The 72,089-nt window shown below is 38.7% G+C and overlaps 2 protein-coding genes, 1 long non-coding RNA gene and 1 pseudogene across 10 annotated transcripts; 1 reads left to right on the forward strand and 3 right to left on the reverse strand.

Annotated features, from left to right (window-relative positions):
- Positions 1 to 9,513: 9,513 nt before the first annotated feature.
- Positions 9,514 to 15,267, reverse strand: LOC114302894 (uncharacterized). Of its 3 annotated transcripts, none has more exons than XR_014362912.1 (4): positions 15,178 to 15,267; positions 10,923 to 10,987; positions 9,757 to 9,831; positions 9,514 to 9,645 (listed from the first exon to the last, which is right to left on the reverse strand). It is a non-coding gene; the product is annotated as an uncharacterized LOC114302894 (long non-coding RNA). The 3 variants fall into 3 exon arrangements; XR_003643547.2 differs by lacking the exon at positions 15,178 to 15,267 and adding an exon at positions 12,407 to 12,463; XR_014362911.1 differs by lacking the exon at positions 15,178 to 15,267 and adding an exon at positions 11,703 to 11,864.
- Positions 15,268 to 26,341: 11,074 nt separating this feature from the next.
- LOC114302893 (serine--tRNA ligase, chloroplastic/mitochondrial-like) lies at positions 26,342 to 33,113 on the forward strand (annotated as a pseudogene). The gene is made up of 9 exons (XR_014362910.1): positions 26,342 to 26,390; positions 26,473 to 26,556; positions 27,175 to 27,248; positions 27,349 to 27,441; positions 28,555 to 28,734; positions 31,495 to 31,652; positions 32,373 to 32,507; positions 32,614 to 32,707; positions 32,785 to 33,113. The product of XR_014362910.1 is annotated as a serine--tRNA ligase, chloroplastic/mitochondrial-like (transcript).
- A 263-nt stretch (positions 33,114 to 33,376) lies between these two features.
- Positions 33,377 to 50,641, reverse strand: LOC114287938 (thylakoid lumenal 29 kDa protein, chloroplastic). Its single transcript, XM_082918689.1, has 10 exons — positions 50,451 to 50,641; positions 38,319 to 38,414; positions 37,303 to 37,387; positions 37,139 to 37,215; positions 36,991 to 37,041; positions 36,734 to 36,866; positions 35,953 to 36,059; positions 34,808 to 34,945; positions 34,344 to 34,478; positions 33,377 to 34,024 (listed from the first exon to the last, which is right to left on the reverse strand). The coding sequence occupies exons 1-10, from the start codon at positions 50,559 to 50,561 to the stop codon at positions 33,914 to 33,916; spliced, it is 1,044 nt and encodes a 347-aa protein (XP_082774815.1). The 5' UTR covers positions 50,562 to 50,641; the 3' UTR covers positions 33,377 to 33,913.
- An 11,212-nt stretch (positions 50,642 to 61,853) lies between these two features.
- LOC114287939 (O-fucosyltransferase 7) lies at positions 61,854 to 70,067 on the reverse strand. 5 transcript variants are annotated; one of them, XR_014362913.1, is made up of 13 exons: positions 69,566 to 70,067; positions 69,081 to 69,173; positions 68,730 to 68,829; positions 68,561 to 68,628; positions 67,158 to 67,246; positions 66,890 to 67,070; positions 66,681 to 66,809; positions 66,459 to 66,592; positions 66,101 to 66,314; positions 63,993 to 64,128; positions 63,246 to 63,430; positions 63,041 to 63,136; positions 61,854 to 62,431 (listed from the first exon to the last, which is right to left on the reverse strand). XR_014362913.1 is itself a non-coding variant. In XM_028231394.2 (12 exons), the coding sequence occupies exons 1-12, from the start codon at positions 69,725 to 69,727 to the stop codon at positions 62,275 to 62,277; spliced, it is 1,608 nt and encodes a 535-aa protein (XP_028087195.2). In that variant the 5' UTR covers positions 69,728 to 70,067; the 3' UTR covers positions 61,854 to 62,274. The 5 variants fall into 5 exon arrangements, 3 of the variants coding, with proteins under 3 accessions (XP_028087195.2, XP_028087196.2, XP_028087198.2); XR_003638076.2 differs by lacking the exon at positions 63,993 to 64,128 and adding an exon at positions 62,548 to 62,637 and having other exon boundaries at positions 62,222 to 62,431; XM_028231394.2 differs by lacking the exon at positions 63,993 to 64,128.
- Between the last annotated feature and the right edge of the window lie 2,022 nt (positions 70,068 to 72,089).

Consider the following 72,089-nt stretch of genomic DNA (forward strand, 5'->3'; position numbering starts at 1 on the left):
TTATGAAATTCTTTTTATTTTTTATTTTTACAGACCAGTAAGTCTTATTGATTTAAAAACATTTTCTATAAAATCCTATTTAATATATTATTGTGTCACGTTAAAATATTTTTGCCCTTATTAATTGTTGGGCTCATTTTTTCACATTTTTTAAATTTTTTATAGAATGTAATTTTTGAAATGTAACATAAAGGTTGATTTCCATAATGAACATGCTACATTTTGAGTGGATTGAACATGAAATGTGGCATAAGGGTTAATGGACATGTTACATTTTGGGTGAATTGAATGTGGAGGAGTGTGGTTTGTCCAAACCAGTAATGTGATAAGAAAAATCTTTTAGTGTATGTTTTTAAAATGTGTTATGTGAAATGTGGTTTGATTTTCAAAATGGGCATGCTACATTTTGGATGAATTAAATGTGAAATATGGCTTGTCCAAATCATCAATATAACTACAAAATCTTCTAGTTTATTTTTTTGAAATGTGACAAACAATTAAAATTAAGGTGGAAGTTTTCAAATTGATCATATCATAAAAATAGTAATAAATATGTCAATTTATATAAATAAGAACTTGTATGTTCATTAAAATAATTGTGGTACTAGTTGACCTATAAGTTCTGATTTTGGAATTTATGAGTTGATGCCAAAAAAATTTAAAATTTTAAAGGTTTAATAAAATTAAGAATAAAATAGAGTAATGATAAGGACACAACCATCAAATACAGAATGTGATATATAACTCTCACTAGGGGTGTGCATAATATCGCCGACACCGCCGAAACCGCCAAAATCGCACCGAGCCGCACCGCCAAGGCAAATTCGTTATTATTTGCCATTCGAACCGCCAGTTTTTTATAAGAAAAATGGCAAATTCTAGTGACACTTTTATCAATCCGCCGGTTTCTATTTTTCTTCCAAACCGCACCAACCCGCACCGCTATTAAATCATGTTTTATAAGATTCTAAAAATTCTTTTTTACTTAAGTTTGCTTGTTGTTCTATACCTTAGAATATAGTATTACATTACTACTCGAGGGGAATTCAAGACGTCAATAATCCAAAATAAAGTTGGATTCCAATTCACTTTTCAATCTTTTTTTTTCTGGCTATGTTGCAAACTTGCATCAGCTCACTTTTCAATCTAAATACTTTTCAACAGTAAACATTTTCAGTATATTGTAAACCCTTAATGATATTAATTTTATATATTGTATTTGATCATTGTAGCTTCCACAAATGCTTGTAATGAATTGATGGCATAGTCGTTGATATTATCATGTTGTTGCTACACTTGCTGCATCAGAAGAAAGCTTCGCAAGATGCTTAACATCACGGTATCGCTCGTCTTTTTTTTACTCATTGATTTAAGATTTGAAATTTGAATTATATTTTTTATAAACCGCCAATCCGCCCGAACCGCCAAGGCAAATCCGTCATTATTTGCCAATCGAACCGCCGATTTTTGATAAGAAAAATGGCAAATTCTAGTGACACTTTTATCAATCCGCCACCCGCCATACGGTTTCTATTTTTCTCTCAAACCGCACCGACCCGCACCGCGCACACCCCTAACTCTCACATAGGCTGGAGTTCACATAGTATAGAGCTTACATGTGGGACTCACCTCATGTAAGAAGCATGTGTCCCATTTTATATTTGATAATTATGTTTCTAAACTTATTGAATAAAATATGTGTAATTTAAAAATGAATGCTAATATTAATGTTTTTAAATAATCTTAATAACAAGTGTCTGTACGAATATGTCTAAATTTTAAAATCTCAATTTTATAATGAAATTGATCCGTTATTATATTCTATAAACTTATTTCAATGATTTAAATCATTTATTTTATATAATTTTTTTTAAAAAATTATTGGGAGAATTACTTAACAGTGAAACAGAGAAAAAAAATTACAAAAATATAGAGGGTGCAAGTGATTTTGTAGTGGGGTGCAAGTGAAAAGCTATAGGGGTGTAAGTCCATATTTGTGTAAATTTTTTATTTATTTTTTATTTTTTTTTCTGCCCAATTGATAAGTAATTCCTCTAAAATTATTTATGCAAAAATTTAAATTGATCAAATATTAATTGTTATACTATCAAATCTTTTTTATCTATTACGACCTATATGTTTTTAAGAATAAATTATCAATTCAATATAATATATTTATATATGATTTGATCATATAATTATATAGGTTTGGCTTACCTCCAGTCCGTGTCGGATTGGAGGGTGCTGTTGGGCACGTGGGGGCTCAGGTCCCGTTTTGATAATCTGAACCATTCAATGTGTAAAACTTGTCGAGTACTATTTGTTTATAAAAATTACGTTGATCGGATATCAATAGTTATGTGATCAAATTAGTTTTGTATAAAAAAATATATGGTAAAAAAATAAACGGTTGATAAAAATCTGATCCGATGAAATATCTATCGATATCTGATCAACATGATTTTTTTTATAGACATACTTGACAAATTTTACATATTGAACAACTCGGATTATCGATACAGGATTCGTGATAGATCTCTACAGACCTAACAATACCTTCCAATTCGATCACAGACTGGAGAAGCCAGCCCCTAATTATTTATGTTTGATCACTCAAATTTTTTTACATACACAATTTTTCTAACTTATCACACGAGATGTACTGCTCATATATATAGACAATAAGCCAACTTCACATGTCAAGTTAAGATGTTCAACATTAGTAAACCCTTATTCAACGGTTGTTTTCTACTATTAAAAAAATTAAAAATTAAAAAATTACGAAAGATTTAGGAATTGTTTGGGGTGTCTTAAATAAATGTACTTTTTAACTTTTTAAACTAAAAAGTTGAAGAAAAAAATATGATTGTTTGGGTTAATTTTTTGACTTTTTATGGAAAAATGTGTATTAAAAAATTGTATAAATTAGCGTATAGAAGAATATTTGTTTTTTGGGTTGTACGATTGCCCTTCATGTGCAGGTTGAATAGATGGTAAGAAATAATTGTCTACTTTTCAGGCATTTCACTGGACGGTGCTTTTCAGCTAGTGGGGGCCATCACGGGTCCCGTTTTTATAATCTAAACCGTTCAATATGTAGCACGCATCGAGTACTATACGTATGTAAAAAATCACGTTGATCGGATATCGATAGCTATCTGATCAGATTTTTTTTTTTCCAACCGTTAACTATAACACCATCTTTTTTTATACAAAACTGATTTGATCATGTAGTTATCAATATCCAATCAACGTGATTTTTTATAGACGTATAGTACTCGACGAGTTCTACACATTAAACGGTTCAGATTATCAAAACGGGACCCGTGATGGGCCCCCACGGGCCGAACAACAGTGTGTTAAAATTACACTATGCAATTTTTCTTTTGAACCGCAGCACAGATCTGACTTATTGTGATTGATGAGTTGTATTTTTGGTATAAAATTAATTTTTTAATATGTTTTTTTGGTGAATAGTGATAATTTTTTAACTTTTTGAGTAACTTTTTGACTTTTTGTCTTTTTTGAGAGATGTCAAACTTGGCCTGTATGATAAAATGAAAAGGTTATCATTATAGAATTAATATAATTTTTTCATAAAAGATGTACATTGAGAATCTTATAAATTGAATGGTTCAGATCATTAATGCAGAACTCCTGGAAGGCTTCACAAGCCACTCAAATTCACTGAAGTTGAAATATAAATATGAGGAAAATCCAATCCTAAAATTTTGGACAGCTCAACATAATTATTCGAAATTATGAAATTTATTATATTTTTTAAAAAAACTTTAAGGTATAGAGTAATTTACAAAAATTAAGGCTGTGTTTGGAAGTGTTTTGAAATTATAGTTCCACCTTTATACTCTAGTATAACGTTTGGTTTGAGTTTTGGAAAGTTAATTCCACCTCTTGTTTTGAAAAACTCATTCCAGGCGGACTTTTAAATTTTGAAATTTGGCTTACCGGATGTCCGGCCAGTTGACCTCTACAATGCCATTTTTTTTTTTTTTTGCACTTGTGTGTTTTTTTTATATTTTTAATAAAACAATATTTTTGGAATTTTTTATGAGGTTTTAATAGATTTTTAAGTTGTAAATTTTTGTATCAGATACCATATCTCACATAAAAAATTTCCTACTCTTTTCAAAACTCTTTTACCAAACAAATTTTCTACACTCAAATAATAATTCCAAAACTCATAAACTCAAAATATAACTCATATTCTCAAATCATATTTAGAAAACTCTACCAAACGTAACCTAAATGATTTATTTTCTGAATTTGGTGTTATTCAAATTGCCTGAGTTTGTCCTAACTAGATTGTACGGGGAGCAAATATTCCGCAGAGCCTGTACTCCTTTCATCCTAGCTCCTTGTCTATCCGATCGACCTGCGAGCACAACGGCGGTGAGCTACTCGGCGATGTGTGACCAGAAAACCCCTCTGACGGTCAAGTTAGCACACACACTCAGGAAGAGAGAGAGAAAGAGAGAGATATATCACAATGAGTGTTTCTCACCAAATGATGTTCCATCCACAGCATGGGGGCCGCAGTCATGCTTGTATACTTTCTGCGTTCACCTCTGCACCTATTCGTCTATTGACACGTGGAGCTGCTCTCTCATCTGTCAGCGCAAATCCAGCTAAACACCACCTAATCAAACCGCCAGACAACATTAGCGGGAACGAACAGCCCGGTAGCACCATCCCGGCCTCCTTCGACCGTGCTGCCTAACGAGCCCAACAATACTCCTCGCCGAGCACCATCACTACCGAGCTCAGCAGCACTCCGGTGCAACTGTGCTCCAGCCAAGTTAGGCCAGTCTACGGCAGATCACGATCACCGAGCTAAAACGAGCAAACAAGAGAAGACAAGCTGGTAGAGGTTCATCTCGACCAACTCTGGTCTGGACTTCGGTCGATCAAGCTTCCTCTCGGCACGACTTAGCCCAGCTCGGTCGAAATACGCTTGGACCACTTTCAGCCCGGCCAGAACCGCGACCCAAGCCGAGATTACAGAAATCTCCCTCTCATAGACGATTGCTTAGATGACCAGCTTCACCATTGTCTATCGCGCTCATCACTCTTGTCTTCTTTGCTCGTTATCGTATCATCCAAATGACCGATATGAACAAATTCAAACAATTCGGGCCACATCAAATTAGGCGGATGTAGCATTCCTTTTTCAAAAAATTTAAAACAAAAACAAAAACATGATAAAATCGGTGGAAGAAGAGCAGTCTCTAAGTACAAAAACAGTGTCACAGGCTGAAGCGATGGGATTGCACTTGCAATGCTGCTTGGGCTTGGGCGGGAAGACGACCATCCAAACCAATCCCTCTTTAATCCCCAATGAAAAAGGTAGTGGCATTGAAGAATTTTTTGCTTCTATTAGCATCTAACCAAGCAGAGTGTTTCTTCTTTGTTTGGTGTTTAACTTTGTTTTTGTTATTTTGGGTTCAGTTGTGAAACCTCAATGGAAAGCAGCCGTAGATTTCAAGTGGATTTGGGACAATAGAGCTGCTGTTGTGGTTAACATTAAGAAACGGAATTCCAATGGTAACTTGGAACTGGTTCTTCTATGTCTGCAATTGTTTTAAATATACCTTACTTGTTCATTTATTATTCTTAATAAATTGCTAATTGGGAATTTGGAATGGTTTGATTGGAATAATAGGAAAAAAAAATTGGAGAAGAAGCTACTACATGTGTCACGATCCGAACCCGCCCCTATGGGTTAAGGCCATAACCGGCCAATAATCACGAGATTACCTACGGCCTCAAACCAAATAAACAAAACTCATCAGAGTAAAGGGGCCAAACGGAAGCAAATTTAAAACTTTATCCATAGAGCTGTGCTTATATGCACACCATAACATTCCAAACATTCATATGTTAATAACTCACATCGAAATGTGTACTAACACAGAACACTGTACATACAGGATCATACAAGTTTAAGTTAGTCAAACCCAAGACTTATATACAAAAGTAGTCCATTGCTTTCGCCAACATAACAAAACTATGAACAAAGGACAAATGCGAAGACAGTCTCGTGTGTGAGACGTTTGGGCTGACTCCTCAAAAATGCGAAGACAGTCTCGTGTGTGAGACGTTTGGGCTGACTCCTCAAAACTCTGACTGTTTCTCACAATTTCACCGAGACTAGTTCTGGACGTCCCTTGGCTCACCTACATGTACATGAATGAGCGTGAGCGAAAGCCCAGTGAATAATATCAATAAGGAAGATACATAAGTAATCTTTGAAACAGTTACAACAGACAGCCTTTGGCCCAATCACTTGTATCAATTAGCCTTCGGCCCAATCATTTATTTCAATCGGCCTTCGGCCCAATCGTTTATATCAATCGGCCTTCGGCCCAATCGTTTATGTCAATCGGCCTTCGGCCTAATCGTTTATGTCAATCAGCCTTCGGCCCAATCATTCATGTCAATCGGCCTTTGGCCCAATCATTCATGTCAATTGGCCTTTGGCCCAATCATTTATGTGAATCGGCCTTTGGCCCAATCATTCATGTCAATCGGCCTTTAGCCCAATCATTTATGTCAATCGTTATCCACCATTCAAATTAATGAACTTACAAAACTTACATAGAAGTAAACAATTGGACAATAACATATCTCATATATCTTGTTAAGACATTACTCACAGTGATCGGCTTGTGGATTTGCCCTGGAGCTTGACCCTACACATCATATAGCACATATGAGTCACAAACGATTCAATCCATTCTTTAATTCACATATTCCTCATTAGGCTTCATTCTTATCTCTTTAACTCAATTACAATGCTCAATGTATGCCTAAGAGTACTTAGGAGTGAAAGAGAACAGAAAACGAAACACAGAAGCCCTTTTCAAAATTTTAGAAAACAGGGTCCCCGCTCGAGCGGACCCATAAGGTCTACAAAAGTACTAGTTACATCCATTTCACGCTCAAGTGCCAACCCAGCCGCTCGAGCTAAAGATCTATCTACATAGCTCCCCACTCGAGCGTGAACTTCCTCACTCGAGCGGACACTATGTCTGCAAAATATGCTGGGAGCTCGTAATTCACGCTCGAGCGGCGGTTTCCCCGCTCGAGTGGACATCAAGAATTCTGGGTTTTCCAGAATTTGTTCTTGAGCTTAATTCGACCTCCAAAGGTTCCAAACTCATAATTTTGGCTCAAACTTCATATATATATGTACTAACATGGTACAAACACTAAATTACAACACAATGGAGCTTAATTTCACAAATTAATCACATGCATGTCCCAATCTATACCAAATTCACTTTCAACATAACAATTTCATGCATTCAAGCTCATACCTCTTATGAATGGTACATGCATGTGAGATATAACTTCCATTTCAACTCAAATTGTACAAATGATGGTCACAAGCATGGATTCTAGCCACAATTTTACATGGATCATATTTTTCATGCTCAATCACTACAACAAAAAACACATTTGGCGACCCAAAAATTGGTCGCCAAAGGCCTGTCACTAAAAGTATTGGCGACGAAATCAGAAATTGTCACCGTATGTAGACAGTTAGCGACAAGCAAAATTGGTCGCCAAAAATCATATATTTTGTTGCTATAAAATTACAGTTTGTCGCTAAAAGGTTAAAATTTGGATAGGCTATATAGTTTTAGCGACAAATAAATGCGTCGCCAAAAGTACTATTTAACGACGAAATTAATTTGGTCGCTAAAAATCACGTTTTTAGCGACGAGTAAGTTTTGGTTGCTAAAAGTTCTTGGAATAACCACTAACTTTTAGCGACAAAAACAATATGTTGTCGCCAAATATATTAACAGCGACCAAAATACCACTTATCACTAAAAATTCACTACACAAATTTTGATTTCAATAATTTTCATGTTCAAAATAATCCAAAATACCTGTTTTCCTGTGCACAATATATACATAAATGTAATGTAAATAATAATACACCTGTTCAAGACATTCATAATAATTCAAAATTAATAGCTATAAAAAATCTCAATAAACATAATTACAATTCTCTGGCAATCTAAAACATGCATACCAAAGTACTTACAAACTATTAACATCAAACCTATAAATACATTACCAAATCCTATGTCAAAATATTTTCAAAAACACAACCAAATGTTTTGATGCTAAACATCTAACCAACAAGTCATTTACTAAAATCTTATGTCAAAATATTTGCAAAAATACAACACCAAATATTTTGATGCTAAACATTTAATCCATAAATCATTTACCAAAATCCTATGTCAAAATATTTCTAAAAACACAAAATCAAATCTTTTGATGTAGCCCAAACTATTTTCCACCATTGCCAATCTGTCACATGAAAAAAGAAAAAATAATATTAGATTGACAAAAAAAAAAAAAATTCTCAATATGAACTTCATAATTTTGATTTTAATTTTTTAACGGGAAGTCCAATCGAATGCTGTTTGCTCATACAAGTCTATTTAGGCTTGAACAAGTTGCCCGTGCCAAGTTTCGGTGGTTTCAGTGGCCATTTTACAATTTCGGCCCCCGAACGGGCCTTTTAAGTCTTGTGTTTTACAATTTTTCTTGTAATTTTCTAACCGGAAATCTAATTGAAGTCCCGTTTGTTCCTACAAGTCTATTTAGGTTTGAACAAGCTGTCCGTGCCAAGTTTTGGTGGTTTCGGTTGTCATTTCGCAATTTCGGCTCTTGAACGAGCTTTTTAAGTCTTGTGTATTATAATTTTCCTTCTAATTTTCTAACCGGAGATCCAATAGAGGTCCCATTTATTCTTACAAGTCTATTTAGGCTTGAAAAGGCTATCCGTGCCAAGTTTCGGTTGTTTCGGTGGTCATTTTGAAATTTCAGCCCCCGAACGGGATTTTTAAGTCTTGTGTTTTATATTTTTCCTTCTAATTTTTTAACCAGTAATCCAATCGAGGTCCCGTTTGTTCCTACAAGTCTATTTAGGCTTGAACAAGCTGTCCATGCCAAGTTTCGGTGGTTTCGGTGGTCATTTCGCAATTTCAGCCCCCGAATGAGCCTTTTAAGTCTTATGTTTTACAATTTTCCTTATAATTTTCTAACCGGAGATCCAATTGAGGTCCCGTTTGTTCCTATAAGTCTATTTAGGCTTGAACAAGCTGTCAGTGCCAAGTTTCGATGGTCATTTCGAAATTTCAGCCCCCGAACGGGCCTTTTAAGTCTTATATTTTACAATTTTCCTTTTAATTTTCTAACCGAAGATCCAATTGAGGTCCCGTTTGTTCCTACAAGTCTATTTAGGCTTGAACAAGCTGTCCGTGCCAAGTTTCGGTGGTTTCGATGGTCATTTCGAAATTTCGACCCCCGAACGGGCCATTTAAGTCTTGTGTTTTATATTTTTCCTTCTAATTTTTTAACTGGAAATCCAATCGAGGTCCCGTTTGTTCCTACAAGTCTGTTTAGGCATGAACAAGCTGTCCATGCCAAGTTTCGGTGATTCTGGTGGTCATTTCGCAATTTCGACCCCCGAACGGGCCGAAATGCTTAGTAATGTGAAACACGAAGAGAGAAGTTAAAACAAATACCTATGAAGTAATACAAAATCAGCAGAAGAGAGGTATAGACACCGTCAACATGCTCATGATTCCAGTCATAAAGCATCTGCATGATTAAGCGTGTAAGTTTTTAAAGGGGGGAAAAATGTAATAAGCAACGCAACGAGAGTTGGAGAATTGAAAATGATAATTAAAGGACCAGCAGACAAGTACATACGGGTATATCAGTAAAAAGAGCAACCAAAGCACTTGAAGTAAAACATAGAACAGACACAATTGCCAAGCCTGCAACCTGCACAGAAAACAATACTTCACTAAAGGTTAAGGATTCTGGAGTTTAGGGACTAAAAAAGAATCATTGAAAAATACCAATACAACAAAAGAAATATCCCCAAACCCAATATAAATCAAGACCCCACATATTTAGGAAACATAACACATAACCTGTTAATAATTAGTGTTTGTAATTCTATTATTTGCAAATTCTTTAACTAACCAACTTCGTTTGATAGTGGAACATCAAAAATTCCATTACTTGACAGACAAAAAAAATTGAGAGAAAAAAAATCCTTGAATGGTAGCAGTAGGAGATGAAATTTTAAGCACCAGACACGTGTATGCCGGGGACAAGCCCCACAAACTCTGAGGCTACTTGATGAGATTGCATGTGGTTGGCATTAACAGATATCTGACAGATGTGGCTTATAGTGAGTAAAGGTACTCATAATGGTTGTTGGAAGATCATGCCTACAGTTAGGGGATCACCCCCTAATAACTAAGAAAGTGGGCAGCTTGTAGAAAGATGTTGGAAGTTGGAACATGAGTTGACTATGCTTTAGGAGTGGTGCCACCATGTTCTCTTGAGGTAGTTATAGAGCTTAGAGGATAAGTCACACAATGTATAAGTATTACCCGACTTTAACGGGGAGAGATATGAGAAATCTATTAGTAAGGCACTCTGAGCTCTCTACTGTGAATTCTTTCCCAAGAAATCTATCGGACCGACTGCTGCTGGCTATGCCACAACCGACCCAAGGTGTTTTCCGCTTATTTGTTTTGCAGGATCACTGCTGCACAGAACCTCAAACATTCATCTTGTTCATATTCTTAGAATGGATTTTTGCCCTCTACAGTAGCAATTATAGCAATATATATTTATACATGTATATATGCATAATATATAAAGTTTTTGTAAACATTAATGCATTAGTAACCAAGGAGCTTCAGTATAACTTAAATTTATATAATATATTTTTGAGGGATGACTGTAATAGACTACACAGCACAGTTACAAAAAGGTAAAGTTATGTCATTAGTACAAACAACTACATAATTAAAAATCATTAGCAAAGAAAACTTATAGAAAAACAATAAACTCAATACCTTCCGCATTTCAGAAGAAGCTCTTTCAGATCTTACTTTCCTCATTTTCAAGAATAATACGAGTCCTGAATATAAAAATCATTGAATAAGAACTAATAGAAAACATGCAATTCAAAGAGATAAGGAGAACAGTAACTCAAGAAACCTTCATACATAGTATACAGGTTTTTTAACAATTGAAAGGGTACAAAATATGAGCAAAAGTTCTATTCCACAGCCCTACCATTTAAACCATGATTCACTGAATTTAGGGCTCTAACTTTAGCAGTAAAATGGGAGAAATCTTAGTCATCAGGTGAAGAATCTAAGTCCAGGATTAAAGAGGGGGAAGGTCTGTTCATTTTTCTCATGAGAAAAACAAATAGAGAGAATATAACTTTCATCTTCTGCTGAGTCAAGAGAATTTTAAGCCTCCATTACCAATTATCTCCATGCTACAAATGATGTATTTTTCAAGTTTAAAACTAGGAAAAAGATAGTTCTTCCACATCCTTCCCCAATTGAACTTTCAAAAATAGTTAAAGAGTTCGCAAGTCATCTTAAACAACATAGCTCCCCCGTGAGAATCTGATGTGGTCAAAGTGTAAAATTTTGTTGGGAGGTGACATTGTCAAGAATGATGGATATGATGTCATCTAATCAAGGAAAACAATCTCTATGTGGCTTATTAAAAAGGAAAATGCTAGAAGGCCGCACTAGGAATCAATTGCAAGCATTGTCAAAGAGTATTGCACAAAGTAATATAGGGATTTAGCCCCTTGATTGTCCCAAAAGCCATACCCCATTGATTGTTTAGGACAACCAGCCTTATTGAGTAAAAGCCTTTTCATCCTTGATGATTTCCTATCCCCGTAATCCACTATGAGACACCAGCTATAGATTAAACATAATTGACTATAGAATCAAATAAATGAATAGGAACATAATTAAAAAGAACTGAGTCGTTGCTCTCCATTTTCGAGAGTCGAATAATAAAAGCCGTAGAACTGCACAAAAGCAACAGCAACAACAAAGAAAAAGGTGGTTTTAGAATGCATAGAGAGCCTCACAGAGCCAGACCAGAGAGGGAGAGGGGGGATATTTGGAAGGCTGAAAAAGTACCTAGATAATGAACTAAAAACTTAATATAACAGGGGAAAAGGGACTTACGGATTGGTTTGAATTTACCCCTAAAACAATTTCTATAGGACTTGATCATCCAACGATGAAATTATTTTCATCACAGAAAAAATAGGTATTGAGTCAATCTCAATGGGAGCACATCTAATCAAAAAGCAGGAAAACACCAAATATCAAAGAAAAAATTCCATTCAACCAACCATAGTACCTTAGAAAACAATCAATAATTAAACACAATTCTAGTTCATTGAAGCTACTATCATGCTCTTTCTTTTATGTGAACAAGGTTCGTACTACTTTTGCATTAGATGATAAATGCAATAGACAAGACACCTAAAAATTATGATACAATAATAAATGCTCACCATAACATGCTAATGCTCCTCCTAATAAAAGGGTCACTTGTCACGACCCAAACCTGTCCCTATGGGTTTAGCACCGTAACCGGAGAGTAATCCGAGATTACCGAAGGTCTACTTAACAGTAATACAGTAATACAGAGTACAGGGGCTAGAGGAAGCCAAAACAGTAATTAAAAGATGTCCAATAAGCTGTGACAGTCTGTATGCAAAAAGACTTTTCATATGTATACACATTCAGAACAAAAGAGTACACACATACATCATATACAGATATTCAGGTTAGGGACCGGATCCCTACCATAACAGTACAGTACGGTATCATTCAGTCTATACAGTAAGTACAAAGCAGATACAAAAAAAAAGAGAAACTAAAACACCCCAAAAACCCTAGCTTGAAGGACTTAGAACCTCGCATGAGGCACAGTGGTTGGCTTGACAAAACTGGAGTTTACTCTGACGCTTCTAGCAACGGTCCGGTGCCTGTACACCTACATATATATATGAGCAGTGAGCTAAAGCCCAATGAATAACATAATGTATAAAGAGGTTAAGAATTAATGTCCTTACAGTAACGAAAACAGTTTATTGAATCAATATATCAGTCATTCAGTCATAACAGTCATATGTGGTACATCCATTAGCAGAACAGTACAGTAAACAGTAGGTCTTAAACGACCGAAAAGTCAATAATGGCCATCGTAACAGTAAACAGAAGTTCCAATATAGGAACTGACAGAAATCTCTGCAACAGTAACAGTAGTTGCTAAGGATGCCACAATACAATTCAAAATAGAGGACAAACATTCATTTAATTAACAGTAAACAGTTCAGAAAACAGTTCAGTTGATCATTCAAAAAATATTCATTTTCGAACATATCTTTACAACATTATTACTCACAGAGTTCTGGGCTACAGATAAGCTAGTACGCGTCCTCGGATGCCAACCCTACACAGTTACAGAGTGAACACACACTAAGCTACACAGTTGGGAAAATAATAACTTAATCCCTATCTTGACTCGGTGTGGTTCTACATCAATATCCTCATTAAGATGCCTTAAACTAGGCCTAGGAATGCCTAGGATGGAATGAGGATGCAAAGATGTACTTTAAAAACATTTTCAAAATTTTCAGAAAAACAGAGGTCCCGCTCGAGCGTGGGTTTACCCGCTCGAGTGTAAAGGCAAACAAAATACTCCGCTCGAGTGCGAGTTACACCGCTCGAGCGAACTGTAAAACATGCCAAAAGTATTGGATATGTGAAAATCATGCTCGATTGGGCGCTCGATACCCGCTCGAGCGTGTGACACAAGTCCTCGCTCGAGTGTCCAATACCCCACTCGAGCGGGCTGTAAAACATCGTAAAGTGCTGGATTCACAAATTTCATGCTCGAGCGCCAGTCACTCCGCTCGAGCGTGAGTCCAAAATCTGGAATTTCCATATTTGAACTTCAAGCTCAAAAACAAGTTTCAATATACCAAATTCGATCCTTTTGGGCTAATTTTCTGAAAAATACTTCAAAACTCATAATATAACATGTTTCAAAGATCAATTTGAGAAATCAAAACCCAAAGGTAGTTCAATTAAACTCAGTTTCAAACCAATTTCCAAGAACATAACTTAAACATGACATGCATGAGTTTAAACCAATTCAAAGCTTCAATTACATGCTCTAATGAGCTAATTCTTCCAAAAACATGGTAAAATCATGAACTATACTCAAAATATGAACATGCATGTGGCAAATTTGTGAAGAACAACTTCAAAATGTAAGAATATACCCATGCATGCAAAGATTAAGCTTTGATTCAACAAATTAAGCTAATTCATGACCTTAATCTCTAGACTTCCATAAACCATGCAACATATAACTTGAATACATGAACAAGAAGGTATAATCTCTACCTTAAGTCTCCAATTCTAGGTGTAGGAGTCCAAACATGCAATCAACCCTCAATTTCCTCAAATCACCAAGCTAGAATTGTTGAACTCAAGTTTCCTCACTCTCTCTATCTCTAGTCGGCTAAAGACTCAAGGAATGGCTGAGAAAATGATGCTAAACAATGTATAATTCAAGTCTCAACATATGGCATGAAGTGGGCCACTAAGTGGCAAAGTTGTAAATAATGCAACTTGTGTAATTTAACTTATTTTAATCTATTTAATCATACCAAATTACATTTCAAATAAATATGCCATAAAATCACATAAATTATGATTAACACATATCACTAATCAATTTCAGATTCGGCTGCCGATAAGGCCTTCAATTTGCAGTTTAAACATAAAACGTGAACAGATAGAAATGCACTTAAACAGATACAGACAATTAATCAGTTCAGAATTTCAGTCAATTCAGTCAATTATCATAATCAGTCTCAGTTTAACAGTAATCAGTGGTTTATCAGTAAACAGTGGTGAGGGTTGTCACATCACTATGGCAGAAAAATCTACATATACCTACATGATTACAACCATTGTACCATTGTGTAACTAATTATTAAATTAAAATTTACAAAAGAAATTAAAATTAAAATAAAAAAAACCTTGGAAAGTGCATTTCTTGCAAGGTGAAAACTTGAAAATCATTTTGAAACCATTCAAAACCCACTTCTTACCATTGGAATCATTTTTTACCAATCTAACATTTAATAGCTGTGTGCAATCAGATTGTAACAATATTGGCTAACTAGTGCATGAAAACAAAGTCAGTATGAACTCCTTGAGAATATTAATGCGTCAACAATAAAACTAATCAGAAGTAAGTCCATACCCGGGCCACCACTTCTGAGTCAATAGGATTCCTTCCCATCCCAATCCAAATAAGGATAGTGGATGCGATCATTAAAACAAAAATTAATGCAGTAACCTGTTCAAAAGCAATGAGTTAATAGAATAAAGAGCATTGATTTGTTTGACATTGCACATTATGATCACTAACAAAAAAAGAGATTATACATAAACAAGCTGAGGTTAAAGTCTGAGAAATTCAAATTCAACTCAATTACCTAAAGGTGTTGAGGTCAAGGACAAACTAGAGCTTTGAAAAACAATTAAACTTGAATTAATATGCACTTTCACAGAGAGAGAGAGAGAGAGAAGATTACAAGCATAATATTAAAAAATGTTGATATTATTAACAATTTTCATATATCAAGTAGAGAGAGATAGAGAGAGTTGTTACCAATTGCTACAGTGACAAAATAAGTTAATTCGGCTTAATACATGGATCCTAATATATCCTAGCTCACAAATTTATCAGCAAGTAAATAAATGACATTAGACCAAACTCCAAGAAAGAAGAGGAAAAGCCAGTGTATGTTCAATAGATCTCTAAAATTCAGATTGAAACATGGACGTGCCATGTATGGAATTAGTACAATAAATGAAGAAAGTGTTATTATTAATAATAATATTTTTACTTACATTTCTATTTTATTTTGTAAAAAATGTGTATTAAATTTACTATGGATCCAATTCCACTCCCAAAACCAACAATCACATAGCCTTATTGCCCCAATTCAAAAAAAAAAAAAAAAAAAAACACGCAGCCTTATTGCCAATAGTAGTTTTGTGAATTTAGTAGTTTGGTTAGGTAATGTGTCATGATGATGTAGCAATTTTGTGAATTTAGCATCAAACGGCCTGTTTTCAGTCTTCAACTCAATATAAATTTCATAGCCTTACAAAATAATGATGCAATAAACAAATCATATTTCAAAGAATTCACGAACCAAAAAACACTTTTCAATAGTGAATCATTCTGTCATGTTGTGTTTATAGTCAAATAACTTCAATTTTTTTAAGCTGTACAAAATTCAAAAAAGTAAATAAATAACCAAAAGTGCCATGAAGACCCTACATGGACATTATGCATCAATCACTACAATGAATTAAACATTGTTGTCCAGATTCCACATGTATTATATTTTGAACTAAAGAAATTAGCTTCTTCATAAAAGTGCCAAAACCACAGCATCAATAAAGCACGTTGAACACTTAATCCAAGTTTACTATGAAAAGCAAATATAGCATGTCTGATGAGAGAAAGAAAATACTCAAATACCACATTCATAACAAATTTTTGATTAGTGAATATTATTTTAGGACAATAAATCTATAAAGAAAAAAACATAATTTTGAACCCAAATCAGTCCCAAAATCAAAATGAACAACGAAGTGTTGTCTATGAGCCTTTGATAATGAACAACAACAACAAACAAACAACGAAGTGTTGTCCTGTGTTCCAAAATCAGTCCCAAAATCAAAATATCAGCCCCAAAATGAGTCCCAAAATTATAATATCAGTCCCCAAAAAATACAAAATCAGAATATCAGTCCCAAAATCCAAAAAATCAGTTCCAAAATCAGTCAGAAATTCAAAATATACCAGTCCCAAAAATCAGTTCCAAAATCAAAATATATCAGTCCCGAAAATCACAATATTAGTCCGAAAAATCAGAATATCAGTCCGAAAAATTAGATTGATGACAAAGAAGAAAAACAGGAAAATGAGAGAGTGTGAGAGAGTGAGGGAAAAATCAGTCCCAATATCAATGTTGTGTTGTGTTCTGTCATACCGAACAAGAGAATGAAATTGATGATAAAGAAGAAAGAGAGGAAGATGAGACACTGTGAGAGAGTGAGAGGGAGAAGGAGAAGGAGAAGGAGAAGGAGAGGGAGAGAGAGAGGGAAAGAGAGACGAAGAAGAGAGAGAAAAGACATACCTCTTTGTCTTCTGTTGTGCCGCTTCAGGTTATGGAATGAGATGAATATTATTAGGTCAATCTTGTTTATTCACCTAAAGGTTATTTAAAAAAAAAAAAAAAAAGACAGATTCAAAACGACGTCGTTTTGACAAGATATTTATTGGCGACGAAAATCATTATGTTGCCATAAATATCATTCATCTTTCAGCGACTATTTTAATTCCGTCGCCAAAAAGTCACAATTAGCGACAAATAGTTTCGTCGCCATATATTAATTTGGTCGCCAAAACTTTTGTAGCACTCCCGCGCAAAAAATTAAATTGGCGCCAACCATTTGGCGACCAATTAAGATATTTGTTGCTAATAGTGTATTTTTTGGCGACCAACACATATATTGTCACCAAAAACATACAATTGGCAACTAAATTCAATTTGGTTGCTAAAAAACGTCGCCAAAAATGCTTTTTGTTGTAGTGAATTATGCAAATTCATGGTTATTATGTACATGCATGCATTCCATGACTTCAAATACAACAAAATCAACCCAATTTCCTTATGATCAAGCTAACTCATGTTCTTGACCATTAATCAAACTTGAATTCACAATTTACAAACAAAAATCCATGAGTCAATGGTTGGTTACTCACCTAGGAGCCTTGATTCTCACAATTGTGGCCAAGTCTTGCACCTAGCTTTCCCAATTCACAAATTATAAGCCAAAATACACCAATATGCCTCATTTCCCTCTCAAGGTCGGCTCTCTCTCGCTTTCTAAGACACAAATTCTGATTTTTGAGCTCAAGTAAGTGAATTGGGTGTAGTGTCTTTCCTTACATAAGTCCCACTAATTCCAATTTATTAATATAAAATAATTGGGCACTTAATTCGTTAATTTAATCTAATTAATTTGATCCGAATCAATTTCCAATTAAATTTCACCGTAGGCTCTAAAAATTACGCTAATCATAAAGGCGCAATTGATTTCAGTTTCTGTGACCGATAGGGCCTTCAATTTAATTTCCAAAGCAGATAATCAAACAGATATTCCTACGGTGAACAGATAGAAATTCAAAGTCACATATTTTCACATAATGGCACACAACTTACATTAAACACATAATCATATTCATATTAAGGACCAATTAGCACAAGACGGAACAGGGTTATCACAGTCTTCCCCCCTTTAGGAAGTTTGGTCCCTCAAACTTATTTTACCTTCGTCGGCAAACAAATGTGGATAGTGTAGTCGCATTTCCTCCTCTTTTTCCCATGTAGCATCCGTTCCATAGTGTTCTTTCCATTCCACTTTCACCATTGGAATGGAGTTGCTTCTCAACTGTTTCACTTGCCGGTCGACGATTCGCTCCGGCTATTCGGCGTACTCCATATTTTCATCAATAGCTACCTGGTGATAATCAATCACATGAAACGGGTCTCGAAGGTAGCCCCTCAACATCGACACATGAAACACATTATGAATTTGTTCAAATCCTGGTGGCAAAGCAACTTTATAAGCAACTGGACTAAGCCTTTATAGAATCTGAAACGACCCAATGTAACGAGATGACAACTTGCCCTTCTTTCCAAACCTGACTTGGCCTTTCATTGGGGACACACGGATAAACACGTGGTCACTGACCTCGTACTCAAGAGGTCTTCTTCGAACGTCTGCATAGTTCTTTTGTCGGTCCTGAGCTGTTTTGAGCCTTTGCCGAATAGTTCTGATTTTCTCAGAAGTATCTTGCACAATTTCAGTCCCAAGTAAAGCTCTATCCCCGACCTCTGTCCAACAAATTAGTGATCTACACCTTCTATCATACAAAGCCTCGTATGGTGCCATACCGACGCTGGAGTGGAAGCTGTTATTGTATGCAAACTCTACGAGTGGCAAATAATCTTCCCAACTCCCCTGAAAATCCAAAGCACACATCCGAAGCATATCTTCCAAAGTCTGTATTGTTCGTTCTGATTGCCCATCGGTCTGTGGGTGGAATGTAGTACTGAATCTTAGTTCTGTCCCCATAGCTTCCTGCAAACTCTTCCACAATCTAGATACGAATTTCGGATCTCTATCCAACACAATAGATACCGGAACTCCGTGTAAACAGACAATCTCATCAACATAAATGGCAGCCAGTCTATAAGCATTAAACGCGGTTCTAACTGGTAGAAAATGTGTAGATTTAGTCAGTCTATCAACTACAACCCAAATAGAATCTATACCTCGAGAAGTCCGAGGTAGGCCAACAACAAAATCCATAGTCACATGCTCCCACTTCCATTCAGGAATGAGGAGAGGTTGAAGTAGACCGCCTGGTTTCTGATGTTCAGCTTTGACTTGCTGACATTAAAGACATTTGGACACATATTCTGCAATCTCTTTCTTCATTTTAGGCCACCAATAAGTTTGTTTCAAATCCCGATACATTTTATTATTACCCAGATGCATAGCAAATATGGATCTGTGGGCTTCATCCAAAACCTTCTTCTTTAGTTCCGAAATATCTGGGACACACATTTTGTTTCGAAATTTCAACACTTCATTTTCAATACTGAACTCTACCTTCGGACTTGTCTCAAATTCATCAATCACTTTCTTGAGAAATTCATCCTCTTTCTATTTCTGCTTGATTTCATCAATGATTGCCGGCTCAGCTGTAATAACGGCTATCAATCTGCCCTGTTCACATATTACCACTTCAATTTCAGACTTCTCAAAATCTTGCAAGATCTCCTTCTGTTCAGTAAGCAAACAAGCCATACTCCTTGTTGATTTTCTGCTCAAGGCATTAGCCACTGTGTTAGCTTTCCCGGGGTGATACTGAATCTCTAAATCATAATCCTTTATCAATTCCAGCCATCTTCTCTGCCGCATATTCAACTCTTTCTGTGTGAAAAAGTATTTCAAACTTTTGTGATCCGTGTAGACTTCACACTTTTCCCCATACAAATAATGTCGCCAGATTTTCAAAGCAAAAACAAATGCGGCCAATTCTAAGTCATGTGTTGGGTAGTTTTTCTTGTGCAATCTCAACTATCGGGAGGCATAAGCAATAACCTTTCCGTTCTGCATTAGCACACAACCCAAACCTTTATAAGACGCATCACTAAAAATTACAAAATTCTCCGTACCTGATGGTAGTGTCAAAATCGGTGCAGTGGTCAATCTTGTTTTCAATTCATGAAAGGCTGATTCTCTTTCATCGTTCCACTCAAAAGGTTGCCCCTTGCGTTTCAGTTGGGTAAGAGGCACAGCTATTTTCGAAAAATCTTTCACAAACCTCCTGTAGTACCCAGCTAAACCCATAAAACTGCGGACTTCTGTTACATTGGTCGGTGTAGGCCAATTCACGATTGCCTCTATTTTCTGTGGGTCCACTGAAATCCCTTCCTTGTTGATCACATGCCCTAAGAAAACAACTCCATCCAACCAAAACTCACATTTCTTTAGTTTAGCAAACAATTTCCTTTCCATAAGTATTTGCAAGACAGTTCTCAAATGTTGTTCATGTTCAAGTCTATCTTTAGAGTATATCAAAATGTCATCAATAAAAATCACAACAAATTCGTCAAGGTAGGTTTTAAAATTTCGGTTCATTAGGTCCATAAATACTGCCGGAGCATTAGTCACTCCAAACGGCATAACAAGAAACTCAAAATGTCCACACCTCGTTTTGAATGCGATTTTCTCAACATCTTCCGCCTTTACCTTAAACTGATGATACCCGAATCTCAAATCAATCTTGGAAAACAGTTGTGATCCCTGCAACTGGTCAAACAGGTCATCAATACGGAGTAAGGGATATTTATTTTTTATTGTTACCTTGTTCAATTCCCGATAGTTGATACACAAGCATAGGGTTCCATCTTTCTTTTTCACAAATAACACCGGTGCACCCCATGGTAAAGTGTTAGGTCTAATAAATCCTTTGTCAAGCAGGTCTTGTAACTGTTCTTTCAATTCTTTCATTTCAGCTGTAGCCATTCTGTAGGGAGTTTTAGAAATAGACTGGGTGCCTGATACAGTTTCAATAGTGAATTCTATCTCCCTGTCCACCAATTCCCCTGGTAGTTCATTTGGAAACACATCTGGAAATTCTCTAACAATAAGGATATTATTCAATTCAGCATTTATAGATTGTTCAGACAACACATAGCACAAATAATCCTAACACCCTTTCCTGATCAATTTACATGCTTTCATTGCAGATATCAAATAAGGTGGAGGCACTACCCCGTTACCCACAAACACAATTTCTTCTTGTTCTGGTGGTCTAAACAAACTCGTTTTGTCACACAGTCAATGGTGGCACAATATTTAGTTAACCAGTCCATGCCTAGAATTATGTCAAAGTGCCTAAAGTTCAAAGATAACAAGTCCACATATAGAATGGCATTTCCAATTCGCATGTCACAAAAACGATAGACAGATTCACACAATACCGATTCCCCAAATAGAGTAGACACACATAGTAGATATGGCAATAATTCTAAAGGTCTACTCAGTCTAGATGCAAACGCACATGTTACAAATGAGTGTGTTGATCCAGAGTCAATTAACACAAAAGCATCCTGATTACATATAGAAATGGTACCTGAGACAACTACGTTGGCATTCCGAATATCGCCCGGAATAAGCGCAAAAAATCTCCCTTGTCTCACGGCATCTCCGGTGGGGATAGATCTCGTAGCATTTCCTGGTTTTGGGACTGATGCTGTTGAACTAGCAGCAAATTTTCTACTATTCTATTTGCAATCTCTGGCCATGTCCCTGTTTACCACAATTAAAACAAGCTCCTGACACACGGTAACAAACCCCACGATGCCTGTTACCACAAGTAGTACACAACGGGGTTATATCTCGGGAAGAATTAGAAGTATTTGAGGAGCCCGTATTTTGCTTCTTTGAAAACTTCTTCTTTGAAAATAAACCCTACCTTTTACTACCCTTCCAGTCAGTTGTCGGTTTAGTTTGTCTAGCTATATTAGCTTCTGATATTATGGCCCTGTCTGGTACCCCAATGTAGGTTTCCAGCTTCAAGACATTCACCCTCTCTAGAATGTCGCTTTGAAGCCCGCCTTCAAAATGTCTCGCCTTCTTATAGTTTGTATCAATCACATGTGGCGCAAACCTGGCCAATTCAGTGAATTTGGCCTCATACTCAGCTACAGTCATACAGACTTGCCTCAGTTCCATGAATTCTGCCACCTTCCTATCCCGGACACACTGCGGGAAGTACTTGTCATAGAAAATTTCCAGAAATTTTGCCCAATCAGCATCTTTGTAATTCTCACGCATTAACATCCACGATCTTCTTGCTTCATCTTCTAGCATAAAGGTGGCTAGAACATTTTCTGTGTCTCCGAACACGGGAACACTTCAAACAGTTTTTCAATGCCGAGGACCCAAGCTTCAGCTTTCAAAGGATCTAATCCACCATCGAACTATGGTGGTTTCATTTTCTTGAACTCTTTGGTGAGAGCTATGATTCGGTCATCATTCTGATTATCTAGCACAGGAGGTGCCGGAGGCGGAGGTGAGGGATGTGGCTGCTGCCACTATTGTTGCCATTCCTGTTGTTGCCTCAATGTCTCTGCCATTTCCTGAATCAGTCTTTTCATTCTATCCAGTCTGGCAGTAGAAGATTCCTCTATCTCATCACCTCTTGTTCTCACCATCTAATTAAACTTGCATTATACTTTATACAAAAGATACACAGGTATGCATGTACGAAAGAGCATACATAATCAAATAATTTGAAATGCAAGTAGTTCACAAACTTATAGCACATAGTTGTTCACATTTAACAGTTAAGCATATTCTTGATGCTTTCAAATTCATACTTACCATATGAATGCATCCTAGATCTTTTCTAGACGCTTATTGCTCTTTTGAATAAGTGTGTGAGTTATTAACTCGTGCTCTGATACCACTCTGTCACGACCTGAACCCGCCCCTATGGGTTAAGGCCATAACCGGCCAGTAATCACGAGATTACCTACGGCCTCAAACCAAATAAACAAAACTCATCAGAGTAAAGGGGCCAAACGGAAGCAAATTTAAAACTTTGTCCATAGAGCTGTATTTATATGCACACCATAACATTCCAAACATTCATATATTAATAACTCACATCGAAATGTGTACTAACACGGAACACTGTACATACAGGATCATACAAGTTTAAGTTAGTCGAACCCAAGACTTATATACAAAAGTAGTCCAATGCTTTTGCCAACATAACAAAACTACGAACAAAGGACAAAGGCGAAGACAGTCTCGTGCATGAGACGTTTGGGCTGACTCCTCAAAACTCTGACTGTTTCTCACAATTTCACCGAGGCTGGTTCTGGACGTCCCTTGGCTCACCTACATGTACATGAATAAGCGTAAGGAAAACCTAGTGAATAATATCAATAAGGAAGATACATAAGTAATCTTTGAAACAGTTACAGCAGACGGCCTTTGGCCCAATCACTTGTATCAATCGACCTTCGGCCCAATCGTTTATGTCAATCGGCCTTCGGCCCAATCGTTTATGTCAATCGGCCTTCGGCCCAATCATTCATGTCAATCGGCCTTTGGCCCAATCATTCATGTCAATCGGCCTTTGGCCCAATCATTTATGTCAATCGGCCTTTGGCCCAATCATTCATGTCAATCGGCCTTTAGCCCAATCATTTATGTCAATCATTGTCCACCATTCAAATTAATGAACTTACAAAACTTACATAGAAGTAAACAATGGGACAATAACATATCTCAAATATCTTGTTAAGACATTACTCACAGTGATCGGCTTGTGGATTTGCCCTGGAACTTGACCCTACACATCATATAGCACATATGAGTCACAAACGATTCAATCCATTCTTTAATTCACATATTCCTCATTAGGCTTCATTCTTATCTCTTTAACTCAATTACAAGGCTCAATGTATGCCTAAGAGCACTTAGGAGTGAAAGAGAACAGAAAACGAAACACAGAAGCCCTTTTCAAAATTTCAGAAAACAGGGTCCCCGCTCGAGCGGACCCATGAGGTCTGCAAAAGTACTAGTTACATCCATTTCACGCTCGAACGCCAACTCGGCCGCTCCAGCTGAAGATCTATCTACATAACTCCCCGCTCAAGCGTGAACTTTCCCACTAGAGCGGACGCCATGTCTGCAAAATATGTTGGGAGCTCGTATTTCACGCTCGAGCGGCGATTTCCCCGCTCGAGCGGACATCAAGAATTCTGGGTTTTCCAGAATTTGTTCTTGAGCTCAATTCGACCTCCAAAGGTTCCAAACTCATAATTTTGGCTCAAACTTCATATATATATGTACTAACATGGTACAAACACTAAATTACAACACAATGGAGCTCAATTTCACAAATTAATCACATGCATGTCCCAATCTACACCAAATTCACTTTCAACATAACAATTTCATGCATTCAAGCTCATACCTCTTATGAATGGTACATGCATGTGAGATATAACTTCCATTTCAACTCAAATTGTACAAATGGTGGTCACAAGCATGGATTCTAGCCACAATATTACATGGATCATATTTTTCATGCTCAATTATGCAAATTCATGGTTATTATGCACATGCATGCATTCCATGACTTCAAATACAACAAAATCAACCCAATTTCCTTATGATCAAGCTAACTCATGTTCTTGACCATTAATCAAACTTGAATTCACAATTTACAAACAAAAATCCATGAGTCAATGGTTGGTTACTCACCTAGGAGCCTTGATTCTCACAATTGTGGCCAAGTCTTGCACCTAGCTTTCCCAATTTACAAATTACAAGCCAAAATACACCAAGATGCCTCCTTTCCCTCTCAAGGTCGGCTCTCTCTCTCTTTCTAAGACACAAATTTTGATTTTTGAGCTCAAGTAAGTGAATTGGGTGTAGTGCCTTTCCTTACATAAGTCCCACTAATTCCAATTTATTAATATAAAATAATTGGGCACTTAATTCGTTAATTTAATCTAATTAATTTGATCCGAATCAATTTCCAATTAAATTTCACCGTAGGCTCTAAAAATTACACTAATCACAAAGGCGCAATCGATTTCAGTTTCTGTGGCGATAGGGCCTTCAATTTAATTTCCAAAGCAGATAATCAAACAGATATTCCTACGGTGAACAGATAGAAATTCAAAGTCACATATTTTCACATAATGGCATACAAACTCACATTAAACACATTATCATATTCATATTACGGACCAATTAGCACAAGACGGAACAGGGTTATCACAACATGTCAATTCCTTTTACCATCAAGGACATTTGTAACAAGAAGAAAAATATTGAAATTAGGTAGAATCAACAAAAACCTTCCAAGAAAATTATTGTCTTACCAACAAATGAAGAATTTGGTGGAAACAAGAAAAAAATAAAAAATAAAGTAAGACTTAATTTTTACTCTGTAAACTTAAGAAAAAGCCCCAATTCTCTGCATGAGTTGATATCAGATAGGCACTGAATTAACCAGAAGACTCATCGCTATTAAGTTTATTTATATATAAAAATGTACAACTTTCACGGGAGTTGTTGAAAGTGCTAATTAATCTACTTACATGATGCATTATTTGTGTCTTGTGGCCAATCTTTGTTATCACATGATAAGAAAGTGCATCATATGGAATTATATACCAATTGTATGCTAACATGTGCAAGTTCCAAATTTGTTCTATTGATGGGTCATCATTGCTTTAATCATGTTGAGACTTGTTCACATTTGTGCGTGATGTATAACTGACAGATTTCGGAGCCTCTGTAAGCCTTACACCTTGGGTGAATCTACCTTTCTTAACCCTGCAATTGGTTGATACATTTTAAGAAGATTCAGCCTAAGTTGAGCCACGGGTCTTAAAGTTGTGTTACAGGCACTCAACAGTGGACACACATGACTAATTTTGATCAATGAAAAAACCAGTTTGTTCTGTCTCTCTGTAGGAGAAAAAAAACATGCTACAGACTTGTTTACTGAACTAGAATGGAACTGAGCCTTACAAATGTTTGTGGCATTTCCCATTATAAAATAGGAAACATCTAAATGAAGTTTTATGCTTAGACAAATCATGTTGGTTTAAAGCACACTTCTCTTTTGCTGGTCTAAAATGCTGCATATTTATTCTCAACTTTAGCTAATTGTCATTCACAGATAGCAGGAAGTTGAAAGGCTTCGTGCTGAAAGGAATGTGGTTGCAAACAAGATGAAAGGAAAACTGTAACCCTCTGAGCGTCAAAAGCTAATAGAAGAAGGTATAGAATTTGGAGTTGACATCACTCTTTCAATCTTTTGCTTTAGGTCATCTTATTCTGCCCTTTTATAATCTTTCTTTAGGAAAGAATCTAAAGGAAGGACTTATTACTTTGGAAGAAGACTTGCTTATACTTGCAGATGAGCTTCAGCACGAAGCACTGTTGGGTATACCTCTGGGACCCAATTAGTTTTGGAAAAAGAGTTTAATTTGGTTTAGTATTAATTATAATATATTTTTATATATTATATTTAATTTGTGGAGACCCAATTCAATTTGGAAACAATTAAGAGTTTGATCAATTAATTCGGTGAGATAGCACTTGGTGCATCATATTTGGTGGAATTAAATTGGGTGAGTTAGTGCTGTTGTTCGGCTGATCTTCAGAAGTTCCCTTTGCTTCGGTTTGTTGGTTCTTTGAAGCATTATCAGTGTACTTATTCGGTTGTTTGGTCGACTTGCTTTGGGTTAATTATTTTGGGTTTTCTTCAACTCTGATTTTGAAAATTTTTATTCATCTATTTGGTGAGGTCTTTCCTTTTTGTTTATTTGTGATTATTTAGAATTTACCTAAGGGTGGTTTGTAAGACTATTCATGTCTCGTTTGTAATCGTTTAGAAACTTATTTGGTTGATAATGGAATCGGATTTCAATTCCGTGGACGTACCTCACATTAAGGGAACCACGTAAAAATTCTTGTATTATCTTTGATTTAATTTTTTTGTATTAATTTTTATTCCCATTGATTAGTTTACTTATGGCAATCACATATTTTCCCTAATAAGCACAACGTATAACAAATATGACCCATCCGGATGTTCCAGTAGGAGGGGAAGATTGCTCTGTTTCAACAAAAATGGTATTTTGTTTCACATGATCCTTCTCCCTATCACTCTTTCCCTTGCAATTATTAGTTTCTTCTTGCTGATTTCTTTTTCATTTTACTTGCATTTTGATAGGTTGGTAGCCCTAGGGAGTTTGGCTTCCCTATTAAAGATCATTTTCAACTTGGGAGAGATCTAGATCTCATTGATTTTGATGCTGCTTCAGAGGTATTTCTGCTGTTCAACTAAGGTATTAGCATATCTAGCTCATTTATATGGAGGATTTAGAGTTGTTATGCAGTGTTTTTTAATATGAATTATTTATGGGGTAAATACTTCCGAGATTAAGGCCTTGTTTGGTTTGGTTTTGGAAGATAAATTTTTTAAAAAAATTTTGGAGAAAGAGTTTAGAAATTTTTTTAGTTTGTTTGGTTGTATATTTTTTGGAGTATGGGATGATTTGAGATTTTGTTGTAGTTGAGTAGATATGTGTGAGAGAAAAAGTGATTGAGAAGGAGAGAAGAGAGAGAAAAAGTAGTTGATTGATGTGTAGGAGATACAAAGTGATTTTGGAATTTTTTTTCCAAAATCACTAAACCAAACAAAATTTTAGAAAATTTTCTTCAAAATTTGTTTCTCAAAACCAAACCAAACAAGGCCTAAGTGTTTTTTAGAAGTCAAACAGAGAGGAAAGTATATCAACTCGAATTTGAACACATTGAGCTTTCTATTTTATTTGTTCAATCTGATAGTTTTTAAAACTTGTATGTCCAATTTATATTCTGTAAAAATCTCAAAAGCTCGCCAAAATTTCCCATCATCTATTTACATCCCTAGATGAATTGTTGGTAGTATTCTCTTGCAACTTATAATGCTGACTGGAAGCTGCAGGCTATTGAACAAGTCAATGACAAGCTCAAATTGATTAGTAATGTTGGTGTATATTCCTTGAGTGTTCGCTTTCATTTCCCTGAAATAGAACTTTGAATGCACTGCAAAAGAATTTACTTATCTGCTTTTCATTAGCTTCACGCTGAATTCCATTACACGTTGTGTTGGCCCAAACATTTTTATCTACTGAATTATTGACTCTCATATGTCTCTGAACACTTTTCACTTGTCAAAAGAAGGGAAAAAAAAGGATGTTGGACCACTTTTTGTATAGCTGTTGAAATCTAATGATTCTAGTTCACAACCTTGGCTATGTTTGACTCAGTGCAGAGCTTGATTTTCTACTATGTCAGTGTGGAATATTTGGCTTCCATGCAACAAGAAGGAAATGAGAAGTAAAAGAATTTGGCTTTAATAAATAGTTTATCTTACTTGTTCATGGTTGTGTAGGTCAGTGGATCAAAATTCTACTACCTGAAGACTGAAGCAGTTTTACTAGAGACGGCTTTTATAAATTGGACAATCTCGCAAGTCATGAGAAGGGGCTTTACACCTCTTGCAACCTCGGAAATCATGAGATCTTCTGTTGTTGAAAAATGTGCCTTCCAACCTCGTGTAGAAAATATGCAGGTTTGTAGGTATATTGTTATGAATACTAACTGTCTCTTATGAATATACTTCATCTAGCATGGGTCATCAAATATTAAATTGTTGCTAATTTTCCATTTGGACCATAGTAACCATGAATTCGGTGTGTCACTGAGTCAAAATAGAAGGGAAAAGGGCTGATGGAACTCCCCTTCTTGACTGAGAGTTCGATCCGCAAGCATTTTTAGTTGAAACCTTCACCAGAGATGTCGATCCTAAATGCGACCTCACATTTACTATCCAAGGTGATTTGGATTACTATATGGTTGTCAAGCCTACACTAGAAGACAACCTTGTGCTATTGGGGCTCGGTCGTATGTTAACCCATCAATTTAACTGTGTCTACTTCTACTTTCTCATAGAGAAATCCTTTGGCTTGTGCTTAAACATTAATGAGTATTCTTGTTCAATATGCAAGAGGGGTGATGTTTAAAAGCTTTATAAATTCGGGAAATCAGCTACATTAAAATTACCTTCAGGGGAGATCCGTTTGATATCCAAAAACTGCTCCGCAACAAGTGGGGAATGTTGGGGTGAATCAGAAAAGTTTGGGTAGAGCCGGATCTAAGTGTTGGCTAGGTAAGCGTTCTGTAGTAAGAGTAGTTATGAACCCTGTAGACCATCTCCATGGGGTGGTGAAGGGAGGGCTCCAATTGCTAGGAAAAAAAACCCACAACTCCATTCTTCACACCAGTGATATCATTGACAACTCCATTCTTCTAGATTCACACCCTCTAGTTTTCGACTCATAAGAAGACCCGCTTCTTCTAAGTAACCCTGATTTCATATAATAAACCATAAGAATTTTTCATTTATCTCAAATGCTAGTGACTGAAGTATATTCAATATATTGCTTCCTATGAAGCACGGATACTTCAAAAAGGGTGACGTATCCGTATCGGATACTTATCGGATACCGATACTCCTCGGATACTCGCGGATACGTATCAGATACTACTTAGTATCGGATACTTCTTAATTAATTTTTTATTAATTTTGAAGTATCGGATACTTAATTTTGAAGTATCGGATACTCGAAGTTACATATTACTTATAATATTTTGTTTAGTTCTTTCATAAGAGGAATATAGTGAGAGCTTAAGTAATAGAATTTGTCAAATTGATGTATCCTTGTTGTCTCTCTCACTTCTCTCTCGCTTTCTCACTCTCTCACGTTTCTTCTCTCTGCTCTCATTCTTTTTTTGGTGTTGGCATGTAAGGATGATGTTTAATTTGTATTTGCTTTTGCTTTTATTTTTGAATGTTTTATGAATGTTTAAGCAATTTTAGGTTAATAGGAATCCCTCTCTTTATTTATTAATTTACTTTAAGTTTTATTTTCATGCATATTACATTATTAAAATCACAAAAAAAAAAAAAAAAAATTATGAATGTATCCCCGCTGTACTCGTATCATACTTTTTCAAATTTTGACATATCGCCATATCCACATCCCCATATCACCATATTCGTATCCGTGCTTCCTAGGCTATCATTGATGACTTAAAAAAGTATATTTGCTGAAATTTTTATTTAAGAATGGTTTTTTGGCTTTGGCTTTAGCTAAGGTCTTGTGATATTCACTGATGAAGGGGAACAAGTTGAAACTATTGACCTTGAAGACTCTTAGTTTTGTAGGAATCTTTCTTCTTTATCAAGTTGTCTTTTGCTTTAAGTTTTATTTTTATGCATACTGCATTACTAAAAATTGTTAAAATAATATTTTTTACGAACGTATCCCCGCCGTACCCGTATCCTAGTTTTTCAAATTTTGTCATATCGCCGTATCGTGTCGTATCGCCGTAACGTATCGTATCCGTATCCGTATCCATATCTGTATCCCGTATCCGTATCCGTGCTTCCTAGATTGCTTCATATCCAGTGTCAAGGTGTCGAGCTGGGCAAAAGGGAGCCTCATATTATAGGGTTTTAAGAAAGTTTCAAAAGGAACGGTTTCACCTCTCCTACTGTTACTAGAAGTCTAGTCTCTCTCAGGTTCAGTTTCGATCTCGAACTAACTTACTTAATAGGATAGGCCGGAAGGGATATACTTAGAAAACCCGATTTCCTATTCTGTCTTAAGAACCTGACTCAAAAGAGAAAAGAAGACTAGACTAAACGAGAGGTCACTTTCGACGATTGAACTTCACTTTTATATCCAGATCGAACGTCTTTGGATCCTGCTAAGGGCTGGCTTTCACTCCACTTTCACTTTCATATTTATCCTGGGTTGGAATATATAACTATTAAGAACTGGTTAGATCCTTCATTGAATTGAACTGGTGTGACCAGTAGTTTAACCAACTGTTTTAAAAATTTATTTTGGATTTTCATCCGTTGCACATCCTTCTGTTCCCCTCATTAGTCTAGCCTTCACTCTGGTTGTTAACATGGACATGAACCCAAAAAAATGCTCTTAATTTTTTTTTTGTGTAGATTTTCATATATTGTTTATGCTTTTAACAAATCATAGACGTTTGATTTTTGTGAGTGGCTGTTATGAGGGTAGATAATGCCTTCTATCCTTTCGTTTTCAAGTTTTTGTTTTGCAGAATTAGAGTTCCAACATGTTGAACCAGGACATGAGAATTTTTTTTAAAGCTTGTGTTGTTTGGGCCTTTTCTTTTGGGTGGGGGGTGGGAGGTGGGGGTTGGGCTTTGTGACTAATACTTAAGGGAAGATATTTGATCTTTCAAAAGCCGTAGACAAATATTTTGCTCATATATTTGCCAACTGCTGCAGGTTTATTCTATAGAGGGTAGTGATCAATGCCTTATTGGCACTGCAGAGATTCCAGTTGGGGGAATTCATATGGATTCTATTCTTGCTGAATCATCATTACCTTTGAAGTATGTAGCTTTCTCCCATTGTTTTCGTACTGATGCTGGTGCTGCAACAAGGTAAATCACCTGCAAGTAACTCTGTCAAGGGAATATACTTGTAACTCATCAATTCAATTTATGTGGGTGTCTCTGTATTCTGTGCACTTAAACTAATATTAATTTATCATCAATGTTCATTTTTTCATGGATGGATAGAAATTAGCATTAAACTTTTTTTTGTTTTTGTTTTTGTTGGAGCCCTTCCTCTTTCTTTTCTTGCTTGTATATATAAATTTCCCCCATTTCTGGGGATTGATGTGATAGCCCCATTGCAATGACTGCATGTGTTTTGTGCTCCTGTATTGATCAGGAATTCATCATGGAGGATATGTCTAACAGGTGCTATTATGCACATTTCCAATACAGCATCCTGGAAGAATTTTAGATGTTTTAAATGATGAATATTTTTTGCCTTAATCTTAGGATATCAAATTCTGCTTTATTTTAGCTAGATCTGAATAACTATGCTTGACGAGGACTTCTTTCCATAATATGTAAATATAACTTGGTCAACCATGATTTGGGCATTAATCATCTACTTTATAGGACCTTTCACACATTGCTGAGCAGATGCCACTCGTGGTGGTTAAGTATCCTTGCTTTGTTTTCTTTTGCTTCACTTGACCAAAAAGGGGAAGAACATAAAGGGAGCTCATAATCCTACTATTACATATATCAGATTTTGTTGATACTTAGTTCTGTATCATATTTGATGTATTGGTGAGTATTCTGGAGCAGAGACCTTTATCGAGTCCACCAGTTCAGCAAGTTGGAGATGTTCATCCTTTGCCGACCAGAGGAAAGTGACTCTTACCATGCGGAATTGATTGGAATTGAAGAGGGCCTCTTCTCGTCTCTAGGCTTTCATTTTAAGTAAGTATTGACATACATTTGTGTACATATATAAATACATGTATATTCACTTGTGTGGTTTTGTTTTTGTATCAATGTGTGCTTCAAACGTTGAGCTTCTTTGCAGAACCCTAGATATGGCTTCAGAGGATTTAGGTGCACCTGCCTATCGTAAATTTGATGTGGAGGCATGGATGCCAGGCTTAGGTCGATTTGGTGAGGTATGTTAGTAATGTGTTGTGTAAACGTGTATATACATGTGCGTGTGTGTATCGTTCACTGATTATTTTTTGAACAGATATCAAGTGCATCAAATTGTACTGACTATCAAAGTCATCGGCTGGGAATTCGGTACCATCCTGAAGCATCATCAATAAATCCCAGAAAGGGTAAAAGGCAATGTTGCTGCAGCACAGTTTGTGCACACATTAAATGCCACTGCCTGTGCTGTTCCACGGATGATCATATGTTTACTTGAGAATTACCAACAAGAAGATGGTTCTATTGTTATCCCTGAGCCATTAAGACCCTTTACGGGTGGCCTTTAGGTGATTACTTCAAAATCCAGATAGGAAAACTAAATATTACATTAATTTTTCAAAATCCAGGTGATTAATTAATTATTTATTTATTTCAATTACACTCATTTTTATGAACATGTTTTCTCAATCAACCAACATTCCCACATATCGTCATAGGTCTTGTAGCTATAAAACTATGAAAAAAATAATAATAAAATATTTAAGTTAAAGGGAATCCGAGGTCTTATAATAATCCTATAAAATTATTAAAAAATTAGTAAAAAAAATTCAAATTATTGGAATCCTATGAACACGCAACAATCATAATGCACTTCGCCATTTCATTCATTCCTAATTTTATGGGTCGTATCCTCGTCAATCTCTCAATGTTTATGCATAATTGATCCAATATATCAATAACAGGTAAATTTTAGGTTTTTGTGGACTTTCAATTTTTTAGTTTATCATCTCTGCCATACTAAAGTGGTTACATTTACCCTTGCCTGGAATGATAGAAACACGATTCAAATGAGACTATATTTCTCAATATATGAAAGCTAATAATTACTTGAGTTTTGGCAGAACCTTTAATTGGAGGGTAGAGATTCTCCAAAATGATGTGCTCCACAGGTACACTAAATGGGTATGGTAGTTTTTTTTTTTAAACCCCCTTTCAATTCAATACATCTCAAACTGTCCTGATTACAAAATAAAACAATTATTTCACTCAGGCAACGTTAACCACCTATGCCATGAAAAAATTTAAATAAATAGTCTGCTACTGATTCTTGGATTTGACCCCAGCTCAACCTTGAAATCTCCAAGAGTGATCTTTTTGTTGTGAAAACTGATGATATGCTGGTTGGAGTTGGCATCTTACCAGACAAAACCATGTGCTTTTCCATCCTATAGTTTCAGCTTGCTCAAATCAACTTTTTGAACAGGATATGTATATGCCTCATAATTGATTTGTTGGCCCAAGGAACTTAATTTTGTAAAGGTAGTTATTAGGTCAACCTGAAACGAAAAGAATCAAATCACACAGCAAAGTTATAAAGATGAAATGTCAATAAAGCAGTTTCAAAGAACACACAAATCATGAACTCAACGTCATATTACGGATCAAAATGATCAATTTTTCCTAGTAGATTAGTTTTTTGCTGTAAGACGGTTGATTTCAAAACATATTGGATTGAAATATCATCACAAACCAAAAAAAATACTTCATAATTTTCTTCCTTGAGCAAAAAAGTTGATATCTTTTACTTCCCTAACCATTTTGTTTCCATACCTTCTGTAATTCATGAAATAAGAAAAAAGAAATAATGGTGTTAACCTCATAGTCAGTTTGGGAGATTGTTTCTCGGCTTCGTTGGTATTTCTCAACCCATGGTGCAACATCTCGATCTGTGGCCAATAAGGTCTCAGTGGCCATTTGATCAGGACCCAAGAATGCAGACATAACAGCTAACTGGCCAGCCAAAAAAAAAAAAAAAAGAGGAAGAAGAATTGGGTTAGTGAACATTTTTAATGAATTAATCAGAAGAAGTTCCAAGTAACATGGATTTGGCATAAATGAATATGATAACAAAGACAAGCTGAGCCAGTTGAAGTTGCAACAACTTGTTGAGGAAAGCTTACTGATATACAAATAGGAAAAAACATAATGTTGTGGTTTTACTTAGGCCTATTATTTTAAAATAAAAACCCCATCAAGATGATATTTAATTACAAAACTATCACTGCCACATAACATTATCATTTTAATTGCAAAAATAACATTTTCCTAGAAGGAATTACCTGGCGGGGACCCAATCCGATAGCTGAGAACTTATCTTTCATTTCCTGAACACTTGCTTTCTCCCACTGGGGAACCCTCCCCTCTGGATCTGGCTCTTGGGCATCGAACCTCCCAAATTGCCTATCAAACAAGCCCCACTGCAAGCATGAAGACAATCGTATGCATTACATCCACAGCTCCCTTCATAATATTGCATGAGAGGTAAAGCATTACGGAAAACAGATACAAAGTGTGTATAAACAGAGGCATATAGACTAAATGCTACTTTGCACAGATTCAACTCTGAAAACTGTCTTGGGAAGCTAATTTGATGTAAAGGACCAGCTAAACAGCTAGGTCAACATTATTTATGAAACATGAGTTTCTTCACCAAAAATGAAACGGAATTACAAAACAAGTTAACTTGTATACAAACTGATGATATACGACACTGCACATTACTGTGAAGTAATGCACTCAAGAAAACACATCCTTTTAATGTCTGACAGAGACATCTGTATTATCAAAGGCTACACAAAGCAATTGGAGCAGCACAGGCTTGCAACTTAAAAGATGATATACTTTGTGTTGATGCAGTCTTGTGAAATAAATGATTGACCTACGCATGACTTCCTTGTTCTCATTTTGCCATATTGGCTGTTTGCATCACTGTTTGCAACATAGGAACATGATCATGTAAAATCCTTTGCATCCCAAGTAAAAAGATGTATTCATCAGTTCTCTATGCAACTGACATACAATACAATAGTTTGACAGTTATCCAATCCCTTGGCTTGACTCTCATAAGCATTCAAAGCTGAGTTGAACCATAAACATCCTATTCTCTAGTCTTTTCATGGTGTCTAACTGTCTGTAGCACTTTATACATCCCAAAAATTATTAGCATATAGAAAACAGCCACATAATTTGAGAATTTGTACTCGTCTATAACTTAAAGGCATAACCTGATAGAATTGCATGCGGAAATTGGATCAATTGATAACATAAAGCTGATGGTGGGGGAAGGGGGAGCTTATGTATATCTATATCTGGTGAGCTTATATGACAAAAAAAAAAAAAAAACTGCCACTTGAACGTACTAGTCTATAAAACAAGACTAAAGTTGTGAGCGAGCATATAACATAACACAATACAAGAAACTAACCTGTCCATTGGAACCATAAGCAGTGTATAATAAGCTTCCTTTCTCTTCATTCCCACCACATTTACGGATGGCAGAAGCCAGAAAGGTAGACTTTATGGCACTTTGTCCTGCATTGAATAAAAAAAAAATTTGGGTCAGGAGCTTTCAATCACCAAATTCAAACAAATGAATTCATTGTCTTTGATAGATTCTCAGATGAATTTATTTTTCCTCATGGCAATTGAAATGAGTTTACCATAGTATTTTAATACGATACCTTGTGCGCAGTTTTATTTTGTGTTCAATTTTTTTGAGAAATTACGTGGAGAACATATGTATTAAAAATTCTACACATGACCAAGTCTGCATTACCCATCAGCATTTGGTAAGTCCTTTGAAATAGTTGACTACAGTAAAGCCAAGTAAAATAGAAAAGGGATGTGAATAATATTGAAACAAATTGTTTCAGAATATTGTTTCACTAAGTGGTGACAGAAGTTTGCTTATAGTTTGGCCTTGATATTATGTGTTGACTTGAAAATAAAATAAAATCATCAGTAATGAGATAATGATGAACCACCTCTTTGATAAGCTATTATTGTATATTCCATATACAGTCACTTATTTCCTTCTAATACACTCCCCAACCTTACATTGTTAATTTTATGAGCACACACCCATGTGCAATTGCGCGCATGCTATGGTCTATTCATCTGCCACAGATTTGCTCTCACTAAATTACCATAATGAATATATTGGTAAAAGAATTATTGGGAAAACGTGATAAATTTGATATGCTAACCTGCGTACTGGATGAGATCTGCAAATGAAATAGGACCGCACTTGGAATATAAATCTATCTCCTTCTTTGCTTCCTCTAGTAAATTCAAAGCAGCAGAGAGCCCCTTATTCTCTGGTCTTCTAATCTCTAAGCTTCAAACAAGAAAAGATCACGGACAAGAAGAAAATCGAGGTAACATTTCAGCAAGGAGTTGAATCAGTTAAGCCAAAGATGCACCCAAAAAAAACAAAAAAGGGTGGAAATTTTGAATCCTAAACCAACTTGATCCATGATCCAAGATCTCCATATGGAATGAGATCTGGGTTTCCCTGAAACAGACACAGGAATAACAATTAACGGCATTGCAGGTTAAAAGTCTAGTAAACTTAATGTAAATCTGTAAAAATGGGTCTAAATATGCAATACATAAAGATCAGTACTATCATTAAGAATCATGGTAGGATTTACCTTTATAGCTGCAGAAAGGGTCACCTTGACATTTGCTGTCAAAGAAAACATGTTAATTCAATTCAGTAGACATCGGCAATGTTTCATGTATATGAAGGAAATTAAATGGTTGGAAAGTTTACACTGAAACTCAGAACGCTGCCTACGTTGTATCAGATCAGCAGCATAAGCCTCTTCAACAAATGAGCCAGAGCTTGCTATTATTTCCTATGGAGAGACAACTGACAAAAAATCATTATCACATCACTCCAACTCATGGAATTGTATATTTATTTAGATAGATGAATCAAGAAATATCTTTACTACATGGTTTGAATGAGTGAAAAGTGCATATTATTGTTAGATTGTTAAAAAAGCTAATCAAAATAATTACTTTCTTCCCATGAATCTTTTTGCCAACACATACTTGGAATCTCAATAACGAAGTAAATGTTGTGATTTTAGGCCCTTATCCTGGGTATGCATTTGGTAACCATCAAAGAAAATAGATTGGCACATAAAATGGGAACTAAGCCCAAAAGCTACAACAATTAGCAAAGTAAATCCAACGTACTTGCGGAAAACCACAAATTATTTTCATGGCACGGCATGTAACTCTTACACTGAAATTGGATTTAAAATCTGTACAGATATTCCAAGATTGCAATTTAGTTAAACTTAGTGGGATGTAATTCACCTGTTCATTTGGGCCACACATGCATTTAATGCCATCTAGGACTATTAGTAAATTTGGTGTTGTTTCAGAGAAATTGCACTGTTTGTTAAGATTATTGTTGCATTTACCTCAGCTATTTATTTCTCCTCCCCTCCTATGCATTTAGCTATTCATCATCTGTGCTCAATTAAATTCACATAACTTCTCTCTCATTGCAAGTGGCAACATTTGGAAAATGTATCTATTCAAAAACAAGTTTATGAATTTTATTGGACCCTAGCAACTCAATTAATGTTTGAGTTTTTTCATTACCCATTTCGCCGATTCATAATTACTCAAACATAACCATCCTTCTCTCAAACTTAAACAAACAAACAAACAAACAAGTCTCAAGCTAACAAAAGGTAACAGCTATTTTTGTAGGCATTATATATCAAACAGGGAGGTTGCAAAACACAAAAGAACATAATGGATTAGTCATACCATGCCAATGGTAGCCCCAAAACATTTAAGAACATCTCTTCGACCAAATTGAGTCTCACTAGCATTATCAGCTTCAATCTTACAGCTAATTGTACTCTGGTCACACATACAAACACACAGGAAATGTTCAAAACCCAACAAAATTGGTTGCACACAGGGACGGAACAAAGATTTCAATCACTAGAGGGCCAGAAAACGAATAATATTTTTTCACCATATGTACAAACACATATGTATATGTATGTACAATACAATATATAAATTATATATACACCTAAAAAAAATTCAAATACCATAGAAACAATCTCTGATGAATAAATTTATTTGGTAGAAAATAAAAAGAGAATGGAAGATCAGAGACTAATGAGATATATGTCTTATCCATTTTATTTATTGATGATGCAGTTCGTCCTGGGTGGATGGGTCGGGCTGGTCCAAGCTCTTCAAGTTCCGATCCAGGCGGATGATTCCACCAGATGACCTGCAAGCAAGTCCAAAGGGGAACAGGGTAGTCCCCCAGTGAACCATCCGGCGAGCAAATCAGTAAAGGAAGAAGGAAATATATATAGAGAGAGAGAGATAGAAAAGCTTTACCTTCCTCTTGTCTTCGATTCTTGCTTATATCCTTTGGTAATCATTTCACTGTCCCTTACGACGTGCCCCCTTCCACCGAAAGCCTGTGCCGTAGCTTACCTTGTTCAGGGTGAGGGGGCTCTGTTCCGATGGGGAGGTGTTGTCGTAATAAATGATGTGATGGGCCGCATTAATGGTGATGTGTTGTGGCAATAACTCTGCAGATCTTTGTCTGCTAATGTGGCCTGTGTTTCACCTGCCATGTGCCCGAATGTCATTGGCCCTCCATGCCCAGATGGCCTCCAGCTGTCCTGGGCTTTGCCAGCCGGGTTATGCTATGGGTCCCAAGCGATGGGTTTGGGGTTGTTTGCTGTGGACTGTAAGCCTTATGGGCCTATCCATGTCAGTAGTCCCCCATTTCCGAGTGCAGCTTTAGTCCAATGAAGGGAATAGTAATAAGGAAGAGAAGTGCGAACCGAGCAGAGAGGTCGACCGTTAGGCGTGCCGACCGCGAGGCGTGCCGACCGCGAGGCGTGCCGACCGCAAGGGTGGCCGAGCGGGGGGAGCTGACCGTGAGGGTGGCCGAGCGAGAGGGGTCGACCGTGAGGCGTGCCGACCGCAAGGGTGGCCGAGCGGGGGGGGCCCGAGCGTGGGGCCTGCCGACTAGGACGGCGCGGGGCTCAAAAAAAAGAGGGGCGTGCCATGTGATGATGTGAAATGGAAAGGACAGGGTAATGGGAGGGGACAGTGCATCGTGGCCATACACGTGGCAATATCATGGGGGAAGTGAAGCGTTGGAGCATAAATGAAACGATAGGTCACGAGGGGGGGTTTTGAAAAGGCGGTTTTGGCGGTTGATTTGAAAGGTTTTTAAACGAGCGAAAATTAATTTGGATCCATGGAATACGGGTAAACCGTGGGTTTTTGGTATAATTCGTTTCACCTACCTTTTTACAAAAACTCAAAATACCCAAGTGTTAATTCCTTCATTGCGCACGACACACCTTTGCAACATTTTCTCAACTTCCTTGCTCCTGCGTCAGAAGTGATTCGTAAGCAAACCCTAGAAAATGGCACAAGAAGAAGTGGGGAATGTGAGGGTGGACCCCCTGGGAGACGATGATGCAGAGGAGCTAGCAGCGCGATATAGGACGGAGACACGAATGGTGGGGGTGGGGGAACCGGTGAGACAATCGCAGGCGTCGGCCCTGATAGTGGCTCCAAGGCCAATAAGCCAGGTAGAGCCGGATCAGTGGCACACTAAGGCTGACAAATCCACAATTACTGCGGCGGATTTGGAGGCTATCAGGGAAAAATACCAGATTCCGGCTGAGGTGGAGTTATTGCTGCCAACATCAAGGGAAAGGCTGTCTGGTGCCAGGCCAGGGGAGTTTTCCCTTTACGAGGAGGAGCTAAAAGGTGGGCTGAGGTTGCCACTGCCCCAAGTGGTGGTTGACGTACTGAACCGTCTGGAGGTAGCACCGGGGCAATTGATGCCCAATGCATGGAAGATTCTGCTGGCCTGCGCTAGCGCGTGGCCCAAGGCGAATGGAGGGGAAGCCATGGCGGTAGACGAGTTCTTTTCCTGTTATAAGGCTTCGGGGCAGCAAGAGACGTGGGTCACCCTACAGGCAGTGATGGGGAAGGGGTTAGTGGCGGGGCTGCCGACATCGATCAAGGGATGGCGGCCACGGTGGTTCTACGTATCTGCCAATGGGGGACTGGGAGTGCGCACCATCTGGAAGGTGCCCATTAGGTCGATGGAGCCAAGACCGGGGGCAGCGGCGGAAGAGAGGGTAAAGAGGGTGAAGGAGTGGAGGGGGAGAGAGAAGGCCAAATGGGACGAGCTTGTTCAGCCGTCCACATTGTTTGAGGCAGGATTGGGACCGCAGCCGAGGGGTGGGGACCTCGACCGAGCAGAATTGGAGGCGAGAAGAGAAGTTCAGGAAGTAGAGGATCAGGCCATACTTGCCAAAGCCACGAAGTTGAAGGAAACGCGAGGAGACCGACCGCTTCAACCGATCGCGCGGGAGAGGATCCGACCGCGCCCAAGGCCGCTAGGGGGGAAGGACTTAAGCAGTTTTGAGCCAAGACCGCCCCCAGTAGATCCTGTAAAAGAACAGGCCAGAAAGGAGGGGGAGGCTCTGAAGAAAAATAAGAAAAAGAAGAGGAGTGCCCCAGAGGGAGCTACAGATGAGTTTGGGGCCAAGAGGGCTAAGGTGGCCCTAGCTGAGGTGAAGGCCCCTGTGGCCAAGGATACCCCAGAGGTGGTGGGGGTCACCCCAACACTGAAGGTTGTGGAGACTGCCCCAACAATGCAAGTAGGAGTTGGGTTGACTGAGGCTGAGCCGAGCGGGAGGGAGCAGACCCAAAGGGGCCCTGCACCCCAAGAAGGAGGGGTCCGTCTGGCCACGGCAATCTATCACGCTCGCGCAGTAACTGGAAGGTTGGAGGGAGAAGAAGGCCCAGCCAGGGCGGGGGCAGACCGCTTGGTGAAGATTGTGGAGGAGACAACCCTGCACTCGGCATCCGAATTCAATGAGGCTGACCTGCTGAGGGGGTTATGCTCCGCCCAAATGGAGGTAACCACCTTGGCAGGGGCCCTTCTAAGGAAAGCAGGGGCTGCCAAGCTAAAAGCTGAAGAGGCCAAGGCCCAGTTGGCCAAGTTGAAGAAGGAGCGTGCCGACTGGAAGGCTGCCCATGCTGAGCTGCAAGCAGTCAAGTTAGAGCTGGAGGACACACGCCGTAAGGTCGTGTCGCTCGAGTTCCAACTGGCTGGCGAACAGAAAAAGTTGGAGGAGTCTGAAAGAGCCTGCGCCGTTGCGGTCGAGCAGCATGAAGAGGCCATGAGCAGCAATGAAGAGCTGGTCAGGCAAAAAGATGAGGCAGATGCCAGAATTGGAGATCTGTTGAAGGAGTTGGAGGATGAGCGCGCTAAAGCAAAGGAGGAGAATGGGAGGCTTGTGAGGGAGTTGGAAGCAGAGAAGGCGAAGGCGATGGCGGAGATGGAGAGTCTGAAGAAGGGAATGGAAGAGGAGAGGGCAACGGCGACTGCTAAAAGGGGGCCCTACAGAGAGAGCTGGACGAAGAGAGGGCGAAGGCAGCTTCTGAGAGGGCGGCCTACCCCGATCTGTGCGTCGCAGCAGTGGAGCAATACAAAGGGTCTCCCGAATTTCAGATGGCAGTAGATGCCGCAGTCGCCAGGAACCTGGCTGGGCAAGAATCTGGGGGGGTGGGCCCATCAAGGACGACTGCTGGAGGTAGGACGGAGGCAGAAGTTATTGAGAGCTTCCAGCAGTCAGACTTCTACAAGCACGAAATGGCTGAGTTCTGGGACAGCGGTTGGAAGATGTTCAAACGCAGAGCTGAAGAGCTCTTCCCAGACTGGGACCTGAGTAGTGTAACGATTGGTGAAGATGATGTGGCCCAAACCCCCCTGGACAAGGGCATTGAAGAAGAAGAACTTGTATCCAGTAAGGAGGAATAACCAAGGGAGATGAAGAGCCCCCTCTCTGTGTTTGTTTTTTTTTTTTTTTTTTGTTTCATTGTAATGAACTTGTGTACACATTATAAATGAATAAAATTTCATTTATGTTGTCAGTTGACTGTGTTGGCCTGTATTGTCTAAAATGAATGAAGTCTTGTCATAAAAACTGGTCATAAAAATTGTGCAATAAAAATTTCGTGCAAAGTTAAGTTAAAAGTTCCTCCCTGCAGAGTGAGATTGGATTTGTATGAAAATTGAAAGGATGATAGTGGTTTATTGAAAAATTGGATTATGAAATTATAGAACATAATATTCGAATGGGGTTAGTACTTCCAGTTTAATAAGTACGGATGAAGAATCCATGGATGAGGACAGAAAAGTAGGTTGCAAATCGTAACTAAACGGTTAATTGTAAACTTGTAGAGAAGAGATTGGAGAAACAAGCTGGGTGGGGTGGGAGATAATCTGAGTAGTAAATGAAATACGTGAGAACACCTTTGGAATCTAACTAAGTAAAAACGTGGTCCTGGAATTGTGAATAAGTTTCAAAATGTGACTGAGTGTTAAAAACGTGGTCCTGCTTTACGAAATTTCGTGGATAGGATGATCTCAGCATAGAGTGCTCAGTTCTGGCTAAGGCTTTGAAGTGCTCAGTCTGGTTGAGGCTTTGAAGTGCTCAGTCTGGCCGAGGCCTTGAGTGCTCGGTCTGGCTGAGGCTTTGGGTGCTCAGTCTGGCTAAGGCTTTGAAGTGCTCAGTCTGGTTGAGGCTTTCAAGTGCTCAGTCTGGCCGAGGCCTTGAGTGCTCGGTCTGGATGAGACTTTGGGTGCTTAGTCTGGCTGAGGCTTTGAGTGCTCGGTCTGGCCGAGGCTTTGAGTGCTCAGTCTGGCTGAGGCTTTCAATGCTCAGTCTGGCCGAGGCTTTGAGTGCTCGGTCTGGCCGAGGCTTTGAGTGCGCGGTCTGGCCGAGGCTATGAGTGCTCGGTCTGGCCGAGGCTTTGAGTGCTCGGTCTAGCCGAGGCTTTGAGTGCTCGGTCTGGCTGAGGCTTTGAGTACTTAGTCTGGCTGAGGCTTTGAGTGCTCAGTCTGGCTGAGGCTTTGAGTGCTCGGTCTGGCTGAGGCTTTGAGTGCTCGGTCTGGCTGAGGCTTTGAGTGCTCGGTCTGACCGAGGCTTTGAGTGCTCAATCTGGATGAGGCTTTGAGTGCTCGGTCTGGCTGAGGCTTTGGGTGCTTAGTCTGGCTGAGGCTTTGAGTGCTCGGTCTGGCTGAGGCTTTGAGTGCTCGGTCTGGCTGAGGCTTTGGGTGCTCCGTCTGGCTGAGGCTTTGAGTGCTCCGTCTGGCTGAGGCTTTGGGTGCTCAGTCTGGCTGAGGCTTTGAGTGCTCAATCTGGCTGAGGCTTTGAGTGCTTAGTCTGGCTGAGGCTTTGAGTGCTCGGTCTGGTTGAGGCTTTGGGTGCTCAGTCTGGCTGAGGCTTTGAGTGCTCGGTCTGGCCGAGGCTTTGAGTGCTCGGTCTGGCCGAGGCTTTGAGTGCTGCAAGTGAAAGTGTCATGGGAGCGACATACAGACAGTTGAATTATAAAAGCTGAGAACTTCGGTCGGAATTTGCATTATGTATTAAAGAGGAAAATACAACAATGTTGACAATACAAAAGTATGAACTCATTGATAGTAACGCTTCAAATATTCGGCATTCCAGGGATGGGGGAGGTCTCGGCCTTCCATGTCTCGAAGTCGGTAAGTGCCTAGTCGTGGTCGGGCTTTCACAAAGTAGGGACCCTTCCATTTGGCTGCCAGTTTGCCCTTGGTTAGATTCTTTGTGGCAAGAGTCGCTTCTCTCAAGACAAGGTCCCCCACAGAGAACTCTCGTGGTCGAACTCTGCGGTTGTAGTGTGTTCTCATTTTCTGCTGGTACGAAGCCAATCTGACAGCAGCAGTCTCTCTGAGCTCTTCGATGAGGTCCAGGTCTGTTCGATGGAGCTCTTCGGTTGAGGCGAGATCCGGATGTAAAACCCTGGGGGTGGACAGACCGACTTCTACCGGAATAACCGCCTCAGCGCCATATGTTAAGCGAAAAGGGGTTTCCCCAGTAGGAGTGCGAGCAGTGGTTCGGTAAGCCCACAGTACATTTGGTAGTTCCTCAGCCCAAAGGCCTTTAGCAGCTTCGAGCTTAGTTTTGATGATTTTCAGAAGAGAACGGTTGGTGACCTCGACTTGGCCATTTGCTTGGGGATGACCGGGGGAAGAGAAGCATGGTTGAATCTGGAGATTTGCACAAAATTTTCTGTACTTCGCGTTATCGAATTGTTTGCCGTTGTCGGAGATGATGGCTTGAGGGATGCCAAATTGGCAAACGATCGATTGCCAGATAAACCTGGTGGTGTTCCGCTCGATGATTGTGGCAAGGGGTTCGGCCTCGACCCACTTGGTGAAGTAATCAATGGCGACAATTGCGAACTTGGTCTGGCCTCGACCGGTGGGAAGTGAACCAACCAAGTCGATCCCCCATTTGGCAAACGGATAAGGGCTGCAGAGTGTGATTAACTCTGTAGGAGGAGCATGGGGGATGTTGGCGAAACGTTGACATTTATCGCATTTGAGCACGAAATCGGTTGCATCCTGATTAAGAGTTGGCCAAAAATACCCAGTACGGAGTATCTTGTGGGTAAGGGACCTGCCGCCTGAATGATTACCACAAATTCCCTCATAGATCTCCTGCATTACATAAGTTGCTTGAGCTGGATTGAGGCACCGTAGATATAGTCGGGAAAAACCGCGCTTGTACAATATACCATCGACAATGATGTAATTGGATGCTCGGGATGGGACTTTGGCTGCCTGCTGTTGGTCATCTGGGAGTGCCCCTGTGGTCAAGAATAGGAGAATGTCGGATGCCCAAGGGATGGGTTCGTTTTGGATGAACTGTATAGCTTGTAGGTCAAGTGAAATGGCCGGGTGGTGTAGGTATTCGAGACAGACATCATGGCTGAGATTAGGATGGTCAGCAGAGGCCAGCTGAGCTATCTCATCTGCTTTGGAGTTTTCCGCCCGAGGTATATGCCTGATGTGGAAGGTATTGAAGAGGCGAACAAGGGGGAGTGTCATATCCCTGTAAGCTCGCATTGTGTCTTCCTTGGCATCAAAGTCCCCCGTCATCTGACCGACGACGAGCTGGGAGTCGCTGAATACTCGGAGGTGGCTGACACCAATGTCCTTGGCAAGGCGGAGTCCTGCTATCAATGCCTCATACTCGGCCTCATTGTTGCTTGCTTCAAACAAGAAACGGAGGGCACATTTGAAATAGCCGCCCTCGGGGGAGGTGAGGATGAGGCCGGCCCCACTTCCTTCTCTGTGAGACGAACCGTTGACATTGAGAGTCCAAGAATGAGGATCTTCTAGCTCTGTTGGAGTTGGTGGGAGTGGAGGGGTAGTGGTCGGGGCCGGATTGGTGAACTCCAGGATGAAGTCTGCTACAACTTGCCCCTTAATTGCTGTCCGAGGGCGGTAGGAGATGTCGAACTGGCTGAGTTCTACTGACCACTGCATTAGTCTGCCTGAGAGTTCTGGTTGCTGCATGACCTTTTTCAGGGGCAGGTTGGTCAGGACCACTATGGAGTGGGCTTGGAAGTATGGGCGAAGTCGTCTGGAGGCAATGACCAAGGCCAGGGACAGTTTTTCTAATAAGGGGTAGTTCTGCTCCGCTCTCCTGAGAGCCCGACTGATGTAATAGACCGGCCATTGGATTGAGCCATCTTCTCTGAGGAGAGCTGCACTGACTGCGGTGCTCGACACTGCTAAGTAGAGAAAGAGGGGCTCGCCTGTGATTGCCTGTGAAAGAAGGGGAGGATTGGCCATGCATTGCTTTAACTGTTGGAAGGCCTCTTCGGATTCAGCTGTCCATTCAAAAGTCTGCCGAAGAATTTTGAAGAATGGTAGGCACTTATCTGTTGCACGGGAAATGAAGCGGTTGAGAGCCGCCACTCAGCCGATGAGTCTTTGAACTTCTTTGACCGTCCTAGGTGACTGCATCTCAACTAAGGCCTTGATCTTCTCAGGGTTAGCTTCAATGCCGCGCTGACTGACCATAAAACCCAAAAACTTTCCAAATCCTACGCCGAAGGCGCACTTCTCTAGATTGAGCTTCATCTGGTACTTGCGCAAGGTGGCGAAGGTCTCTCGTAAGTCAGTGACATGATCGGAGGAAAATTTGCTTTTGACTAGCATGTCGTTGACGTAGACTTCCATATTCCGGCCTATTTGGTGATGGAAAACGGTATTAACCAGCTATTGATAGGTGGCCCCAGCATTCTTCAACCCGAATGGCATTACACAATAGTGGTAGGTACCTCGGTCGGTAATGAATGATGTGTGTTCCCGATCAGATGTGTGCATCAGGATTTGGTTGTACCCAAAGAAGGCATCCATGAAGCTGAACATTTGATGACCGGCCGTGGCGTCGACCAGCAGATCTATGCGGGGAAGGGGGTAGCTGTCTTTGGGGCAAGCTCGGTTCAAGTCAGAGTAATCGACACAGAGTCGCCATTTGCCATTGTGTTTGCGGACGAGGACCACATTGGACAACCATCTAGGGTAGTCCACATTTTTGATGAATTGGGCCTCGAGGAGCTTGTCAACTTCTGCGGCTATAAGAGTGTTGCGCTCCGGATGGAAAATGCGTTGTTTCTAGCGGTGGGGTCGAAAGTGGGGTTTGATGCTGAGGCGATGGGTTATGAAGAAGGGGTCAATGCCTGCCATGTCTAAATGGGTCCAGGCGAATACATCTCTGTGCTCGGTCAGGAGAGCGGTAAGGTCGGCCTTGGCTTGGGAAGGTAGTTGGCTGCCGATTTTGGCAGTTTTTATTGGGTTGGTGGGATCAATGTTAACTTCAACAAGTTCCTCCACAGGTTCTCCTCTGACCAGCTCGTCCTCGTCTCGGACGTCAAGCCCTTCGATGATCATGGCCTCTTTCAGCTTGACTTCTTTGAGTGAGGCGACGTAACACTCCCTGGCCACGGTCTGTTCTCCTTTGACAGTTCCGACGCCGAGATCGGTAGGAAACTTAATGGCAAGGCGATAGGTGGATGTGATGGCTTGGAAGGCGTTTAGGGCTGTGCAGCCAAGGATGATGTTGTAAGCAGAGGGGCAGTCGACCACAAGGAAGGTGAGCAACTTAGTGGTCTGCCTCGGGTGTTCGCCAATGGTTATAGGTAGATCGATGGAGCCAATGGAGGTCATACGGTCGCCGGTGAAACCGACCAGAGGGGTTTGGAAAGGAGACAAGCTTTCTTCTCCAATCTTGAGCTGGCAGAAGCAATTGAGGAAGATGATGTCTGAAGAGCTGTCGTTGTCTATGAGGACTCGTCTGACTTTGTAGTTGGAGAAGATGGCGGAAATGACAAGGGGGTCATCATGTGGGTAACGGACTCCTGCACAGTCGATGTCTGTGAAGGTGATGCCCATTGTTTTGACTGTTTGGAAGGTCGGTCCACCGTCGCCACTGCTTTGTCTGAGCCCAGCCTTATTTTTCTGAGCTCTGCCTTCTGAGCCGAGTGGGATGGTCCCCCGCAAGCAAGGCCACCTGAAATGACTCTGATTTCTCCGACTGGTAGAGGGGGATTGCCTGGAGGTCGAGGCTGTGGCGGTGGGCGATCATGGCCTTGGTTAGGTGCGGCTTGGTTTCGGGGTGGTGTATGCCGGCGATTGTTCCTGGGAAGGTCGATTCTTTACCTCTGCTGAGGGCGGGTGTCTGTGAATCGGCTGAGGCGGCCCTGACGTATGAAGGTCTCGATCTGATCTTTGAGGTTAATACACTTGTCGGTGGTATGGCCATGGTCTTGGTGGAAACGGCAGTATTTGGACTGATCTTTCCGATTGGAAGGGTTTCGTGAAGGCAGGGGCCACTTGAGGGGGTAGTCCCGCTGGATCTGATTGAGGACGTGTTCCATGGGAGAGTTGAGTGGTGTGTACCGCTCGAACCGACTAGGCGGTGGGGTCGGAGCCGACCGGTCGGCTCGGTGGGGTCGGTCATTATAGTGGGGTGTTTGGCTATTATACTGGGCGGTCCTGGGTTCTGAGTCTTTCCTCTTGTCTCTGGGGGTCGGATTTTTAGTGATTGGCTCCTGCCGAGCGGCCAGGGAATCTTCAGCATTCATGTACTTCTGGGCTTTGGATAGTAGGGCTGCCATGGTGGTTGGAGGGTTTTTGGAGAGGGAGAAAAGAAAATCGGACGACCGTAGGCCGGCCATGAAAGCCGTGAGGATGACCTTGTCGTCGTTCTCCGCTACTTGAAGGGCTTCGGTGTTGAAGCGGGTGACGAAACTGTGGAGCGACTCCCCCTCGGTCTGACGAATGTTAAGGAGTTGGGGTGGCTGGGCGTCTCTGACGCTGGGCTCCGATAAAATGGCTCAAGAAAGAGTCACTGAGGTGTTGAAAGGTGGAGACGGAGTCCGCCGGTAACTGGCTAAACCACAACCGAGCTGATCCCTTCAGTGTCACGGGGAAAGCTCGGCACATGATCTCATCAGGAAAAGCATGGAGGATCATGAGGGTGCGGTAGGTTTCCAGATGGTCGACTGGGTCCGTCGTGCCATCGAAAGAGTCAATGGTGGGCATTTTGAACTTGACGGGCAATGGTTTGTCCCTGATGAAGGCAACAAAAGGCAAGTTGGCGGTGACTGAGGGCTTGTGCTGAATGTTCTGCATGACCCCTTGTAGTTGGAGCTTCATAACTCGGAGTTCAGCGTCCCAGAGGGGAATGTTGTCGCCATGGTCGGTCAATGGAGGATGGACGCTGCTGGCTTCCCCCTCAGGGGCTAGTGCCACGACTGACGGGCATGGGGGTGGAGGTAGTAGGCTCATATGTGGAGGAGGAGGAGGTTGTAAACCTTCTGGGTTGAGCGGAGGGGGTTGTGGAGCAGTGTGGACTGGGGTTCTTTCTTGGTTAGGTGGAATATCTGGAGGTGGAGCGGGGAGGTTTCTTTGGAGTAAAGCACTGATCAGGGCCTGGTTTTGCTCGGCCATGTGGTTAATGCTGTTGGTAAGTTCGATGATGTACTGTGGTGGGTTGTTTGGATGGGGAGGGTCTGTTTGATGATCGGCGGTATTATGGTGAGAAGCCATGGATCTAGTCGTGACCATACACCTGGACGGGTGAGAGGAAAAGATAACGGGGAGAAAGGGGGGCTCCGGCGATAGTGAACACAACTAGCGCACGAATAAACCACAAGTTCCCACAGACGGCGCCAACTGATGATGCAGTTCGTCCTGGGTGGATGGGTCGGGCTGGTCCAAGCTCTTCAAGTTCTGATCCAGGTGGATGATTCCACCAGATGACCTGCAAACAAGTCCAAAAGGGAACGGGGTAGTCCCCCAGTGAACCCTCCGGCGAGCAAATCAGTAGAGGAAGAAGGAAATATAGAGAGAGAGAGAGAGATAGAAAAGCTTTACCTTCCTCTTGTCTTCGATTCTTGCTTATATCCTTTGGTAATCATTTCACTGTCCCTTGCGATGTGCCCCCTTCCGCCGAAAGCCTGTACCGTAGCTTACCTTGTTCAGGGTGAGGGGGCTCTGTTCCGATGGAGAGGTGTTGTCGTATTAAATGCTGTGATGGGCCGCATTAATGGTGATGTGTTGTGGCAATAACTCTGCAGATCTTTGTCTGCTGATGTGGCCAGTGTTTCACCTGCCATGTGCCCGAATGTCATTGGCCCTCCATGCCCAGATGGCCTCCAGCTGTCCTGGGCTTTGCCAGCCGGGTTATGCTATGGGTCCCAAGCGATGGGTTTGGGGTTGTTTGCTGTGGGCTGTAAGCCTTATGGGCCTATCCATGTCATTTATGAAATAAGATATATATTTTAAAAAGTGCTATGACAAACAGAATTTTTCACACAAATAGGGCCATTGGCCCCATAGGCTTCTCATAGTTCTATCCTGGTTGCACAACATTCAAACAATGCTTGAATAAGAACCTCAAGCACTTTGAGAAATTAAACATGGATATAAAGAGTGGTTACTAAGTTACATAACACCCATATATATATATATATATATATATAGGTGAAGAAAATGAATGGACTTACAGCATGAATAGGGTAGCTGGGTACAGCAGATGTGGTAATGGTGGGAGGAGATGGAACTAGAGGGAGTGTAGGCAGAGAAGGAACGGTTGAGATAAAAGAGACAATCCCCATTTCCCGACTCTTCTCTCTCTTCCTTTCTTTCTTCAATGGTGTTTGTTTGTGTCTTTGCAGGCAATTTTGTGTTTGTGGAGAGTGCGAGTGAGTTTATCCAATTTCAGTTGGTATGTACTGGGTCCCATGGGTTTGATTCCTGAGACTTCTTTGCTGTTGAGTTTCTATCCGACCCGACTCAATGATTCGTTTACACACAAAAATAAAAAGGGAAAGGGCACTTGGTCTATAGATTTTTTTTTTTTGGGACTCAATTCAGCCTTTTAGGTTTTTTAACCCAACAACACTACAAATTAGGACTTAATAACTCAGAATTTATTTAGAATTTTTTTTTTATAATTTAGATTCATTCTATTCATGAATCCCATACTTTATCAATTTAATTTTCATCACACAAATACATTCGGAATAAATATTTTCATCAAACAAACACATTCGAAATAAATTGTAAGTTGATAATGGTGGATTCATAACATTTTTATTTTTAAGTAATCTATTTTTTTATATAAAGGGAAGGCCTACGATGGTGTTATACTTTTGTGTCACATATTTTGAATTTTTCCAAAATACCCTGTAGCTGATGTTTATTTAAAAAAGAAGAGGACAAGACTTGAAACCAATATCATGAGTTTGGCAACCTTACCACATGAGCAATAAATATTATATGTGCATTTTTGTGTATCATTATTCTTAGACTATTATATATTTTTAAATTACATACACATTACGTATACGATCCGCTAGTTTGTATAATGTTGTCACATTGTTTAGGCATCATTTTTTTTTTTTTTTTTTGGAACAAGTTTAGATATCATGTTAAACACGTTAATTCTTCCGATTCTTAGGCTTTGTTAGAAAGATAAAATTTAAAATAAAAATATTTGAAATTAAAATTTAAGTGTTGATTATTATAGATAGATAGATTGCTTTTTTTATTTTTTTATTTTATCTTTTTATAATTGAATTTTATTCATGAAGCTGGAGAGAAGGCATCAAAATCTCTGTTCAACTAAAATCATTTCTGTGAAATATTTCAAATTATTATTATTATTATTTTAAATTGGTAAATGCCAAACATTAAACCACAGAAAAACCAGCATCAGAAGCCACCAACAAAGACAAAGATGCTAGGACTTGTTCCATTCCATCCACACGGTTAGCCCATGAGCAGCCTCATAGCCATTCCTCAAGACATGAATTGCACTAAAACGCCTAAAGGAACACCCCTCTTCCCTACCATATCATAGCCAGAGACGGCTCTGCTTGCTGAATGGCCTTCACCACTGTCATTGAATCCCCCTCAAATAATTATCACCTTATCCTTTTCTTCTTTTTTTGCTATGCAAGTGCTTTCTGAAGGTTTTTCTCACTTAGCAACCAATAAATATTATCTTCAGGGATATTTCAATGAGTAAGAATTCGCCTCCAGTTTCCCACTTACTGTTTGTGGATGACATTTTTATTTTTACAAATTTGTGCCCGGCAGAAGTGTGGCCTCTTCACTGGTTTGGTTTCTACAATCCTTTTGCAATGCTTCTGGTTTGAAGATTAACTACCACAAGTCTGAGTTGTTTGTCAGTCCCAATGTTAAACCTGATCAAAAACTAACTTCTGGACAACGTTTTTAAAATTCGCTGTGTTGGTAAACCGGGTATTTATTTGGGAAGGCCCTTGATTTCTCATGTCAAAAAAATCTGAGGTCTTTCGGATATTTGTGGAGAAAATTCAAAATAAATTTCAAAATTGCAAGTTTAACTTTAAACATTGCAGGGCAAAGTACTTTGATAAAATATGTCCTTTAAACAATCCCCATATGTACGCTTTCTTTCTTTAAAATTCCACAAAATGTTTTGGTTCAAATCACTGCAGTCATACGAAATTTTTTTTGGTCTTCATCCAAAGAGAAGGGATTGTGTTGGCAGAGTTGGGATAGAATATGCTTGCACTTGCCTAAGTGTTGGGAAGGACTGGGTTTTCAGGATCTTGGTTGTTCAAATCAAGCCTTTTTAGTTAAGCTAGCTTGGAAATTTTTTTCAAATCTTGAGACTCTTCTTGTACGAGTTCTCATGGGTAAGTATTGCACAAAACATAATTTTCAAACTATCAAACGTAGTCAAAATGCATCCTGGGGTGGCGGCGCATTTTATGGGAAGAGATCTATTTTTTTCGAGAGTAAGGTGGCTAGTGGAGAATGGAGAGTTGATAAATCCTTTAGAGGACCAATGGATTCCTTCCATAGAGAACCCATTGAGAGGGCATAGCTTATGTAGACATTTTTTTTCAGTAACTGTCTCTCACTTCATTGATAAACAAAATAATTGTTGGCGTTTGAATCTTTTGAGACTTTTTTTCGGAAAATTGTATCAACAACATCCAAGGTATTCATCTGCCTTCAATTCTTATGATTGATAAACCATCTTTGGGGTCATACCAAATCTGGGGATTATTATGTTAAATCTGGTTATTGGCAAGCTTTAGAAAGGTTTGTTGCACACAAACATATTGTGCTTTCTCAAAATAATCCTATTTGGATATGGCTTTGGAAGCTAAAAGTTCCACTTAAATGGTCCGGGTTTATATGGAAATGTCTTCACAACATACTTCCGGTCAGATATAATTTGAAAATCAGGAATGTATTGAATGATGCAATCTGTCTGAGGTGTTTGCGGGAGGAGGAAACTTTAGAGCATTTGTTTTTTAATTGCCCAAAGTCCCTTAGGGATTGGAGGGGTAGTCCATTAGGTCTTGATTTTTCTGTGAATTATTATTGTAGTAGTTTATATTATTCATTAAAGATAGTTTAGTCCTTTAGATTATTAGGGTTTTATCCTATTAGATTATATATTTGTACTTAGCTTTTAATTCATTTAGGTAATCAATATACAAGTTTCTTCTATGTTATCATGGTATCAAAGCATGGTTCCAAACGCTAGCATACCTTTCGCAAGTCATCATCAACCATCGCATCCCTTTTTTCTCTCTTCGCAAGGCCTTCGCTGGGTTCTCTATCCTGTTCGTCGCTGGTCATCTGTTGGTTCTGGTCTCTAGGTTGGTTTGATCGATCGCTCTATGTGACTCTGATTGGTGATCTCTTTGTCTCGCTCTCTAGTGCACACGATCAACGTAAGGTTTGACCTTGACGCTCATTCTTGCTCCAGACTCTGAAATCGACTTCGACTTCTGGTGTTAGGTTCTCTCTCTCTCTCTCTCTCTCTCTCTCTCTCTCTCTCTTTCTCTGTCTTCGTTGCCTTGGTTCTCTCTCTGATTAATATTTGTGGGTGATTGGGTCACAATTCTGGTCATTATAAGTTTGACCTAATGTCACGACCCAAACCTGCCCCTGTAGGTTAGGCATCGTAACCGACCAGTAATCCATGGATTACTAAAGGCCTCTGAACAGATAAGCATATAATAAGGGGCTGAGGAAACAAATATATAAAATAGACAAGGTCCAATAAGCTGTGATAACGTACATGAGACAGTAGATTTCAAAACTTAGATATATATACATGAGCATGCCAGTCAAAGGACGCCAATATTTACAAGGTATTTACAGAAGTGTACATCCTAAGACCTGACTTTACAAAACAGTCACAGAGACTAGCATGAATACAAAAATAGCCATGGCATTAGACTTCGATCGGAACCTCCTTAGGAGGCACAACGGTTGGCTGACAAAAACAAAACAGAAGGCCGTCAACTCTGGCCCTAGTCACACGCCGGATCACCTACATACATAATATAAACTGTGAGCGAAAGCCCCGTGAATAATAATAGAGTAAAAGGGTTTCAATGAACGAGTCCGTACAGATTCAGAATTCATAATTTAGTTTTGTATCAAATCCATAATTGGTCCAGATCATATACAAAAATCATAAGTCATGCTTGAGTTTACGTGATACATCCATTAGCAATAACAGAGCAGATACAGAACAGAGGCAGACACGTGAGGGTTACAAGTAACCAGTTCCTTAAAGGAACCTCCGGATCCGGGTAACAAAACAGAAGCTGAGCCCCCATGACAAGGCCTCCGGTACGAGTAACAAAGTGCAGACGGATATAAGTTCCATAAAGGAACCTCCGATACCGGGTAACAGCCAATAAATATTACAAGATGCTAAGGATGTCACGAATACATATCAGAAATTGAACAATCATTCATTGTACAGAACATATCATTTCGGAAAACAGATCTTATTTTATCGCACAGAAAATAGATCCTATTTACCTTTACTAAGTTATTACTCACAGTTGGCCTTGAGGCAAACAGACGGAGCAGATTAGTCAGACAAAACGCAGCACGTGACCTACATAACACATAACAGATACACACTTGAAACACACGTTCTAATTGTATAAAACTTACGTCGATGGCTCTTAGTGTGTTTCTAACCTTTAATCCTCATTAAAGGGCCTTAAATATGGCCTAGGAATACCTAGGATGGAATGGGGATGCAAACATGCCTTGAAAACCATTTCCTAAATTTTGCTGAAGATAAGGTCCACGCTCGAGCGTGGATTACCTCGCTTGAGCGGACATGCAGATGTTGAAGCTCCACTCGAGCGTGAACTTCATCGCTCGAGCAGACTGTAAAATCGACAAAAGTACTGGATGCAAAATTTTCACGCTCGACGGGCGTTCGACCCCCGCTTGAGCGTAAGACTCAGAGTCTCGCTCGAGCGTGGTTTCCCCCACTCGAGCGGACTGCAAAACACACAAACTTCTGGGTATACTCATTTCACACTCAAGCGTAACTATAGACGCTCGAGCGGAAGTGCATGTACTCAGGATTCACACTCGAGCGTGAAAGTACCCGCTCAAGCGTGGGTCAAATTTCTGGAAAATCCAGATTGACCTCCAAGCATGAAACTCAACCTTTAAGCCTTCAAAACTCATTTTTCTGGATATTTGAGAAAACATAAAATAACTCATAAAACAACATGTATTAAAAATCATTTCAAGAAATCATGGCCCAAGAGCAACCCAATTTGTGCAAAATCAACATGAACTCTATGAACATGCCCTTAATACAACATGCAAGAATCTCATTGAATCCAAACCCTCCAAAACATGATCAAACTTGATAATTTGATGGACAAAATGAATAACTATAATGTGAGTGAAATTAACGCATGCATGGAAGAAATCTTAGAATTCAAACTCAAAACATGGAAATTTATGCATGCATGCATGGATGGACTCTCAAAATCGCACTTTGAACTAAATCTTGACTTTAAATACCAATTTCACCATGAACCTAGCAAGAACAACTCACATTCATAATAAAAATGATGAATTCTCTACCTTTAGGTCTTCAATTCCAAGTATGGAAGCTTAAACATGCAATCCTCCTTCAATTTCTCTAACTCTTCAAGCTAATCTCTAGATGAATTCAATTTCCTCCCTCACTCCCTCTCTCTCACGATTTTGGCAAGGAAAGAGGCTGAAAATGGTGTATGACCTAATTCTAAACAATGTATGAGAAAGTGGCCCACTCAAGGGCAATGATGTAATTAACTTGCACTCACTTAATCTATGTTAAATCTAGCATTATTTTAATCAAATTTAATCATTCCGAACCGAATTTTAATTAAACTTACCATAAAATTTCATAAATCCTAATTAGCACATAAATCAAGTCAATTCCCGATTCGGACGCCGATAAGGCTTTCAATCCGCAGTTCAAAGTCAACACATAAACAGATCACTTTATAGCAAACAGATAGAAACAAAGAATTAATGCAATATATATGCAAATTAATCCCTAATTCCTTCTAAATTACTGTTAGGCATAAATAAGTGCGGATTAACATTAATCAGAGGTCGAGGTTATTACACCTAACTAGTTCTTTAATTATAGCAATAACAACTCTGGTTATTTAATAGTCACTCTATTTTGATTTTACTGTGTTGCTTAACTATAGCACTATGGCTGATGATAAATTGCAAACTATCACCACTAAGTTAGATGGTACCAATTACTCTTATTGGTCTCATGTAATGAAAAAATTTATAATGGGTAAAGGCATGTAGAACTATGTTACTAGTGTGACTATTAGTGTTACGAAATCCCAAGAAACTAAGGCCGATGTTGCTAAATGGGATAAGGAAAATGCACAAATTCTTACTTGGTTTCATAATTCAGTTCAAACTACCATTGCTATGATTTTTTCCAAATATTCTACTTCTAAACAAGTTTGGGACTATTTGAAAACTATGTACCTTAGTCTAACTTTGCAAATCAGTATGAACTTGAGATGTTTATTTACAGTGCTAGTTAGAAAGATAAGTCCATTCAGGAGTTCTACAATGAGATAACTACTTATTGGGATTAGCTTGCTTTGATGGAACCATCAGATTTGCAAGCACTTGACAATTATACCAAGTATCGGGAGAAGCAATGTCTTGCTCAATTTTTATGGCTCTTCGTGATTAATTTGAGCCACTTCGAGGAGTTGTTCTTCATCGGTCTCTCTTGTCTTCTATGGATGGTGTTGTTTGTGAGCTTATTGCAGAAGAAACTCTGTTTAAGGTGGCTTATGGTGCTCCTGCTTCCCAATTAGTTTTTGCCACTCCTCTACTCTTGCCCCCCCTCCCCCCTCTACCTTCTCCTTTATTTTAGGTTACCAGTAAGCCTAAGCCTCGGGTTTCCATGGATAAGTGCAGCTTCTGTCATCAAAAAGGCCATTGGAAACATGCTTGTCCTAAACTTTTGCAACCCAAGGGTCATTCATCTAGTCCACCATCCTCTACGCCGACATCTTCAGGATCTCGCTCATTTGTCGTCTTTTTTGCACCAATTTATGAGAATGGTCTGTCTTTCAATATGCAGTCTATGTTTGAGCAGTTCAAGTCTTTTATGGTGGCCAATCCAAATCTTTCGTCCTAGGCCTCCACTATGACTACCACTCAGTTAGGTTTGTCTGGTTTATCCTATTCAGGTAATATCCACACTTCGTGGATTTTTTGTTCTAGCTGTTCACATCATATACCCATGTTGCATCTATCCTCAGTAATTGTGTCTCCCCTTTTTCTTCTATCACTATTGCTACCACTAATGGTTCTTCTATGCCTATACACTCTATTGGTTCTATTTTCTCTTTCCATTTGTCTCTTTCTCATGTATTTTATGTGCCTCACCTCTCACTCAGTCTTATTTCTATTAGTCAATTACCTGATTCCGGTTTTGATGTTGTTTTCTCTTCTTCTCATTGTGTTGTGTAGGATCAGGTATCCAAGAGACATATTGGGACTGGGCATAGAGTTGGAGAACTATATATCTTGGACAGCTTGCATGTTCCTCCAGAAGTGTCTTCTACTGCATTGTCTTCTTTTTGTTTAAACAATAAGTATTCTTTATTTTATATTTGGCATTCTAGGTTAGGTCATCTATCGAGTGATCATTTGAGGATATTAGTTCGGTTTGGAAATTTAGGCAATTTTCCTATTGATGATATTTCTGAGTGTCGTGGTTATAAACTGGCTAAAATGTCTGCTCTTCCTTTTAATAAAAGTAGTTTTATTTTATCTTTTCATTTTCAATTGGTTCATATAAATGTTTAAGGTTTTTCCCCTATAGTTATCAAGGGTGGTTCACGATATCATATGTCTTTTGTGGATGATTACAGTCAGTTTACTTGGGTTTATTTGATGACTCAAAAATCTGATTTTTACAAAATATATTCTAATTTTCACTTCATGATTAGCACTCAGTTTTCCACCACCATTAACGTTCTTCGTTGTGATTTGGGGGGTGAGTATTACTTGTCTAAGTTTGAGGAGTTTTTAGCTACTCATGGCACTATTCATCAATCTTCGTGTTCTGACACTCCTATCCAAAATGGTAGAGCTCAGCGCAAGCATCACCATCTCCTTGATACAAGTCGCTCTTTATTGCTTATCTTTTGTCCCTTCTATTTTCTGGGAAGAGGTTATGCTCACTACTACATATCTTCTCAATCGGATGCCTACTCCTCTTTGTATGAGCGTCTTTTTGGTGTTACTCCTAATTATTCTCTTCTTTGTGTTTTCGGTTCTGCATGCTTTGTGCTTCTTCCTAAACGGGAGTACTCTAAGCTTAGTTCTCGTTGTGTCCTTTATGTCTTTTTAGGGTATGGCATTAATCAGAAAGGTTATCGATGCTATGATCCTGCCACCAAAAAGCTATATGTGTCTAGGCATGTCACCTTTTTAGAAAAATTACCCTATTATACTATACTTTCCACCATTGTCCCTATTACCAAGGATGAATTGGTTCACGTTGACCCATTTCCTTCTGATGTTTCTCTCGATGAGTTTGTTTATGATCTTGAGGTCTTTACCTTGCCTCTTACTAGCACTTCTGATATCTCGCTAGCTACTCCCTCCCCTGCTCCTGCTCCTTCTCCAGCTACTATTTCCCCTGCTCCTCTTCTTGCTTATCAACGTCGCAAACACACTTTTGAGCTCGCTTGTCTCTAGCTCTACTGTCCCTCAAGCTGTTTCCTTGGATCTCGCTCCTTCTGCACATCGCTTTCCAAAGCGAGACCATCATCCTCCGAATTGGTATGGTTTTGGTAATACATGTTTTTCCCTTTCCTATCATTCTTTTCTTTCTTGTCTTCTTACTTATTTTGAGCCCAGGTCCTACAAGGAAGCTTGTCATGATCCCAATTGGATTGCTGCCATGAATGGCAAGTTAACTGCTTTGGCTAACACTCAAACTTGGGATTTGGTTCTATTACCTGCTGGCAAGAATGTTGTAGGCTGTAAATGAGTCTATAAGGTCAAAACCCTTTATGATGGTTCTTTGGAACGGTACAAAGCTCGTTTGGTTGCCCAAGGCTTTTCTCAAGAGTATGGGATTGATTACGATGAGACTTTTGCCTCCGTTGCCAAGATGACTATTGTTCGCACTCTTCTCTCTATTGCTGCTGCCCATCACTGGCCTTTGTTTCAACTAGATGTCAAAAATGCTTTTCTGAATGTGCATCTTGCTGAAGAAGTGTATATGCGCCCTCCATTGAGTCTCTCTCATCCTCCTGGTGTTGTTTGTCTTTTTTGTCGTGCTCTATATGGTCTAAAGTAGTCTCTTCGTGCTTGGTATGAGCGATTTCACTCTGTTGCACTTCAGCTTGGTTTTCGCCCTAGTCATCATAATTGTGCTCTCTTTGTTCGGCGCACTTCTGTTGGCCTTATTCTGCTTCTCTTATATGTGGATGATATGATCATCATTGGCTCTGATTCTAGTACTATTGAGGCGGTTAAGCATCAGTTGTTTTAGGAGTTCGAGATGAAGGATTTAGGGTCTCTTTGGCATTTTCTTGGTATTGAGGTTGCTACTTCTCCTACTGGGTATCTTCTCTCTTAGACTAAATATGCCCGTGATATTCTTTCTCGTGCCAATCTCATTGATGACAAAATTGTCGACACTTCTCTTGAGTTACATGCTAAGTTTTTTGCTTCTAATAGCGTTCCACTTGAGGATCCCACTTTGTATCGCTAGTTGGTTGGGTGCCTTGTTTGTCTCACTATTACGCGTCCGAATATCTCCTATGCTGTGCACATTCTTAGTCAGTTTGTTTCTACTCCTCGTTCCACACACTGGGCTGCTTTACTCCGTACTCTGCGCTACCTTCGTGGCACTTTGTTGCAATGTCTGCTGTTATTTCCCTCTTTAGATTGGACTCTTCGTGCCTATGCTGATGCTGATTGGGCAGGTGACATTTCTGATCGTAAATCCACTTCTAGTCTTTGTGTTTTCCTCAGCAATTCTCTCATATCCTGGCAAAGTAAGAAACAGTCTGTTATTGCTCGTTCCACTGTTGAGGCTGCGTTTCGTGTCATGGCTCATGCTACTTCCAAGATCGTTTGGCTTCGATGGCTTCTTTCTGATATAGGTGTCTCTCTTTCTAATTCGACTCCGTTATATAGTGATAATCAAAGTGCTGTCCAGATTGCCCATAAATTTAGTCTTCCATGAGTGGACCAAGCATGTTGAATTAGATTATCACTTTGTCAAACAACATCTTCAGATTGGCACTATTACTCTCCCTTTTGTTCCCTCCTCTCTTCAACTGGCCAATTTTTTTACGAAAACTCACATTGTTGCTCATTTTCGTTTTCTTCTTGGCAAACTTTTAATACTTTCTGCGCTCGCATCCTCAGTTTGAGGGGGGGTGTGAATTATTATTGTAGTAGTTTATATCATTCATTAAGGATAGTTTAGTCCTTTAAGTTATTAGGGTTTTATCCTATGGATTATATATTTGTACTCAGTTCTTGATTCATTTAGGTAATCAATATACAAGTTTCTTCTATGTCATCATTTTCAATGGGAGATGCTGTCCCCTTTTTCTCTTGGTTAACTCATTGGAGGAATGAGATCCACGATTCGGATGATGACCAAAGGCTTATTACACTGTTGTGGGCAATCCAGAAACAAAGAAATAGTGTGTTTTTTCAAGGGAACCTGTTAACTTGTCAACAAACTATTGCTCTAGCCCAAGAGTTATTTTGTTCCTCAGCCTTTGGAAACAGGGCACAGAGGCAGAATGAGGGTATGCTGGATAATGAGGAAAATGAAACATATTCTCCAGGGGTTTTACATGCCACATGTACTTGTGAACGATGCACCTCATGATGTTGATTTGCAGGAACACAGATTGATTATTGATGGATCATGGAGGAAAGACAACAGAAGTGCAGGCATAGCTTGTGTCTGTTATGATGCTAATGAGGAACCCATAGCTCAAAGAGCTGCTCAACTTAATCTTCCTTCAGCTTTTGCAGCGGAGGTCACTGCTTGCCAACGAGCTATTCAATGGGCAAAGGAACAGAGACTTCTAAACATTCACATATGGCCGGACTCACAGATTTTGGTTTATGTTTTGTGTAAATGAGTCCAACCTTTTTGGACCTGCGCAACTTTAGTGGTGGATATTTGGTCACCTTGTAAGTATTTTAGTTATATTAGTGCCTCAAAGGTCAATAGGACGAACGGTAAGCCAGTTCTTGACTTGGCCCGGTCTGTAAATAATTTTTCCACTTAATGTTAGTATTATATGTTTGCTGTTTTCTCCCAAAAAAAATAAAAATAAAAAATAACTCTTTTACCTCTGGAAAACGAAACCCATATAAGCCAAGCAGAATTCAGTAGCATTTAATATATATATATATATACGTTTTACCACTGGCAAAAGAGCCAACACAAAAAATGAACGCAAAAAAAAACAAAAAAACAAACAAACTCACTCTTTTTCTAGTAGTGGCACCAGTTTCATTTCCAGAAGCAAATCAGGGAAGCGAATCAGTGTCCCCAAAAAATGAAGGGAAAAGAATCAATTCTCCCTCCCTTTTATTGCATTGAATGCCCATGAATAATGTAATTGATTACATCAACAGAGCACACTGTCATTCTAACAATAGCACTAATATAGTATCGTATGTGCCAACTACTCTTGCAACTTCATCGACTTTGCACTCTAATAATCTATCTGCCTTCATAATGGAAGGACAATCCTTGCTTTCAGTAAAACAGTCATCCTCCTTCCCCAGCCTAAATGCATCATATTTCTCACCCAGAGGTATTCACCCAGAAACCTTACTCTTGGGATATGAACATTCTGTGCACTTATAAGAATTGAACGGCCACCAATCCACTGGCCGGGGGGGGGGGGGGGGGGGGGGGGGGGTGTGATTTTGTTACAAAGGAATTTGTTCAGCTACTCTTATCTACCTGATAATAAAAGAGGCATTCATACTTGATAAAGATTCCTTTTGACATAAACAATCTGGTAAGGGGTTCACATAGAATGCTTCTTCTGAGCGAAACCTATCCATGCCCTTTGTCCCTGAAATGGGGCCTTTTCTCTTCCTGGGGGACCCTTGCCTGTGCCACCAATAAAAAAGAAACAAGCAAAGCAAACTTAGTAATAATGGTCACCAGGTGATTTGTCATATTAAGTTGGAACTTAAGAGAAACTCCAGAAAATGTTCAAATGCTACATCGTGTTCCTCTATCCCAGGTGTGCAGCATGCTAAGGTATCATCTGGGGAGAGAGAGAGGATACTGATTCCTCCAAGCCATTCATTCAGCTAAAAACATAACAAGTCAAAATTTATTCGCTTTCCCCTCAACTATCAACAGAAGTGTAAGAGAAATGACTACAGGCCTATATTTACAAGTACCATAAACAATGACACAAGACCCCCAGAAAACACGGGTCTTGTATGGAAAATTACCAATAAAATAAATCATCACTGGAGGTTCTGTAGGGTGCTCATGAAATATTAAGGCCTATGTTCCAGAAAATAAAAACAGAAGAGAAAAACAAGTTACTTCGACCAAAAAATTTTCTCAAGGAATGACAATTTGGACATCACACATTGAAAAACCACTTCTAATTTAATTGATTATGCCACAAAGTAGAATATATGGATAGCATCATCATATTTCTAACAAAACGGGTGCAGATAAGGAATCTTCACATTCACGTACCGTCTTTTGTGGATTTCAATAACACGAGTGGAAAGCTTTTTGCCTTCTTTCAGTCTTCCCTGCTCTATTTTGCGAAAAAGGTGGACAAGGGCTTTCCTGAAGATAACAAAAATAAAGCGAGAAACACTTTCAGAATTTTGAGAGAATTAACAGTACATAGAAATTATTGAAACCTGGATGTGCTCTGAAATATTAGTTCTCTTGCCTGTCAGGAGAAATAGTTTTCCTATGTCCCAGGAAACGACGATGACCTTCAACTGCCCTTGCCATGTTTCCAGAGTAGGAGGGAATAAATATATCACTCTGAACTGATACAATGTAGTCCAGAGCAGCCATTTGAGATGCATGGTTGATAAAAGGCTCCAGCTCGTCTGCTGATGCCAGTTTTTCCTGCAAAATTTAAAAAAAAAAAAACTTAGACTTATCTGCTAGCCATCAAACAACATCTATAACCTCGTTTCTCAAATCTCAGACAAGAAAACAATTAACTGATAAATCTTTCCAATGGTCGCACGTGTGCATGTGCAAGAGAGATAGAGAGAACTGATAGTACTTAAAGCAAAAAACATGGCTTTTGTCTTCAAACTGCAAGTTCATTTCAAGAATTGAGTGCCCAAAAGTGTAACTTGAAGGGTTCATAATTGGGATTTTGTCCATCACCCCTATACGTAAGGCGGTTGCGATTTAAAATCCATCCTGTAATTAGAGGCACTTTGCATTGTTTATGAACTTCATCTATCATTAAAATGAGAAATCAATTTGTGGGTTTTAAACCTCCTCATTACTCAAGTTCGACCCACATTTGAATTCAAAGCAAAGAAATGACAAGAAAAAAACTAAAAACACATTTCAGTTACTGTCTAACTGAACTTCTAAAGGCTGACTCTTTACTCATACTGAAGCTCAACACCAGACAAAGATTCTGTTGCTAGGTTATTTTCTCCTTTATCACCTTTTATCTGCCTGTCAGATTAGTCTTTGTAGGAGTCTTCTACTCCATGCCCATGGGAGCAATAGATAGTCCAATAAAGAGTGAAGCACAGGTAACAATCCCATAGATCATTTTGACATGTCGAGCATCTCAATGCCTGAAATACATCAAAACACTCTAAAGTAACCATCAAGCTTTGTTCCCACAGCTCACTATATATGTTTCAGTGACATAAACTTGTTACAATCAGCCCACGAAAAATCTCAAAGACCAGAATGTTAGATTCTGCATGAAACGGACGAGATAGAATCATGGTGTCATGGTTGGAAGAATATCACTTCATGTCAGTTCATCTCCATTTCCAATTCCTCCTCCTGCCTTCATGCTTCAGTAGAAGTTCACATTCCCAAAATAAACATCTAATCCTATACAAAGAAAAAGAAAAACTCTCACTATTTTTTCAAGTTTTACAAAGGGTATGGCAACCTTGTTGCCAACATAGGATCATGCTTTTAGAAAGCAAACTTCACATGTTGATTTTTGTCATTTCTTTAATTTTCTTCCCAACTATTCTATTTTGGCTTTTTATGTTTGGTAGTTACAAAAAATAAGGGACATGATCTCTAGCTATCACTGCAGCCACTTTCTTACTCCAAGGTTTTTTTCGGAGTAGAAATTGATTCTCTTCATGAGCATAGATTCATCACCAATGCATTTAGTGACTAGAAAGTGCATGCCATGACAAATTACTTGCACTCTTGTACATGCTACTGCCGCCAGTTTTTTTTTTTTTCCCTACCTTAAACAACACTTCATTTTACTTTGTAAAGTAGTCACAAAAAACTACAAATAGAAACCCAAGCACATCATGAAAAAGTAAGGTAAAAGCAAGAGAAAAAAAAAAAAAAATCATATTAGGATATAAATTATCTGATTTAAAACGTTCTCCCAATGTTACCTGAAAAACTAATACCCTAGCAATTTATGTTTTGAAATACACATTCGTTCAAACATGATAAATTTTTATTCCAAAATGGAGAATTTGGCTATTCAAAGCAATCCCAAAAATTTTCCTATATATTTTCTTAAAAGTGGTTTTCTTGGTTTTGCTTAGTTTTTAAACATGATCCAATATATAGATTAATTTTTACATTAGTTTCAAGTCACTATGGCAATTTTTCTTTTTATTGGATTTATTTAATTTTCTTACTTGTGAATAACTTCCCACTTGTTATAAATACATATATATATATTATAAATATATTTAATTATGAAGCATGTTTATTATTTAAGCATGTTTACAAATTGACAGATAGTTCTTGTGTTATGAAAATCAAACACAATCAGATGGAAATAAAATACAGGTAAATTCAATATGGATATATTCCAAACCTACCTATATGATATATCTACGATATATAGTACTTATGTGTTAATAATAATGTTCTACAGTTATCTTAGGATTACCTCATACTATTGTACTTTTAGATAGCAACATATATGTACTTCAGCAACTTATAAGATGCAGTAGTTTCTAATCACAATGAATAAGACATTAATTTCCTAAGCAAACTAGAAACCAGATACAGGTTCTATAGGATAAACCGGATTAGTTAATGCTCCTACATCCAGATCTGATCATAGACGATGCTCCTACATCCAAAGTTAAGACCCCGTCTATTAACACACTAGCTGAAAGGCACAACACACATCTAATGAACAACCTCCCTTGATCCTGCAATCTAGGGAAAAAATGTAACAAGATACCCCTCGGCCAGAGCCAACAGTCTCAATAATAACAACTTTAGGTTGGCATATGGTCCCCTTTTCGTTACTAATGACTACTTCCTCTAATTAGTATACAAGTATGGCACATTAAGCACATGCAATGCACATGGCACTACTCACTTGCACTGGTGGTTGTCACTGTAGTGTAGCATTATCATTAACAGTACATTATAGTTTTCACAATATGAGTTTCTCGTAAATTCAGACATGCATGAGGTCCTCATATCCAGTTTAAAGGATGCTGTTGGAGTGTAAGCCATTCTTATTGACAGCAAAACATTTTATATCTCTGCTTGGGAAATAAAAGAATTATCAAACAAATGGATGCCTCCATGGCATACCTTGTTCATTATTAAGGGATAGCGCAATTGCAGATCAGCCATACGAGAATCACCCCCATATATCTCTCCAGCAGCGATATATATGGGGGTGCTTGATGGGAATCCCAAAGCAGCAAGGAATATTCCAACCTCCTTTGGAGTCAAGGGGCAATATCCTTTGGCTCTCTGTTCGGTAGAATTGATATCCTTTACTTTCCAATACACAGTGTTCTCCCTACAAGCTCAAAACGAAAACATGACACAGAAAGTCAATGTCAGACAGCATACATATCCATTAAAGGATGTTCAGTCAAATAAGTCCACAAAGCAGAAACACAATATTGATTATTATCAGCAAAATTATAGAGACATGTCCCACCTGATAATCTTCAATTCATCAGCCTCCTCTGGTGATAAATCATGTGTGCATCCACTGAAGGCAAGCATGTCCTTTTCATATCGTAAATGCAAAGCAATATATGGACCATAAGACCTCATCCGATCCACCAACAACTACAAAATCAACAGAAAGATGACACTCCCTAAGCCCAACCCAATACAGATAAAGCCACCCTGAAAAAGATTAATTTTAAGATGTTACTTTTCCCATTGCTTCAATGCGTGGTGAAAAACGTAGGGCTTCATAACAAGCACGACAGCGCAGCTTCTGAATGTTGGGAGGCAGATTATTGTTTGCCAAGCGAGAATCAGACTTAGCTGCTCGAATAACCTATAGAAAGTTGTGAAAATTCAAAATGTTGCATTGAAATATTGAATTACTTTCTGGATGAATGCTTCCAGTCAACATACCTGATAATCTGCCCACATGCTAGCAATCTCATCCTGGTAATAATCAATACCGGACCAGCTTCTAAAGTGCTTAACTGCTCTAGTTGCATTTGCCAGTTCCTTCGGAAGTTTTCTAATGACCTTTACATCATTAGCCAAGGAACTAATAAAATGATCTTGATCGAATACATCAGAAAAATTGCTGCAGTTTGAACATGTAATATTAACAATAGCATCGAGCATGCAGATTTTAGACACAAATGCAAAATATAAATCTGAAAAATGGTACCTAGTGTCCTGCCAAAATGACCGTTTATCAAGTTCTGGAATTACAAGAGTAGCATTTATAATTCGGGCAACAGCAACCATGTCACATATCTGCAAGTCGAGAAAAATACAGTTCTTCAGCTTCATGTAATAGATGTATCAATACTCAACACTATTATGATAGTGATGAAATGTATATTGATGACTTGGCAGCTTTACTTATGCATCGCTCTTGTGTCATATAATGTAATTATGGAAAACAACAGCCGTACAATTAGTTATTTATCAATTGCCAAGATATATAATGAACAACTGATAGAAAGAGGTACAGTGCCAAAATAACAAGTAAAATTAATATATTGCATGCATATCTGCCAAATAGAAAACTCATTCACCACACATCAAAATAGCCAACTTAATTAGATGTCATGATTACCATAAATACGCTCTGGCAAATTTGGTATGGAATAGTCCAAAACCATCCGAAACCATGTGAGTCTAATTTGATTGACTACTAAGCAATAGTGGGATTAGAGTGGTCACTCACAAAAAGTTATGCATGTTTGGTTTAAGTAAAAATTTCCACCCCTAAAGCTCCAGAGTTTGTTAAATAGCATACTGAACATTCATGGAAGCTCTATGAATGTGCAAAATGAAGTCATTGATGCAATTAGATATCTTATTGTTCACATGAAAGAAGGATGCTCAATTCCAATGATTATAGAACAGTTTGAGGGACTATTTCCCACTCAACTATGGGAAAAGGAAGCAAATCTGGATTACACCCAATTCACAAACCAACTATCACAGAACCGTTACAATATTATTTTATTGGAGTTTAGTACAGAGCACCCTCAATTACTTACTTCCAATCTTTTCCACAAGGAAGTCATGCATAAAGGTGTATTTTTGTATCTTGAATACAATTAAATAATTTAAGCAGTAACTCATGAATTTTTTTTTATTCCTCCATTTCATAAATGAGAAGGAAATTGTTCCATTATGTAATTAATTTGTCACCAAATTTTAAAAAAAATTCCATTTAAAAAGGAAAACCAGTAATAACGCTTTTGAATATGAACTACATTAAAGCTTTTTCACCATGATCATAATCTGGAGACTGGCAGGTATTGGCAAAGCATAATGGCTTTCAAACCTTAAAATCTCATAACAGGTTATGGCTGGAGTGGCTATTATGCTGTTTCAGGTTTACCAATTATCACCCAACTTATCAACAATTCAATCCAGCACAGAATAAAATTAAAAATAAAAATAAAAAAAAAAATCCCTAATTGCAGAAGCAATGATCAGGATGATAGGGGTCTTAACAAAAGGTAAAATAAGACTGACTTAATAAAGCTTATATATATATATATATATGTATAGAGAGAGAGAGAGAGAGAGAGAGAGAGAGAGGATGCAGACCCCAGCTCGCATCTGATTTAATCCACCATTTGTATGAACAAGAAGGTAACCTTGAGACCCTCCAGAAGCTGATGAAACAACAATGAATGAATGAACAAATGAACAGACAATAACAACTACAGATGAGTTTCATAAGTGCAAACTCAAACCAAAACTACAACTTCCTTACTTGTGTAGTTTGAACTTGGCTCGACACAGGGCACAAAATCTCGATTTGAGGGCGGCTTCCATAGCTTGTCGAAATCCAAAATCCCACTTGCAACATCCAACTGTCAAGTCTAAAGGAGTGAAAACATGAAAGATGCATGACTATTTTGTATCAATATGCATACACGTTTATACTATTATAGTATATGATACATAATATGATATAGATGCCATCAAAACACACATATACCATAACTAAAATAGCATTTTTCTTGATACCTTTCAGCAGGACTAGAAACTTAAGAATCAAATTGTTTAAATAGGTTAAAATGAACACAAAACTAATGAAATCACACCAAGAGAAGCATAACACCTTGCTAGGAGGTAGAGGAGCTCTTGGCAAATGGGGAGGCACCAATTCTACAATCCAGCTTTGCTCTCCTCCCACCATTCCAATTTCTTGTTGCTGCAAAAAATTGAATTATAATAATCTCATTTTACAATATCCCAAATCCAAAAAAATATAATAACATAGCATAACATAAGAGGAATTTGTGACGTATTCAAAAGCCACATGTATGTGTAGTGTATGTGTGAATATATATAATTACCCTTTATTTCTTAGATTAGAAAAAACAGTAGTATTTCTTTAAATAGTGATATTACAAAAATGGATCAAAAACTGAATCAAATAGACTGTAAAAGCTTGACGGAAGTGTAGGGAAAACAGGGGATGATGAATTAAAATGAAATTGAGGGGGTTGAAGAACTTGAAACCCTAGAGTGAGAAAGTGTATGAAAGAGTAGGAGGAAGAGGAATTGAGGGAGGGTGGGGGGGAGAGGGAGAGAAAAGGTCACCATGAGAGGCTTGTAAAGGTCAGGTAACTTGGTCACTTGGGAAGAAAAGAATGGTCGTACATGAGCATAGAGCAGAGCCAGTAGACCTATTGAACCTATGGCGCACGATAGCAACTTCCTCAGTATTCCCAACGTCCTCCACCTCCACCTCCGCTTCTGCATCTCCTCCCTCTCTCTCTCTCTCTAGAAAAAACACCACTCTCTCTCTCTCTCTCTCACCAAAAACAATGTGCAGAGCGATAGCAGAGCGCCATTTCTGCGACTCTGTTTCTCTCTCTCTCTCTCTCTCTCTCTCTATATATATATATGTCTGTATATGTCTTTCTTTCTCTCTCTATATTTGAGGGTGGAGGAGGAGGCAGTAGTAGTCGGCTATTTTTGATCGTTTCTTCTCGTCTCTGCTCTTATGTATATTTTGATTAGCAATACGGACTGTGAAAAAATAATAAATTTGTTTTCTACTAGGTTTCAAAAACATATAAAATAAGCATAAACAATAGTAGGTGGATAAAGATATGAGTTGTGTTAAAAAATTTAAAAAAATTATTAAATTTTTTATTAAATCTTTTTTATATGGGGCAAGATCTATCCATAGGTTTAGGATCCACACATGTAGAATTGTGTAAATCTTACACTTATGCAAAAAATTTGATAAAAAAATTAAAAGATTATTTAAAATTTATAACATTTTCTTAAAGATATACTGGATTCTACTATTTATATAATTATTTTTTACAATGTTATAAATATCATGTTTTTCATATCCATTTGTTTGGTGTGGGACATATTTTTGGGTAGTCTACGTGGCCGAGCTTGTTAGTTGAGGTGCCACGTGGACGGACCATGATGCCGAGATATGATGCGATAATATCGTAATTTGAGATATTTGGATAGAGGACTAGAGTCCTAGATGACATCAAACTATCTATTTGGATAAAGGGCTAGAGTCCTAGATTGGGAGAGGATTTCAGTTTGGATAAAGATAAGACTCTCAGAGAGTTAATCCCAATCTTGCTGGAAGTCCAAGATTAGTACTAATCCAGATTCCATTGAAGCTAGGATTCTATTGGGATTAGGTTTGTGTTGGTTATAAAAGGGAGGCACCCTTATGAGTTAAGGTATGCTTTTTATGCTCTGTTTAGTAAGTTAAGCACTATTAGTTATCTCTGAGAGATATTTTACTGACTTGATCGTCGGAGTGCCTCTGGGTAGACGAACCACCGCAAGATTCTTATATTTCTGTGACAGGTTGTTCGGGCTTAATCTATTCTGTCAGTGCTCTCCAACTAAGTCCCCTCTTTTGGTTATATGGTCGGAAATCAACACCCACATTTGGTTATGACTTTTTGGCTAAAAAAATAGCAAAAGATAAAATAGGTTAAATAAGTTAATAATACAAAATGTCACATCTAAATCATAATTATTTTAGAAAAATTTGGCCATAAATCCTTCTTAGCTTCCTTTTCTTATTAAAATGACAAAAAAAGATTTAGTAATTTCAAAACCCCCATCTAATTATAAAATTCTGTATAAAGGACAAAATTTGTTTTTGAATATTTTATTTGATCATTATACCCTCTTTTTCTTCTATTTATTTTACAGCACTCACTCATATTTGAGATCAATAATTTCATATCAGATATATAAAAAAATTTAGATTTGACAGAAAAATAAAAAATTGAGATATTGCCATGAAAAATTAAGAGTTTTTTGTTTGTTTGTTTGTTCATAGATCTAAGAGTAAAATTTGACTCTAATTCGTTCATTTGATATGTACTATGTTTTCATAACAGTAAAATTTTACTCTGGTTAACAACATACTTGTAACAACCCCAACCCTTAATTAACATTAATTCATGCTTAAGTGTGCCTAACAAATAACTAAGAAGAAATCATGAGTTAATTACATGTGCATTGCATTATTGATGTGTCTCTATCTGTTCAGTGTAGAAAGATTTGTTCATGTTTTAATTTCGATTGCGAATTGAAAGCCTTATCGGCATCCGATACATAAATTGATTTGATTTATGTGTTGATTAAAATTTTTAGGATTTCATGGCAGGTTCAATTAAAATTTGTTTCAGAACGATTAAATAAGATTAATTTAATCTCACTTAGTTGCCTATGACCTTATCTAATTAAATACCATTTCTTTTATGAGCCCACTCATCTCTTCTCATACACTTGCATACACTTTTGAGTCTGCTCTACAAAAAAAAACATGAGAGTGAGAGAGAGGGAAGGAGAATTGAAATAAAAAACAAGAAGAATGGAGGATTGCTAGGGTTGTAGGTGAACTAAAGAAAATTTGAGAGCTACAACCTCAACACTCGTGAATTCAAGCCTCTAGGTAAGAATTTTGTCTTTAAGCCTTGAAGTTTAGACTCTAATGCATGAACACATGAAGGGCAAGATGTATAATGCGAGAATTGAGTTAGAAATGTAGAGAATTAAGTCATTCCATACATGCATGCACAAATCCCCATGTTTTGAGTTCAATCTTCAAGAATTCCCTCATGCATGT

Source organism: Camellia sinensis, chromosome 3 (assembly GCF_055761805.1).
Source record: "Camellia sinensis isolate YWXY chromosome 3, ASM5576180v1, whole genome shotgun sequence".
Classification (NCBI taxonomy): Eukaryota; Viridiplantae; Streptophyta; class Magnoliopsida; order Ericales; family Theaceae; genus Camellia; species Camellia sinensis.

Bases quoted from the DNA above. Each gene is read 5' to 3' on its own strand.
- LOC114287938 (XM_082918689.1), bottom strand. From the start codon at position 50,561: ATGGGGATTGTCTCTTTTATCTCAACCGTTCCTTCTCTGCCTACACTC. The intron at 38,415-50,450 runs GTAAGTCCATTC...ATGTGTGACCAG, and splicing joins CCAGCTACCCTATTCATGCT to AGTACAATTAGCTGTAAGAT. The intron at 36,060-36,733 runs GTTAGCATATCA...TATTCAATGCAG, and splicing joins AGATCTCATCCAGTACGCAG to GACAAAGTGCCATAAAGTCT.
- LOC114287939 (XM_028231394.2), bottom strand. From the start codon at position 69,727: ATGCAGAAGCGGAGGTGGAGGTGGAGGACGTTGGGAATACTGAGGAAG. The intron at 67,247-68,560 runs GTCTGCATCCTC...CTCGACTTGCAG, and splicing joins TAAATCAGATGCGAGCTGGG to ATATGTGACATGGTTGCTGT. The intron at 62,432-63,040 runs GTACGTGAATGT...TTGGTGGCACAG, and splicing joins ATTGAAATCCACAAAAGACG to GCAAGGGTCCCCCAGGAAGA.